The sequence below is a fragment of the Maylandia zebra genome, linkage group LG5, assembly GCF_041146795.1.
Source record: "Maylandia zebra isolate NMK-2024a linkage group LG5, Mzebra_GT3a, whole genome shotgun sequence".
Lineage (NCBI taxonomy): Eukaryota > Metazoa > Chordata > Actinopteri > Cichliformes > Cichlidae > Maylandia > Maylandia zebra.
The window spans coordinates 20930513-21001090 of NC_135171.1; the positions used below are offsets into that span (position 1 = coordinate 20930513).

The 70578-nt window shown below is 42.2% G+C and overlaps 4 protein-coding genes across 5 annotated transcripts; all 4 read left to right on the forward strand.

Moving 5' to 3' along the window:
- Window positions 1–512: 512 nt before the first annotated feature.
- Window positions 513–7461, forward strand: arf3b (ADP-ribosylation factor 3b). Its single transcript, XM_014408949.3, has 5 exons — window positions 513–621; window positions 2162–2405; window positions 2490–2600; window positions 2701–2825; window positions 5314–7461. The coding sequence occupies exons 2-5, from the start codon at window positions 2258–2260 to the stop codon at window positions 5473–5475; spliced, it is 546 nt and encodes a 181-aa protein (XP_014264435.1). The 5' UTR covers window positions 513–621; window positions 2162–2257; the 3' UTR covers window positions 5476–7461.
- Window positions 7462–10916: 3455 nt separating this feature from the next.
- On the forward strand, window positions 10917–38818 carry LOC106675270 (receptor tyrosine-protein kinase erbB-3). Of its 2 annotated transcripts, XM_024802455.2 has the most exons (16): window positions 10917–11290; window positions 17220–17377; window positions 18752–18938; window positions 19339–19464; window positions 20191–20256; window positions 20478–20596; window positions 20709–20850; window positions 21054–21167; window positions 21264–21387; window positions 21515–21588; window positions 21717–21807; window positions 21943–21960; window positions 22863–23074; window positions 23168–23300; window positions 37914–38068; window positions 38157–38818. In XM_024802455.2, the coding sequence occupies exons 1-14, from the start codon at window positions 11203–11205 to the stop codon at window positions 23245–23247; spliced, it is 1599 nt and encodes a 532-aa protein (XP_024658223.2). In that variant the 5' UTR covers window positions 10917–11202; the 3' UTR covers window positions 23248–23300; window positions 37914–38068; window positions 38157–38818. The 2 variants fall into 2 exon arrangements, with proteins under 2 accessions (XP_024658223.2, XP_076740104.1); XM_076883989.1 differs by lacking the exons at window positions 37914–38068; window positions 38157–38818 and adding an exon at window positions 25307–25395.
- A 4504-nt stretch (window positions 38819–43322) lies between these two features.
- Window positions 43323–61060, forward strand: LOC101469990 (receptor tyrosine-protein kinase erbB-3). The gene is made up of 29 exons (XM_014408943.4): window positions 43323–43699; window positions 50095–50252; window positions 50615–50801; window positions 51202–51327; window positions 52387–52452; window positions 52674–52792; window positions 52905–53046; window positions 53249–53362; window positions 53457–53580; window positions 53708–53781; window positions 53910–54000; window positions 54136–54153; window positions 55054–55265; window positions 55359–55491; window positions 55974–56067; window positions 56243–56397; window positions 56477–56530; window positions 56626–56767; window positions 56849–56962; window positions 57056–57154; window positions 57387–57572; window positions 57736–57891; window positions 58077–58152; window positions 58279–58425; window positions 58777–58874; window positions 59007–59195; window positions 59386–59454; window positions 59585–59846; window positions 60010–61060. The coding sequence occupies exons 1-29, from the start codon at window positions 43612–43614 to the stop codon at window positions 60756–60758; spliced, it is 4242 nt and encodes a 1413-aa protein (XP_014264429.3). The 5' UTR covers window positions 43323–43611; the 3' UTR covers window positions 60759–61060.
- A 404-nt stretch (window positions 61061–61464) lies between these two features.
- LOC101475314 (proliferation-associated protein 2G4) lies at window positions 61465–69409 on the forward strand. Its single transcript, XM_004544889.3, has 13 exons — window positions 61465–61658; window positions 62556–62684; window positions 63008–63113; window positions 63936–64005; window positions 64113–64205; window positions 64563–64626; window positions 64782–64860; window positions 66168–66246; window positions 66342–66475; window positions 66546–66640; window positions 66719–66846; window positions 66943–66996; window positions 68069–69409. Exons 1-13 carry the CDS (start codon window positions 61478–61480, stop codon window positions 68129–68131), a joined length of 1275 nt encoding a protein of 424 aa, XP_004544946.1. The 5' UTR covers window positions 61465–61477; the 3' UTR covers window positions 68132–69409.
- Window positions 69410–70578: the final 1169 nt, after the last annotated feature.

A 70578-nucleotide genomic window follows, 5' to 3' on the forward strand; every position in this document is an offset into this window, starting at 1 on the left:
TGTATCTATCTGTTTTCACTCCTCACTTCCTTTTTAAAAAAAATCCTCTTTACTTCCTTTACCTCTTCCTCATTTAGCTGTTTGTATTAGTTTTGGTGTTAGTTTTAACCTTTTTAATTATTAAAGGCTGAACAGATAGTTAGTTTAGAATAGATAACCCATTAAAGAATTTACTGAATCGAGTTGAATCTCAGTCATAGGCATCTCAAAGCCTCATGATTAAGGTTCAGACAACCCATTTGCTAATGAGTAAAATAAAGGACAGCTTCCCTATACATTTTTAAATGTTTATTAGTGTTGAGTAGCTTGCTCAGCATCCTTTCACAGAGTTCCCGGTTTTTGTGTTTCAGTCTAGTTTCTATTTTTATTTCAGTTAACCAAAATACTAACTAAAATTCACGGTTCGCTCTTTTACGTGACGTTTTAGTTAACTATAATAATCTTACAGACAACCTGGTTTTGTTTTTAAAAGAAAAGAAAAACAGAGAAGAGTTTTTACAACCTTTTGGTCGTATTGTACTGTTGAAGTGACACCTGCTCTCGCGAGATCCCGCTTGCTGCTGAGTCGCTTCTCTCGGAAAGTGTCGTGAGACGTTGATAGTAGAGGACTGCTCGGCTAAGGTAAGTGAGGATACTGGCTCCACCATCAGCACGACAAAAATCCATGTAGTTCCCGGCAGGTGATGAAACTGTAGTGGAGCAGATGTCTGTCCGGTGGGGGATGTATTAAGCTCCGGGTAACAACGAGTGACGGCTCGCTAGCAGCCGGATGCCCGCTGAGGTGATGAGCGGACGGATGGATGAATGGGGCGGATCAACACGCTAGCTACGGTCACGTCTAATCGATTCCGCGATTGAAGCAAACTAGACTGATAAATAGAGTTATTATAGAAGCGATAATTCGGGGGGGAAGGCGCGACTTTGTGCAACTAAGCTTGGGTAACGACGAGAGATTTTACAGGAGCCCCGTGTAAGGGTTACCTAACGTAGCATTCCGGGCTAACCTGAGTCACTGGCAGCTGAATGAATTCTATCAGACCGGCACATCGCGGCCCTTCGCCCACCTAAGATCACCATTTAATGAAATATGCCGTGTTTGAACCTGCGGTAGCTGGATGAGGACAGGAGCTGGTGTCAGAAACAGCAGCAGGGTGCCGATCGTGTTCAGCACCATGGACAGGGCTGCGGGAAGTCCTCGTTTACTTTTATTTTCTAGTCTTAAATTTCACCTTACTGAGCCTGTTTACTCGCTTTCTGAATAGCTGTCAGCATAGGACTGTTTAATTACTGCACTTACAACATATTAAAAACTAGGCATTGGGCAGCTCTTGTCCACATTAAAAATAAACATACAATCAACAGTGTTTGAGTACCTTTTATAGTTTCATTTGATTTGTTCGTCTTTGGCTTGTGTGACCTTACTTGAATACTTAGGTGGTGGAGTGTGCAGAGCATATTTTGCAGCCTTAGAAAAGAAATCCCACCTGTGTTGAGTATTTTTAGTTATTTTTGTCCCTTGAGTTGTCATTTGACTATTTCTACTTGCTGTGTCCACCCTGAAAGAAATATCCTTCCTCTTGCTGCTTTCCCTGAGGTTATCCCTCCTTTCCCCTTCGTGCTGTATAGATTTTACACCCACCTAGGGCACTTTTTTAAAAATCATTATTTGTGTCTGATATGACTCGGTGTAAAAGTAATCTAAAGGGAGAATTTTAGTCATTTGTCCCTGGTTATGACCAGATGGCTTTGTTATAGATGTGTTCAAGCCACGCTCTGTAATATAGGACATTTTTCATGTGCTTTAAGGGCTTGGCACCATTACAGGCTAACATTTGAAGGAGAAAAAAGCATCAGAAAGGGTCTGAACAGATTGTGCTGAAGCCTGGAGTCATGGCATCTCCATCACCCGCTCTGTGATAATGACTGTGGGCGAGTAACACAGCTTTGCACCTGTCTTGCTGCGTGCATGTAGAAGTGAGATTTCTCTGGCTTGATTTTGTCATTTTAGTGTTTGAGAGGTGAGAGGAGGAGTGAGCCAGAGTATTTACTGGATTGTAATTTAACAGACTTGACAGTTTGGCTCGTTAATCATTCTGTCTCATTCCAGCATGTTAATAATTAAGACCAGCATGATTGCTTCTCAATGTCTGTTTCTTTTCAGCCCTCCTAAAAAAAAAATCAATCCCCGCTGGACAACTGACACTTTGCAGAAAGGCCTCAAGCACTTAAACTGACGTTTAGGAACATCGTCTGAATCATGGGGAACATTTTTGGGAATTTGCTGAAGAGCCTCATAGGGAAGAAAGAGATGAGGATCTTGATGGTGGGGCTTGATGCTGCTGGAAAAACAACGATCCTCTATAAGCTCAAACTGGGGGAAATAGTCACCACAATCCCAACAATCGGTATGTGAAAGCAGCTTTCTACTCGCATCAGCCAACAGTGGATATGATGTTTTGCTTCACGCACTGTGTGACCTCTTATTTCAGGGTTCAACGTGGAGACAGTGGAATACAAGAACATCAGCTTCACTGTGTGGGACGTGGGTGGGCAGGACAAGATCCGTCCTCTCTGGAGACACTACTTTCAAAACACGCAGGGTGAGCGGAGCTAATCAGAGGGTCACAGCAACATAAATGCTTGCATTTCTCTTCTTCTAATGCAAATGGTTTATTTTGTTTCTTACTCTTGCCGCTGCAGGTCTAATCTTTGTGGTGGACAGTAATGACAGAGAGCGTGTGAACGAAGCGCGAGAGGAGCTGATGAGGATGCTGGCTGAGGACGAGCTGAGGGATGCCGTGCTCCTCGTGTTTGCTAATAAACAGGCAAGAGACTCTAGTGTTACGTATATTCATACACATAGCAGGCTCATAGCAGAGGGTGAGCCCCCAAATACCAGCTTCCTTATCTGTGTAATTTTAAAGCAGTTCTGGAAATTAGGTGGCATTAAATTATAGTGTGAGTTGTAATCATTACCAGGGTAGTAAAAAGGTAGTAAAACAGTCATTGTGACATGAACTAATGGGTAATCACAGATGTTACTAGTCACATTAGTGAGGTCAGTGATATTTAGGTGCAGACTTATAATTAACATCATGTGATATTCCACATCGAGAAAGGTTTTCACAGGAGTATTAGGGAGCAGTTACTTTCTAAGCTCTAATGTCTTAAGACTACTCTCTAATGAAGCAGGAATATTATAGAGCAGTTTAGAGATTAGTTACTCTGTAATAATACTATTATTATATGTTATAATACTATTGTTATGCTTTGTTAAAGAGCTCTAATATTCCTGTGTTTTCACAGGACTACTCTTAGACTCTACTACAGAAAAGTTACTCTCTAATACTCCTATGAAAGAAGAAGACTTAGAGAATAACTACCGTATTTTCACGACCATAAGGCGCACTTAAAAGTCTTAGATTTTCTTCAAAAAGTGCGGCGCGCCCTATAGCGCGGTGCGCCCTATGTGTTGTAAGGAGGACGTAGTAGAGAACACCATGAGAACGTTAAAGGGTGAAGTGTGGGCGTTGATCGTATATACCGGGACAATCGCACATACCTGTATAAAAGAACAGGTATGTGCATTATGCAGGACATCGTTGTTTTAACAACCCTGAAAATGGCAAAGAGACACGCTTACGAAGCACAGTTTAAACTGAAGGCCATCAGCTACGCGGAGGAACATGGAAATCGAGCAGCGGCGAGAGAATTTAAGATTAACGAATCGATGGTTCGCAAATGGAGGAAGCTGGAAAACAAGCTCCGGCAGGTCAAGAAAACGCAGCTGAGTTTCCGCGGACATAAGGCGAGGTGGCTCGAGTTGGAGGAAAGACTCGAGCGGTGGATCATCGAGCAAAGAGCGAGCGGGAGAAGCGTTTCGGCTAAAAGCAGTTTCACTAGCTGAAGAGATGAACATTGAACATTTCCAAGGAGGTCCGTCTTGGTGCTTTCGTTTTATGAAACGGTGCCATTTTTCCATCCGGACCAGGACTACGGTAGCGCAGCAACTTCCAGCGGATTATAAGGAAAAGCTGGCCATCTTCCGCTCCTACTGCAGCAAACACATCGGCGACAAAAACATCCAGCCCAGCCACATCACAAACATGGACGAGGTCCCGCTCACTTTTGACATCCCGGTGAGTCACACTGTGGAGAAGAAGGGGACCAGCACGGTAGCGATACGCACAACGGGGTATGAAAAGTCTTCTTTTACTGTTGTGCTTGGCTGCCATGCTAATGGACAGAAACTGCCACCTATGGTGATTTTTAAGCGAAAGACTTTGCCTAAAGAGAAGTTTCCAGCAGAAATCATCATTAAGGCAAATGAAAAGGGCTGGATGGATGAGGAAATGATGAAAGAGTGGCTGAGGGAGGTGTATGAAAGGAGACCAGGTGGTTTTTTCCACGCATCACCATCGCTCTTAATCTGTGACTCTATGCGTGCCCATCTCACAGCCGATGTGAAAAAACTAGTGAAGCAAATGAACTGTGAACTTGCTGTCATTCCGGGAGGCCTGACAAAGGAACTCCAACCGCTGGACATCGGTGTGAACCGCCCGTTCAAAGTAAGGCTGCGAGCGGCCTGGGAGCGATGGATGACCGGTGGAGACCACAGTTTCACTAAGAGTGGAAGGCAGCGCCGGGCGAGTTACGCCACAATTTGCCAATGGATTGTAGATGCTTGGGCTAACATGTCTGCTGGCACTGTTGTTCGAGCTTTCGCAAAAGCCGGCATCGTTTCCGAGGAGCCGCACGGCACGGAAAGTGACTCTGACGGTGAAGACAGTGAACCTGGCATGTTTGATGGAGATTTAGCGCAGCTGTTCAATTCAGACACAGAGGATGAGGACTTCGATGGGTTTGATTGATGATAAAAATGTGAGTACCAAACTTTGTTTTGCTCCTGCTTTATTTTTAAATACGCACACTTGTATGCTTGTGTGTTGTTGATGATGACGATTACCGGCAATAGAAATGTGAGTAAGGTACCGAATTCAGGTTTGCTCCCGCTTTATTTTTAAATACGCATACGGTACTTGTATGCGCCCTATGGTCCAGTGCGCCTTATGTGTGTGTTAAATACAGTAAGGGCACACATAACTGAGACTGCGCCTTTTAGCACAGTGCGCCTTATGGTCGTGAAAATACGGTACCCCTCATACTACTCTCTAAAGCTCCTGTGAAAACACTGGAGTATTGCAAAGTAGTAATAATAATACTCCAGTCAAAATAAAACATGCAGAAAATTCATCCACGCAGAGATGGAAAGCGCAATTTTCTCTCCTCACTGACCCGTCTGCTCTTTGACAGGACTTACCAAATGCCATGAACGCCGCAGAGATCACAGACAAGTTGGGCTTGCACTCTCTGCGTCATCGCAACTGGTACATCCAGGCCACCTGCGCCACCAGCGGCGATGGCCTCTACGAGGGCCTCGATTGGCTGGCCAATCAACTCAAGAACAAGAAGTAAGAAGAAAACTGGAAGAAAGCATCCAGCGACCACACCCATACCAACTTTTTATTTCTTTTTAGGGATGAGGGTGCGGGTTGAGCACCGAGGTTTTTGATTGATAAAAGATTCTGGGTCTTGGGTGGGGGCGGCGGGGTGTCAGATTTAGATTTTTGGTCTGGTCCTTCTGGTTTTCTGTGGTTATAAAAAAAACACATTCTCATGTTCGTATCTAACCAGTCACTCACAGACACACACAGAGACACACACATATGCACACTAACAATAAGCAATCACAGCAGGCACTTGCTTTTCCTCCGTCCACCTCTCGTCCACCAATCGTCTTTAGGTATATAATGTACTGTATGTTAGTCTCTAGGTGCTGTGTCGAGTCACATGGGACTCCAGCAATGAGTCCAATCTGTCTTTGTTGATGTATGTTTTCCCGTTGTCAGTGGTCCATGAAAGGAACTGTTCCACGTCCTGTTTTTTTTTTCTTGTTTTTGTTGTTTTTTATGTCTTTTCCTACAGAGTTCCAGAGCCATGTTTGAGAACAGTCACATCTGGCAGATTCATGTCACAATGATTAATATGATTGCTTTGCTTTTCCTTTTGACTTGCGAGCGTGTACTTGAACTCCGCAGCCTAGACAGTATTATCCCAAGCAGCTCTCTGACGTCTTTTGATATCTGTGCCATGTTTCTACTCCCCGTGTGGCAACCCGAAGCGTCGAAGCCGCCCTTTTTAAATATTTTAAAACGCACAACACTCTTTCTCAGTTGCCTCACCTGCATGCATCCTGCCACCACTGTTGGGTACTTCTCCATCCAGAGAACCGCATAGATGTTATTTGTATGTTTTCCCCCCTCATCGTGTTCTCGCGCCGTTTACAGTAGGATGCGCAAAACTATCCGAAATCACCACTTTTAGTGCAGTTGGTGGCAACATTTGCTCAGAACAACAACAACAAAAAAAAGCCAACAAAAAAAGCGACTAGTCAGCTTTATGGTCTTTTTAGATGTGAAAACAGCATATAGCACATTAACTCAGCACAGATGGCCTGTGCTGCTTGTCTATACGAGTACTCGAACTGCGTCAGGTTGCTCTTGCTTGTGTGGATTTTTTTTTTTTTAATTTTTAAAAAATTTGCATACCGGGGGGGGTGGGGATGGGGAGGGGGACGATGCTGTAACTGATAACTCCGTATTACTGAATGTGAATATTGTTGATGAATCTATAAGTGGCTGTAATGATGTTTATCTGACATGCCATCATTTCAGTGATGTATCTGCATAAGTCATGCAAAACGAAGCAGGGTAACCGGATTGGTATGTCGATGTTGTAGTTTGCAGAAATTCACAAACCACCAACTTTCCGAACAGCAGACGGGATTGCGGCGTCGCCACTGATACCAGCAGAATCCGCAGACTCCTGTCAATGAAACGATTCCTTTGTGCCACACATGGGTACTGCTGCCACTCATATACCAGTCACAGTGCAACACGCTGTGCATCCGCCCTACCAACTTATCAGCACATATCCAGCATCTGTTGTAACCATGAGTTAGATCCTTTGGTTTTTGTGGCCTTATATTCCGATTGATTTCCTCTCACAGAGTTTGGTTTCATACTTACCAGTAAAGAATGATTTATTCCTTATTGCCCTCTAACGGCAGGTTTCGCACCACAGCTCACTATGGTAAGGCAAAGATTTCGTCGTATAATGTGTTCTTTTGATTTTTGCCCGTATACTTGATTCATATTTGGTGGTAGATTTCTTCAGTTCTCTTTGGGGTTTAAATGAACTTTGATGTAGACTGTGTCTGTGAAACAATCAGTGCAGAGAAATAAAAGATTCTGATGATTCATTCTGTACCGTTATAGTTACACAAGTAGATTTAAAAAAAAATGTTGAAGACCATGTTTCAATGCTGAATGCATGGAGACATCTGTATGTGATGTAAGAAACCAAAATCCTGCTGTATTACGAATAAACCCATTTTCTGAATGATCTGTCTCATCAGCTGGGAGCGGGAACTAATAGGCTTCATTGCCACATACGTACAGCTTCTTCTTCTTGTTTTGGCTGCTTACACAGCACCATTTCACCCTGGCATTTTCCTTTGTCACACCAACTCTTCTGCACATCCATGAATCTTAGCTGTCTTTGTTTTTTTTTCTCTGGCAGCTTCATAGTCAACATGCTTTGTCCAGTACATTCACAATCCCCGTCTCTGACTTTGTTTCCAAGCTGCTCAACCTGACCTGTCCCTCTGATGTTCCAATCCTGTCCATTATGGTCACTCCTAGTAAAAATCTTATCATCTTCAACTCAGCTTTCAGTCCTTTTCTCAGTATCACCGTCTGTAAACCGTACATGGCAGCAGGTCTCACTACCACCTTGTAAACTACTTCCTCTCTTGCTGCTATTCCTCTGTCACAAATCACCCCTGACAGTCGTCTCCACCCTACTCCACCCTGCCTGCACTCTCTTCTCATTCTGCACTCACCTGTCTTGTGCACTGTCCATTATCTTGGATTGTTGACCACGGTATTTCAACTCCTCCACTTCATTACACTTCACTGTTACACCTGCCTCTATGTCTACGTGACAAATGTCTTGCTGTGACAGGCTCCAACCAGGAGAGGACACTGTTCCACAATGATATCTGTTCGGTCAAAGAGGTCCCAAAGCATTAATCAAATCCATTAAAAATTGAAAGGTTTATTTGTCCTCTGAGACACCCCTGCTGAACAACATGCAGTAGCTGACATGATTTTAATTGTTCATCTCAGGCAAGATCGGTTCAATCTTATCCAAAAGAAATAGAGATGGTCATAAGTGCGTCCATTTCCTCTAAATCAGACTATTGCTACTCTTTAAACACATGCTTGAGCCAGCAAGAGCTACTTAGATTAACGCTTAAGTGTGCTGCAGCTGGACTCCTCAGAAATAGATATATATGCATAACTCATACATCACAAAACATATGGAATAATTCCTAAATCTGCGGTGAAAGGGGAAATATACTGTCATGTGAAAAAGGAAGTCCACCGTTTGTAGAGCCACCTTCAGCAGCCATAAGTCAACGTAACTGTTTTCTGTAATCAGGGTCTCGTTTTGTCGTAGAGCAATTTCAGCCCACTCTTCTTCTTTTTTTTTAATTTAAATTTTCAGTCCATTGAGGTTTGCAGGCATTCATTTATGCACAGTGTTGTAAAGGCTCACCTTTCAGCACATTCACTTGACCAGATGCACCTTGTTTCTTTTCCTCACCTTTGATTGGGTGTGGTGCTTGCCCTTAATTGCACTCACCTGTCACTCGTTATATAAGGACTGCAGTCACCTACAGCTCACTCTTTCTTCACTCCCACATGGGGCAGCAGCTGAGGTGAGTTTCTGTTTGAGTCTCCTGAGTTTATGTATTATTTTGAGTTACTTAAATCATATTTTATTTCCTTTCAGAGATGGCAGTCCATGTGTCTTTCCTTTACTGATTTGAGAATAAAAGGAGAACCCTGTGAATGATTGATGACTGCTTATTTTCATTCTAATCGGATGAGCCCATGATGATGACTACTTAAATCCTGAGCCTTCCTCCAGAACACACAGCTCCCTTATTTTCAGGCATTCTGTTGTAGATTTATTGCTGTCCTTGCAATCATTGTCCTATTGTGTGATTTACATGTTAGACAGTCTCACTGGCCTCTAAAATACTTTGGTACACATGGGAGTTCATGGTGGACTCAATGACTGCAAAGTGTCCAAGTCCTGTGGCTGCAAAACAAGCCCAAATCATCACCCCTCCACCACTGTGCTTGACTCTTGGTATGAGGTGCTTGTGCTGATCCTGTGGTTTTTGCCAAACAGAGCACTGTGTATTATGCCCAAACATCTTCACTCCAAAGGGATGTTTGAGAGGTCTTGTGGTTTATTTAGATGCAACTTGATGCTAACCCGAGCCCTGCTGCCATGTTCTTTATCCTAGCAACCTTTCCAAACAACCTCTCAGCCCGTGTCTAACTGTAGTTTCATATCTAACATGCTAGCTGAGTCTTGTAGAGTTTGAGACGTGGCTCTTGGGTTCCTTGCACCCACTTACCTTTCTGAACTTTTAACTATGCATATGCCCAATGACAAATATTGACATATGGAAAAAGTGCATATTTAGGAGCTGAACATTTTAGTGGTGTGTACAAAACAGTTTAATGCACTTTTTCAAGGTTTGCATCAGGTGCAAAATGAGTCCATTTACTTTCATTACTCTCAGCTTTGCCCTGAAGCACCAACATACTTCAGTTACACTTCAGTAGTTTTCTGTGAGATTTTTCTTTGGTAAAACAGCCTGAGAGTAGAGTGTTAATTTGAGCATCAGGTTCCATTAAAGATGTTCAAGTCTTTTAATGTTTCTCTGAACTTCTGTTCCTAAGCAGGCAGCTTCTGTGAGGAGAAAAAGGAAGGAAATGCTTTTGATAATGATTCCTGTCATTGGTAAAACATTAACCATTTGTTTTTGAGTTTCCTTCTTACCTTTAGGCAGGGGGGAGAAAGAGAGGTTATACATGTGAAGAAAAAACAAACTTGCATCAATCAGTGTGTCAGTCTTTGTTTTCCACTGAAGTTATTTTGCATGGCAGTGTGTGCATGACATGAACTGGAGGTTCAGGCAGAGCCAGTTTCCACAGAGCTGTTCAGCTCGCTCATCCACTGTAACTGGTACACGGTGTTTGCGTGAAGATAAACAAGATGACAACAGATATGTTTTTGCTTTTTGTTACAATACCTCACATTAGTTTGGTTTAAACGTGCAGCTTGACTTACTCCCCTGTACTGAAACTATTCAAGAACTGCCTTTGTTATACAAGCATTTAACAAACTTTGCAAGGAGTCCCAAGTACAACTGTAAAATCACGCAGGAGCAATGATATGATGCAGCAATAAAAAAAAAAAAAAAAAAAGAAGCAATCGTACATTTTCAGACTTTGAGGAGGTCAAAGTCCTGTTATCAAGAAAACAGATGGAAGAAACATGCCATCAGATCATATGTGGAACATGCAAAGAAGCAGAGAACAAACTGAAGACGTCAATCTAAGCATTTGTTGTTTTCTGTAGCAAAGGAATATAATGGGAGGGAGTGACTTGCATGCACTGACTGTAATAATAAAGCTATTTACACGCGCAGGAAAACAAGACGGATAAATAAGGGCTGAATTTTACGTGATTTAACGAATGATAAAAACAACACAAACTTGTTTGCCTGAATAATGTTGGGGACTTTACCCACTCAAAGTCTAGCTACATTTAATCACTTTACAAATTATGATAACAGCAGACACACACACACACACACACACACACACACGTTTTGCTCCCGCCCACAAAAATCAGTGCTAGAGGAAAACAGCCGCTCCCGCTACTGATTGGCTCCGCGGTGCGCTCCAATCACCGCGATGTAGTGACTCTTCTCCACACAAACCCGAGCGGTCGACTAGTAAGGTTGTGACAAATGTAGCGAAAACACAAACAGGTTTTGTTTGGTTTTGTTTTTCTAACTGGATGTACTCCTGTTCGTGAAGACTAGAACAAGTTGAAGCAGAGGATTAAGAAAACGACAGCCGAGTAGTGGTCTAAATGGTCAGACTCGGAAGCAACGAGGGGATGTGGAACGACACAAGGACACATTTCTTCTCTATAAATACGATGGTGATGTTTATTTGATTCGACGCCAGCCTGGAGATTTGAATAAGAATGAAGGTCCTTGTGAAGAAGGTGCAGCAGGTGCTCTACGTCCTGCTGCCGTGTGTACTCCAGCTCTGCTGCGCTCAGACTCAAGGAGGTGGGTATAAACACCCGCACACACATATTCACACACGTTTATCTTTATCATTAGCCTGGGAGAGGAACGATGAATACAGTGGCGGTCCTAGGCTGTTTGGAACCCTGGGTGAACACTCCCCCCCCCACACACACACAATAATTAATGTTATCTTGTTGTATCCCTGTTGTGGTCAGTGCTATCCTCTATGTTGTTGCATGCTGGGGGCAGCAGGTTGAGGGTCACAGATACCAACAGACTAAATAAACTGATCCACAAGGCCAGTAATGTTGTGGGGATGGAGCTGGACTCTGTTAGGGTGGTGTCTGAGAGGCAGATGTTGTCCAAGATATGGATAATACCTCCCACCCATTCCATGACGTCCTGGCTACTCACAGGAGCACGCTCAGTGAGCGACTGAGTTTACCAAAAAGCGCCACTGAACGACACAGGAAATCATTCCTGCCCGTGGCCATCTCCCTGTACAATTCCTCCATCTAATACACTGTAAACACTGCAATAGTTACACCCTTTTTATACACGCTCTTTTTTACTCTGTAATATTCTTGTCATATTTTTTTTTATATTTATTTCTAATCACCAATTTTAATCCTTGATATTTAAAACTGAGTGATCTGTATACAGGGCTGGACTGGGACAAAAAATCGGCCCGGGCATTTTGACTAGAGACCGGCCCACCAGGTATTATACGAAAAAACATTAAGCCTTTGAATGAAAACGAACGCTGTTGTGACAGTGATGTACGCTGTCTTATTGGTCTATGTATGATTTCTATACGTTGTAAATCAGATAAAAACTTTGGTTGTAAGATTCAGATAATTATTTAATAAAAGCGAGATATTTTAAATGAGAATAAGAAAGAAAAGTATTTCTTTGTGCCCCTCTCCCTGTTAATTCCCTACCTGGCCCCTGGCAAAACTTTGCTAGACCCGCCCCTGCACAGTTACCAGATGTCAGCTACACAGAAAGGATCCTGGGGTTATTTGTCTCTCAGAAACAGTTCATAACTTCCCTTCAACTCATCCATGTCACCTAAAAGGTAAACCTGTTTCTCCATCACCTGTTCAGCTCTGATGATTCAATAAGGAAATCTCCTGGTTTCATCTTCATGTTTCCCTCTCACCAGATAACCAAACCGACATAATGACCAGCAGCTTTTACAGCTGTGGTTCCAGCAAACATCAGCTGATACTAGAAATTAATATGAAATAAATCTGTGGCCCTTTATTTAAGTGAACAGAGGGCTACAACTTTACAGCAAGCTGCCACCCTGGCAGATGAGTTTAAGCTGACTCATAAAGCAAGTGCTGTCGGACAGGATATCCATCTGCACTATAGCGCATCCTGGACAGGTAAGAGTGGGCCAGCTAATAAGGAAAATGCAGTTATGGTTTTAAGACCTAGGCCCAAACTGTGTTTTTTCTGTCACAAGCCTGGCCATGTGGTTGCCAATTGTGTCAAACTGGCACTCAAACAGAAAGCCCACTCAACACGAAAGGGGCCTGTTTTGAGAACAGTCAGTCGTGGCTCTCAAACTGACAAGCTTGCCAGGCCTACTAAAAGGCTAAACCTGGAGCACAGTTGCTCGGTAGCACCCCGTAATCAGTGTACGAGGCCAACTAACCCTGAGCTGCCGCTGGTTGATCCTTTCTCCGGCCCCCAAAATGGCTGATGAAGCCATCAGTGCACAGGTGTCTAGAAGCTCGTTTGTAAGCAATAACATCCACCTGGTTCCCGTTTTCTGTGAATCCAGTGTTGAGAGCTTCTTCAGTGTGTTTGAAAGCATAGCAACTGCATTACAGTGGCCTGAAGATGTGTGGGGGGTGATGTTGCTGTGTAAATTCACAGGTAAGGCTCAGGAAGCTTGCTCTGGTCTGTCTAGGCAGGACAGCCTAGTTTATGAAAAGATTAAAAGTGCCGTCCTCCAAGCCTATGAACTTGTGCCTGAGGCCTATAGGCAGAACTTTCGAGGTTTGGAGTTGGCACAGGGTCAGTCCTACCTTGACTTTGCTCGGGAGAAGGCAAAGCTTTTTGGTAGGTGGTGCTCTGCAAGCCAGGTTAACAGTTTGGGGTCGTTACGTGAGCTCATGCTTGTGGAGGATTTTAAAAACTCTGTTCCTGAGTCTATTTCTTGTTATTTAAGTGAGCAAAGGGTTTCCACTCTACAGCAGGCTGCCATACTGGCGGATGGGTTTACCCTAACTCATAAAACAAACGCGGTGGAATGTGACATCCCTTCTCACGGTAACACATCTTGGAGAGCTAGGAGGGAGCCAGCTAACAAGGCTGAAAAAGTTGTGGTTTCGAGACCCAAAACAAAGCTTTGTTTCTTCTGCCACAACCCTGGACACCTCATTGCTGACTGTTCAAAATTGAAACTCAAACGGAACGCCGACTCAAAGCAAAAAGGGCCTGCTTTGAGAAAAGTTAGTCGTGGTTCTCAAACCGACAAGGTTGCCAGGCCTAGTAAAAGGCTACACTTGGAGCATAATTGCTCAATCGTGTCATGTAGTCAGTGTGAGAGGTCACCTAACCCTGAGCTGCTGCTGGTTGACAATGTCCCAGTTCCTCAAAATGACCTGCAGGTGGACAGATCATGTATAACACCACCACTCAGACCTGTACCCCTGACTAACAAACATGCCTGTACCCGTGACCTGAGCAATCGTCTGAAAACTGTTGCAGTAAGGTCTTCTGACTGCCTGCTGTGTTCTCCACATGTGATGGCTCAAAAAAGCCCTGGCTATCACATGAGACATTGTTTTGAGGGTCTGCGGCCACCCTCAGTAAATATTTTGAACCCATTGAGATGGGGTTGGCAGCTTCCGCGGGCAATGCCTAACCGTTGCTACGCGGTTTGGTAGGTGGAAAGCCTGCATTTCGTCCTGACACGGCTATGGACTCACTTTTGGTTATTGTGATTTGACAAACCATGGGTTTGCATTTATGGGAGGGGGTGTTACGGCCCTAGCCTCTCTCTCTCTCCTGAGGGTGCCTGTGTGGGCGTGTCCCACTACCTCCCCTGCCTGAGATGCCACCTTTCCCTCCTGTACAGCTGACTCCCATCAGCAATTAAGGGTATTTAAGCCCAGAGCAGGGTGAGCTCTGGGCCAGAGTGCCATTTTGTGTGGGTCCAGCTAGTGAGCTGAGTGTCTTGTGGTGTTTCCAGCTAGTGAGCTGAGTGTCTTGTGGTGTTTCCAGCTAGTGAGCTGAGTGTCTTGTGGTGTTTCCAGCTAGTGAGCTGAGTGTCTTGTGGTGTTTCCAGCTAGTGAGCTGAGTGTCTTGTGGTGTTTCCAGCTAGTGAGCTGAGTGTCTTGTGGTGTTTCCAGCTAGTGAGCTGAGTGTCTTGTGGTGTTTCCAGCTAGTGAGCTGCGCTTTCCTTTTGACTTTTTGCCTTACTGACCGACGCCTGAGTTTTGTTTGTTTCTTTTATGGTGATAACGGCTTGTCCGTCTCTTTTAGTTGAATTACTTCAATAAAACTGTTTTATTTAACTGTTTTGCCTCCCTGACTCCTTTTTCTGACCCGGTCACTTTTGTTACTTCCCCCTCCCCGCCTAGACCCCTCAGGGGAACGTAACACAAGCTACATTGTAGCCACAGCTACCCTGGGGCGCACTGACAGAGGCGAATAATAATGGATTGGAGTTATATAGCGCTTTTCAAGGCACCCAAAGCGCTTTACAATGCCACTATTCATTCACTCTCACATTCACACACTGGTGGAGGCAAGCTACGGTTGTAGCCACAGCTGCCCTGGGGCAGACTGACAGAAGCCAGGCTGCCATATCGCGCCATCGGCCCCTCTGGCCAACACCAGTAGGCGGTAGGGTAAATTTATTATATTATATTACATTATATCCTCTTTCACATTAGAGCCACAACAGGACCCACTAGAACATGGGAACAAGTAAAGGTGAAATATAAGAATATTCTACAGAATGGTACTATTTATCACTAATATTGCTTTTAGTCTCTTGAAAAGAGACCCTGAAATAATCTGTTTGTTTGTTTATCAGAATCAGAAACTTTATTGTCATTGTCACGAGAACAACGAAATGAAGAATGGTCCCCGATCATTGCATCATCCCTGGCAATATCAAAATATAAATAAAACAATAAAATTCAATAAATAAAATAGATGGAATACTTAAAATACTAATAAGATGTAACAGTAAAACATTCACATACATTCCCACACACATGCTATAACAGCAACCAAGAAAAGGGCAGAGCACAAAAAGACAGGTGGTGGTCCTGCACCCCCTCGTCAACAAGTTGGTTAAGTAAATAATACCCTCACGGGAAAATCGATATCTCTCTATGAGCACACTGTCGCGCTGAGCTAAAGGATCCTGTCTATCCCGCAATATACGCTGAATTCTGAAAACTCTCCTTATCAATCTTGCACCTTCCGCAATGGGTGGCTCGCGTAAACGGACAGGACATGGCTGCGACAGACTTCCCAAATCCACCTTCGCTTTTATAGCCGTGGTCTCTCATCTTGATTACACGAAGTAATTTACTATTACTACTCTAAAATATGAATTACATCTGAAATAATCAAATACATGAAATAGAATGATTAATAGTACATTTCCCTTTTTTTAGGAAATGGCCTGTATGTATCTGTATGAAATCAATAAAAGAATCAAATACTGCATTATCTTTAGTTACATTGATAATATTTATTTATGGAAAAACAGTGGTGGAATACGCTGTTGCTTTCGTATAAATGAAGCGGACATACCTGAGTGGCCGCGATCTAATCCTGTTTACATAAAGTAAACCTGCTCCCGAGCAGGTTTACGCTTACAGCTCTGTTGCTATGACAGCAAGTCCCGGATGAGCTTCGGAGAACCGAACGATCAAAGATCACGCGAAATCGTCAACAATCTAATCCAGCTAACTTACTTAGCGAGGTACGAAGAACGGGCCCCTGGTTATTAAATGCCGCTCCAGCCAGCCAGAGAATCCCCCGTCGCCCCGCCCCTCTCCTCCCTGTGCCGCAAGCAGCAGGCACACCTCGCAAACTGAGGGCGCCCTTACTCCCACCGATCGGTGCCTATGACATCCCCAAAATGCGCTGGCATGATGTTTTCTTTTCTTTTCTTTCCTTTTTTTTCGTCCTTTTTTTTTTTTTTGGCCGATGCCCGTGATGCTGCCCCCACCACGATGCCGCCCTGGGCAACCGCCCATGTCGCCCTTATCAAAAATCACTACTGTCTGTGGGGTTTTTTTTTTATAGTTTAAAAACGGCTCTTAAACTTGCAAGTTGATCTTTAAAATCAAGCCAGAAAGGTGTGAACAGATGCCTAGATACAGATATCCAAGAAACCAAGTAGCTGTGTGGTGTCTGTTTGTCAAACTGAAGGCTTCCACTTTCTTTTCTGATAGGAGCCAGTTTGGTCTATCTGAAGGTAGTGGCACGCAGCGCTGGCACTACGGTTTCATAAGTTAGTGTTTTGGGATTGTACCCTGTAACCAGATTGTAGACTGTAACCAGTGTTGAGGTCATTACCCAAAAAAAAGTAATGTATCGAACAATTTCACCTGAAACTCATTGACACATACACACACCAGTTAGCTATGTAAACCTATAGGCTAGAGTCAAACACACCAACACAGTGAGGAGACAGCCCAAAGCCACCCCAGAGTGATCTCCACAGCCACACAAACAGCCACATTTCTAAATATGTTTCTTTAATTGACAGAACATCTCTCTGCTGTGCTAACGTGAATGGAAAGTGTTTATTTTTAGCTCATTAATTAAACTGTTAAAACTGAACATGATAAACTAGGTAACGCAGTGTGCTGGAGGTTGTGGGAAATGGCTCGCTGTATACTGACGTGGATAGCCTTTTAAAAATCAGATGATTAATGAATTCGCTTTTTTTTTAAAAAAATCTAAGAACCTTTGCTTTTCGCAGTGACCGTTTGTGACGGCACCAAGAACTTTCTGAGCACGATGGGAAATTCAGAAATCATGTACAACTTGATGAAGACGAGGTACAATAACTGCGACATTGTGATAGGAAACCTCGAGATCACCATGATGGGCCACACCAGAGACTTCAACTTTCTGGAGGTGAGGTTGCAAACATTACGAACAACAAACCAAGAGAGAGTTTGACTACCATTTTCTCCAGCTAAACAAAAACAAAGCTGAGGTAATAGTCTTTGGCGCCAAAGAAAAATGATTACAGGTCACCAGAGAACTTCAATCTATACATCTAAAAACCACAAACCAGGCGAGAAATTTGGGTGTAGTGATGGATGCAGACCCAAACTTAGAAAAACACATTAAGACAATAACAAAATCAGCTTACTATCACCTCAAGAATATTTCAAGGATAAAAGATCTGATGTCTCAACAGGACCTGGAAAAACTAGTCCATGCATTCATCTTTAGTAGGCTTGATTACTGTAACAGCATCTTTACAGGTCTACCTAAAAAAACCAGTCAGACAACTACAGCTCATTTAGAACTCTGCTGCTCGAGTCCTCACTAAGACCAAAAAAGTGGACCACATCAGTCCAGCTCTGAGGTCTTTACACTGGCTGCCTGTCCGTCAGAGCATAGACTTTAAAGTTCTGATGCTGGCCTATAAAGCTCTGAATGGTTTAGGACCAAAATACATCAATGACCTCCTGACCCAGTATGAACCTTCCAGATCCCTCAGGTCATCTGGATCCGGTTTTTTATCAGTTCCCAGAGTCAGAACCAGACACGGAGAAGCTGCATTCAGCTTTTATGCTCCTTATATCTGGAACAAACTCCCAGAAAGCCTCAGATCAGCTGAAACACTCAGTTTATTTAAATCCAGGTTGAAGACTCACCTATTCTCAGCTGCATTTGAATAAAACACCAAATCCACACGTTTAAGCTTAAATTTCAAAACTTATATTTTAACTACTGATTTTATCTACTGTTCTGATTTTATCTGTTTTGATTTTATATACAGTTTTGTTTGTTTGTTTGTTTGTTTGTTTGTTTGTTAATTAGTTTGTTTGTTTGCTTGTTTTAATCAATTTTAAATCATGCTTTTTATTTGGTTTTGTTTCTAATGTCTCTGTAAAGCACTTTGAATCACCTTGTTGTTGAATTGTGCTATACAAATAAACTTGCCTTGGCTTGCCTTACCATTATTCCTTTCACTGCAAAGGTGTCACCGACAAGATGAGTAAGGATGTGAATCAACCATTTTCATTCGCCCAGGAGAACACAGAAAGTCAAAACATGTTGTGTTTGATCGCTCTCTGTAATGGATTTTGTCTCAAATCCAGAATGAGCTCATTTATGCCCCCACCCCTTTTGTGCTAGTCATGCCACTGAAGTCAGTGACTAACTCAGTAAGCAAACACGCCCCTGCTGATTTGTGACCCTGATAACAATTTGATTGAGCAGAAGAATTGACAAACTGCATTTTTCTCTTCCTTGTTCTTTTCTTTTGCCTTGCAGTCTATCAAGGAGGTGACAGGGTACATCCTTTTTGCTATCAATGAGTTCAGCCGCCTCCCACTGCACCACCTGCGCATCATCAGAGGCAGCACACTGTATGAGGACCAGTATGCCTTGGCTGTCATGGTCAACTATCAGAGGGATGGGGAGCATGGCCTTCAAGAACTGGGCCTGACTCACCTCACAGGTACACAGAGAGTCACTCATTTGATGTATAGAGTGTGTTTAACATGTGGGAGGCTGGATTGGAGCAGATAAGAGGTCAAGTTGGATGTGGCACTCTTACTGTTGGAGCTCCCACATCTACACAGTTCAGCCACACCTTTAGAATACCGGTTGTTGAAACGCAGCAGTGTGTGTGTTTGTGCCCGTGTGTGTGCTTGTGTGTATAGAAGTGATAGGAAGTCCCTGGAATGTACCATGTGCTCAACCGCTCAACTGCCAGTGTAACATGAGCTCCAGCACATGATACGTTTGCTGTGTAGTAAACAGAGAATGGCAGAGTTTGTTAGGATGAGGCACAGGCCTGTTCGGGCTTGCTTTCCTAACTGTACTGCCCCATTTACACCTATGTGTACCTTCTACAGAGATCCTCAGGGGAGGAGTGAAGATCATCCGGAATAAGTATCTGAGCTACGCCCCGCAGGTGAATTGGCTGGACATAGTGAAGGATGGAACAGCCCAAATTGTGATAGAGGACAATGGGCCTGAAAGTGAGTGCACTGGGTTGTAACTACACACATAGATATATCTGCATCTTGTTTTTAGGAGCCAGAAGTGAATCCGTTTGAGCCGACAGGTTAGAATCTTAAGCTAATACTAGCAAGCTTAATGTTAATGTGCATCCATAGACTGATGCATTGCATTACCCAGACACAAATACCTGCTAATTGTACTAACATACAAATAAAATAGTAGAATTTCACTCCACAAAATGATGCAATTAACCACACAGAAAACACCCAAAAACCTCCTTAAAAGGTGCAAACACGACAAACATGGTAAAGTGGACCATCTGAGGTGACACCTAGCAGACACGTGGTGGTCTAGCAGCCCCTGGTCTCAAACTTCAAAGCCTTAAAACAATTTAAACATGTGAGTCATTAAAAAAAATAAGCACAGAAGGTCAAATTAGTTCTAAAGACAGAAACCATTTTTTGTTTAAGTCTGTAAACATGTTTACACTGGCGAAATGTCTTATTGGAGTTAACTCGCACTTGGATTCACCCTCAACTGGCCATTAGAGGAACTGCAGGCTTCATTTTTCAGCGCTGCAAGTTGCATCTTGTAACTTGTAGAGGTTTCATTTTTTTCTTCTGCTGAACTTTGGATTTAAAACAAAAAACAAAATCTGAACTTTTCCTTTAATTTAAGACTTTTGTTCTGGTTTTGTATTAAAATGCGGAAACTAATGAGAGTTTTTTTTTTTTTTATCTCAGAGCCTTGTCACAAAGCCTGTGGAGACGTGCCATGCTGGGGTCCAGGAAATGACACATGCCAGATCTGTGAGTCATATCAAGCACCTTTATCTTTAATGTCTTGATTTTCCACGCACTGGTTACCTTGTGAGATGTCTCACACATGAATCATGGCTGCTGCCAGAGTTGTTCATTTACATTGCACATTGTTAATAATATACGTAACTTCAAAGTTAAAAGTTTAATATGCATCTACAGTACAGTTTTAGTTTCACGCCAGGTTTTTACAAGCGTCGACTCTCTTACAGTGACAAAAACCGTGTGCGCCCCTCAGTGTAGTGGCCGCTGCTTTGGTAGAAACCCGAGCGAGTGCTGCCACGTTGAGTGTGCTGGAGGTTGCACTGGGCCCAAGGATACAGACTGCTTTGTGAGTCCAAGTCTTCCACAGGCTTTAATGAGAAGATATTTTCACATGTTGCAGTACAGAAAACGCAGATGTAAAAATAAAACGTTCCTCTGTTATAAATTGCATTTTGCAGGCCTGCAGGAACTTCAACAACTCGGGCTCCTGCGTGCCTCAGTGCCCACAAACTGTGATCTACAACAGGCTTACATATAGAATGGAGCCCAACCCCAATGCCAAGTACCAGTACGGCTCTATTTGTGTGACCCAATGCCCCAGTGAGTCCCACACATGACAATATTCACATAAACTCAGAATTTATACATAGTTTCTTCCTGTAAGATTGCTGTTTTTACATATTTTTAATCATTGTTATGACTGCGCTGTTCAGCTTTCTTCACAGTGTTTACTGAAGGCTTAACGCAGTCACTGACGATCATTTATGCATTTATTCTCATGCGTTTTCTGTTTTTTTTAATAGAAAACGTTGTGGTGGATGGCAGTTCATGTGTGAGCAACTGCCCATCTAATAAAATGGAAGTGGAGAAAAATGGTGTGAAAACATGTGAGCCCTGCAAAGGCCTCTGCCCTAAAGGTATTTCATGCAGATCGAACTCAAGCTCTCTCTACAGATACCTTACAGCTTTGCTGTTATTAACTGTTTCCTTCTCATCTTTTGATTTTTTCCCAGTTTGCCATGGCACAAGCTGGACTGATTCAAACAGCGAAACGGTCGATGCTCGCAACATAGAAAGTTTCATAAACTGCACTAAGATCCAGGGAAGTCTTAACTTCCTGGTGACGGGAATAGAAGGGTAAAAAAAACTTTCTTTCATAAAACGCAGCAAAGATTTAAAAAAATATTCTCTAGATCAACCTGCACTTTTTTGACGTTTTTGCAACATGCTTTTCCTTTTACTTACTTATTTCATTTTGGCTCAGTGATGCCTACAACAAGGTACCACCCCTTGATCCAGAAAAACTGAAAATCTTCAACACGGTGGAGGAGATTACAGGTGTGTGTATGTTGTGGGGTTGTGCTTTTTTTTTAGACCGTCACTTAGACTGCTTTTATCTTTTTATGTTATTTAATGCCATTTGCAGTCTGGTTGAGGCTTCTGAAAAACAATCTCTCTGTTTTCAGACTTCCTCAACATCCAGTCGTGGCCTGCAAGCATGTCTGACCTGTCAGTCTTCTCCAACCTCCAAACAATTCAGGGAAGAAAACTTTACAAGTGAGAAACAGTTTTTTTGTTTTTGTCTTTTCTGCATTGTTATGCAGACAGAGTATTTGCTGGAATATAAAAGTAATTTTGTTTTTATTTTCTTTGTTATTTCTAATTTTTATCCTATCTTGTTATCCTGTTTAGAGGAGTGGTTAGTAAAAGGTACAGTAAAGATTTCACATGCTCACATCTCTCTATCTCCTCTTAGAGCCTACAAATGTTCTGTCCGAATCCGTGGTGTTGGTATTTTTCAGTATGATTTTTTCAGGGGTAATTCAGCACTGGGATTGTTTGGTTAAGCTGGCCGTGGGCACAACTTTTTAAAGCTGGGAGAGGCAGCATGTTTTTGACATCAATTTGACAAAGAAAAAGCTCTTTTCAGGCTGGTCTCAAGCTTCAGTAAATGAGAGGAAAGCAAGATGGGGTACATCAGAGTACTTTTACCTAGGTTTAAATCCCGTCTGAAACCAAAAGCACTAAAGCATTAAAAACAAACCGCCTTCTCAGCTTTAATGAGTTCACATATAACTAAAGAATTTACCAAAGTAGATTCTACAAAATTGATACCGCAGTATCAGTTTTGTTGTAGTATTTCCATACTACATACTACATGATGCATGAAAATACTGAAGATTAAACATGAATATGTTTGTTGGCTGTTTGTCTTTTTAAGTACACGGGTTATGCAATTTGAAAAACATGACATTCAGACACCGAATCACTGAATTCATATTGTGTCTAAAAGGTATCAAAATGAATAGATGGTGACAAACTTCTCAAAGAAAACACACTGTGAAAGATTATATTACATCATTAAATGTGATCAGTAAGAACAACAAGAAACACAAAGTGCCACACTGCTGGATTTTGTGCAAATACAGCTAAAGTGCATTAATTGTGTTTGTAAACCTTAAAAAATAATGTCTGACATCATGTTCTTGAAAACTGCTAAACCTAAAAGAAATATGGCTTTCAATATTCACTTTGATTTTGTGGTATTTTAAACAAAATTGGAACATTTTCATCCACTTTCTGACCTTTATTTACTTCCTGCTGTTCTACAGGAGCTATGCACTCCTGGTGGTTAAGATCAATTCTCTGACCTCGCTGGGGTTGCGCTCGCTACAAAACATAAATGATGGTGCCGTGTACATTAAAGGAAACAAGAATCTCTGCTATCATGATACTGTCAACTGGACACGGCTTTTAGGCTCCCGTCCACAGAAACGTTCAAAGCTCTTAGTCATGGCCAACAACCAAAAGAAGGGTGAATGTGGTGAGTGGGGGCGGACCATTTAAAACTTGCAAGACGTGATTGTGAACAATGGCTCTTCTCATAACATCGTTTCTGTTTTGGTTGCGTCCTTAGTTAAAGAGAAGCATGTGTGTCACCCGCTGTGCTCCTCTGATGGCTGCTGGGGTCCGGGTCCAGACCAGTGTGTCAGCTGAAAGAAATACAGCAGGGGAGGAACCTGTGTACCAGACTGCATGTTCTTAACTGGGTCAGTATTCACAAAATGACGTATAAAGCGATTATTAATATAAAGCTTTAACGGTGTAACATGTATGCAGGTTGTTAGAGAGTGAATGACAAGAAGGAGTGGTATTAAAGAAACAAGCAGTGATTTAGAGAATTGATATTTTCTGATGGTTTCAAAAAGAATTTACATTTTAAAGCACAAATACTCGCACCCTGTTTGAAGTGCCACATTGCAAATAGATTATGTGCAAATACAGATAAAGTACATGCTTAATCGTATCCACCGTGCTCTCTGTGCACAAATCAGCAGGGGAGACAAATTGAATAACTGATTCAAATGCATTGCCGCGCAATTCTAGTGTGTTATAAACAATTTTCCCTCTAAACTGCGCGCGTGCAGTCTCTGCGCACAGAAATATGCGTTGCGCACAAAAAAAAAATCTAACCTGAATTGAAATTAAAATTAAAATGTTAACAATTTTTGTTTTGCAGTGTTAGTCAGTAAGTGACTGGCTGCTCCTGTATGGGATTAGAACGATGCCAACCTTATCCCGTAGTTCAGCCAATAATGCGATTCACATTTGTATATACGCAGCTAATCAACGTCGTTGACAGGCTATGACAGCGTCCTTGTGTGCGGACACCGGTAGCAAAGCGACGTGGCTGATGTGGAGTGAAGCCACGTTAATGACAACGTGTACAACCATTGGAGATGTGAGCAGGACAGACGGCACAAATGACGGAAAAGTGTGGACTTTATACCAGTTTTTAAATTGTGTTGATAAGCCACGTAAAACCAGACTTATGATAAAAATATATGTAATGTTTGGTTTTCTTCCTGAATACTATCGTTGTTTATATTTACTGCAGGAAGAAACGGTAAAAACAGCGTTTTATAAAGAAAACCTCGAAAGCACTCTCCGCCTGTGAGTGAAAAAACAAAACAGGAAAAAAAACCCCACCCTTTCCTATTGGTCGAACAATGTACCATGTCGACCAATCAAAAAATGATATGGCAACCTGGCATTTAGTTGTTTAGGAAAGGGTGGCGGTGTTTTGAGACGTGAGAGATTCGCGATGTTTAGCGCAAATCTTGTGTAGTTAGTGTGCAGCGACTGCTGAATGTTACAGGTGTTACAGGAGTGATACATCTCCTGTTGTCAGGCCTGCAGGTATCAAGCTGTTGTTCTTCTTTATCTCATAGTGGACAGAAATGTTTTTTTGGAGTGGCACAAATAATTTGTGTGGCATCAAATTTGATGCAGAACACCTGATTGTTCTGTAAATAGTTTAAAATGTTTATTTTAACAAAAAAAAAAAACCCCGCCTTGGCTGCATTTTTAGGTAAACGGCTGCAAAAAACATATTGCATGACTCAGTTACTTTTTTGAAGAAGTAACTATATAATTAATTGCCCAACATTGGTCATTATATTGTTCTGAAGGCAGGACTGTGATGCAGTTTTCTGCCTCGCCATTAGAGGGCGCGGCCGTTTTGTGAGTAATGTTTTGACTGGGATGAAAAATGGTGTTCATGGAGGCGGTGTGAATCACAAGTTATGCTCGGGAGCAGTTTATGTGGGTTCATTGAGAGTGTGCGTCCATAAGACTGGTGAGTTTCAGGATATTTCTTGTGTAAGAAGGATAGCCTGTATGTTTATCACTCTGGACATCCTTTGTTTGTACATTTTCTATACATTTTCTTATTTTCTATAAGTTATCGCTAAGCTAAGCGCGCTAAGCTAAGCAAAGTTCGCCTAGGCCATACTGAGTTCGGTTTCAGTTGGTGATTTGTTATGTGTATTTGCCTTCTTTAGTTGGCATCATAAGTGAGTGGGGCACAAGAGTTAAGTGATGGAAAGATGTTTATTTTCTTTGTTGCCAAATATGGTTCAGACTATAAGTAAAAGCCGCCAGCTTAGTAGTAGGGCCTATAAGACAAGTATGTGGCTGTAATATATTATATTGTGATTATTGTTGTCTATAATTTGATTGTAATTTGTGTTCTGTTTTTCCATTCTGTTTGTAGAACCACACACACACACACATATACCCACGCCCACGCTAAATCTGCCATTAAAGAGTTGAACAATCATCCCCTGTCCTCATTATTTTCTGGAGGGTCATAGTGGCACTTGACCTGTGCACACCCTGCAATCACCACCGTAGAACTGAACCTCATATCAGAAATCATCATAACAAAATTGGTCCTTCGAGCCGGATCAGGTGATTACAGAGTGAAGATGGATTATGACCCCCAGAGAGCAGGTGCACGTCCATGGAGGGCTGTGCGACCTCCAGGATGGATGACTCAGTATGAAGGCTACACACTGCCACAACTGCTACATTGGAGCAACAGCAGACTAGAGAAGGATACGCCAAGATGACGCCCCTCACCCAGACTCCTGGTTCTATTGGAGCTGCAGGACAGACCCCAGTGTCATCCAGCATCCCTCAGGAGTTCATGAACATTGTGCAGCAACTGCAGGAGGACAACAGGCAACTTCAGCTGATGGTAGGAGACATGAGGAGGCAGATGGACCGTAATGTCACCACGTTGGAACCAACCTGCTTACGTTCTGCCCAGCAACCAGGGGGCTACATTTCAGCTGATGACACTTGGGTCTCCACACCTCTAACTACACAGCCTTTTCCCCTGAGACCAGAGCAGCACAATATATCCTACACACAGGATGCAGCTGAAGAATGGCCAGTACCACCACCTCCAGTTTTTCTCCCGAGAGATCATTCTGATCTACCAGAGGTACAGTCTTTTCCACCTCCACGGCTACCAGCCATTGCACAAGAGCATAGCCAACGCTTACAAGAGCTACAGTTACAGCAACCCTCAGCCACTGAAGCTCCTGACTTTCAGCCTTGTGCACCACAGTCCACCCCCTTATCTCGATCACTAGCTGGACCTAGTTTCGACGCGAACATGCTCCCCCCAGAACAAGTGTTGGCTCCCACTACAGCTGTAGCTGTAAAGGAGAAGACCTACAGAGGACCATCGCCCTCCATCCCAGAGTTCACGAAGGGTGATCCCAGGCAGTTTGCTAGATTAAGGCTTGCCCTAGACAATATTCTCCCCTTTGATGCAACCGAGAGGTTCAAATATCAGGTCTTATGTGACCACCTTAAGTTTGAGGAAGCTCTTTTAATTGCTGACTCCTACAGTAACTCACCTCACCCCTACTCTGACACGATGGCCTCGCTCACTAAACATTACCGTCAGCCGCACCAGCTGTCACTGCAGAGGATAGCAAAGCTTATGGATGAGCCCAGCATCCGCCCAGGTGACACAACTGGATTCAGAAGGTTTGCACTGAGAGTCCGTGCTCTGGTCGGCATGTTAGAGCAACTTGGGGAAGATGGACACATAGAGCTGCAATGCGGGTCTCATGTTGCTAGACTGACACGAAAGCTACCCCAAGACCTACGTGCTGCTTTCCGCCGCTACCTTTACCCACAGAAAGATGGAATACCATCATTGAGAGACTTTGCAGAGTGGCTGGAGTATGAGCTGGTCATTCAAGAGGGCGGAGATCACACAGAGAAGGTAGAGGAGAGCTCGAGAGACAGGAGCAGCATGAAAAGAGATAAAAGAGCCACCAAAAGGACTACCACCGTGCTGCACGGTGCAACACACAACACTGCCCCCCAAAGGTCCTCAGCCACAACCCCTTACACTTCTGAGGTCCAAGACAAGCCCACAGCTTATTGTCCATATTGTAATAACACTCTGCACTTCCTAGATCAATGTGTCAACTTCAAGATGCTGACTAAGGAGCAGAAATCAACTTGGATTAAGTCCAACAATCGCTGCTGGTGTTGTGGGCGGCACCACCAGGCCGCTCAGTGTCGACTTAAAATGCAGTGTAAGGCATGCAGGGGAAAACACCTAGAGGCCCTCCATGAAGTGAATCTCAGACCTGCTGCACCCAATCCACCAATGGAACACGTCGCTGTGCTTCTGAAGATAACCAAAGTGCTCCTGCAGAACGGTGAGCACACCCTGGAGACATTCGCCATATTGGATGATGGATCTGAGAGGACGATCCTTCTCCCTGAGGCCACTCAAAGACTGCAGTTACAGGGCATGGCAGAGAGTCTTACTCTACGTATGGTGAGACAAGGATTGAGAACCTTGCATGGTGCATCAGTGACAGTCAAAGTCTCCCCTGCCAGCCAACCATCCAGAACATTCACCATTGAGAGAACCTTCACAGCTGATGACCTAGGCTTGGCTGAGCATTCATACCCCGTGAAAGCACTTCAACAGAAATATAGACACTTGAGAAGGCTTCCCTTGCAGCCCTTCACAAATGCCCAGCCACTCCTTCTGATCGGCTCTGACTGTCCTCACCTAGTAACGCCCATCAAACCTGTGCGCCTAGGCTTACCTGGAGGACCAGCTGCAGTCAAGACTAGACTTGGTTGGGTACTACAGGGACCAATTGTTAACTTGTTATTTTCTGTTTTATCGCGAGAGTACTGTTGCCCGCGAAGTGTTGTTGTTGTGGTGGGTATAAAAAATGGCGGAACGAATAAAGCGCTGTGAATGAGAGTACGACGTCGTGTCTTTTGAGTTAACATTGGTAGCAGAGGATGGTTTCCAATTACAAAGTACCACCAAAGCTTGATGAAGCCAGGCCATACGAATGCTGGAAGAATGAAGTCAATATCTGGAGACGAGTTACGGAGCTGGATAAAAAGAAACAGTCACTCGCGGTGGCGCTGGGGCTCGAGGGAAGAGCCAGAGAAACGGCCATGGAGATACCCGCGGAAGATTTGGACAAAGATGACGGTATGGAAATACTACTTGCAAAACTTGACGCGGTGTTTCAGAGAGAAGAGAAAGACCGCGCTTATGAAGCCTACTCGTGTTTTGACTCCATTGCAAAGAACCACAGCATGTCGATGGCAGACTACATTATAGACTTTGAACAGCGTTATAACCGGATGAAAAAGTACAACATGACGCTGCCTGACGCTGTGCTAGCATTTAAGCTTCTAGATACAGCTTGTCTTGATGAGAAAAGTCGACAGCATGCACTGACAGCGTGCACGGACTTAACGTTTGCGTCTATGAAGTCTGCACTGAAACGGATTTTCGGAGGGAAAGTAACCGGAGTTTTCAGCGGAATTCAACTGAACCAAGAAGCAGTTTTCCTTACGGAACAAAAAGGTCCCAAATACAAACGAAACAACGGTACTTCGTCGCGGAGTGGACAGCAACAACCACTACAAGGTACCAACCCAGTTGACAAGTTTGGCAAGCGAACAAGATGTGCTATTTGTCAGAGCACTTACCACTGGGCGAAAGACTGTCCTCATTGTAATGGTGACCAAGTAAAGCTAACTGAAGATGGGAAAGTGGAGGAGTGTAACATTACTTTGTACACTAAAGCCTCAATGACAGACTCTGAAATCTTCCTGACTGAGGCACTGGGGTCAGCCATTATTGATACTGCATGTACACGTACAGTTTGTGGTCAGAAGTGGCTAGATAGTTACATGCGTGACCTCAGCCAAGGCCAAGTAAACAAGCTGTTGCAATCAGAAACCCCCAGCTCCAGACCATTTCGCTTTGGGGATGGTATTGTAGTGTATTCCAGCAGAAAAGTGAAACTTCCAGCCAAAATTGGACAAACAAAATGTGACATTGAAAGTGAAGTAGTTCCTGTTGACATTCCACTACTACTGAGCAAAACGTCTCTCAAGAAAGCAGGGACTGTTCTAGACATGGAGAATGACAGTGTTGTCATGTTCAAGCAGCCTGTTCCCCTAGAGCTCACTAGTTCGGGACACTATTGTGTGGACATTAGAGATGAAAATACTACAGAAAGCTGCAATGAAAATGAAGTTCTCATGGTAACTGCTGAAATGTCTACAAAAGAGAAACAGAAAGTCCTTGTGAAACTTCATAAGCAGTTTGGTCATGCATCTGCAGAGAGGTTATTGAGGCTCATCCAAAGCTCTGGCAATACAGATAAACAATGTGCAGTTATTCTACAAGAGATAGTTCGTGACTGTGACATTTGTCAGAAATATTGCAAAACCAAGCCGAGACCTGCTGTTGGTCTACCCCTGGCTTCTGAGTATAATGAGACAGTAGCGATGGATCTACATGAGCTGGAGCCCAATGTGTGGTACCTTCACATCATCGACCACTTCACACGCTTCAGTGCCGGCAGCATCGTAAAGACAAAGAAAGCTGCAGAGATCGTCAACTCCTTCATTCACACCTGGATAAGCATTCACGGTGCCCCCAGACGGCTCTACACAGACAACGACGGAGAGTTCAACAACACAGACATTCGGGACATGGCTGAAAACTTCAACATTGAGGTAAAAACAACGGCGGGGTATAGTCCCTGGAGCAACGGACTACTGGAGAGACATAACATGACACTTACAGAAATCCTCCTGAAGGTAAAAAAGGAATGAGGATGTGACTGGCACACTGCGCTAGACTGGGCCCTTATGGCCAAAAACAGTATGCTTCATGTACATGGTTATAGTCCACATCAACTTGTGTTTGGCCAAAACCCCAACCTTCCTTCTGTGTTGATGGATAAGCCACCTGCCTTAGAGGGCACAACTGTAAGTGCAAGAGTAGCTGAACATATCTCAGCATTACATGCTTCCAGGAAAGCATTTACTGAGGCAGAGTGTTCAGAAAGGATCAGGAGAGCACTACGCAAACAACTTGGGCCTACAGATTACAAATATGAGGCAGGAGATAAAGTATACTACAAACGAGTCGACTGTACAGAGTGGAAGGGTCCAGGTGTAGTTATTGGGCAGGATGGAACTGTTGTATTTGTAAGACATGGGGGGACTCTTGTAAGAGTACACCAGTCAAGATTGACTAAAGTGGATTCACAGACTGGAGATAAACAAATACCACACAGTACTACTGATGATGACAACAAAGACGCAGTTGAAAATGATGACACTGACACACCCGATGGTGAACAGAGTATTAGTGAGGAAGAAGACATCACTATTGACAGAGAAACTAACACTATTGACAGAGAAACTAACACTACAGAAAACATGTCTGTCACACAAACTGCAAATGAGCCCTCTACACCCACTGATCATGTCTCTGCAAATGTAAAGTTAAGATAAGGACAGCTGATTGCTTTTACCAACAGAGACAACGGTGTTCAACACACAGCCAGAGTGCTAGGCAGAGCGGGAAAAGCAAAAGGGCAATACAAAAACTGGTACAATGTGCAATATCTTGAGCATGATGGTAGTGAAGGTGAAAAGAAAGCTGTAGACATGTCACTTGTTGATGGTCTTTGCACTGAAGCTGAAAACAGAGATGCAGATGTACTCACAACAAAAGATATTTCCTTTGATTCTGCTAAGCAGCAGGAGATTGAGAGCTGGCAAAGTAATGGTGTGTTTGATGAAGTGAAAGACCTGGGTCAAAAATGTGTGTCTACTAAATGGGTCTGTACACTCAAAGAAACTACTAATGGTGTTGTCCCAAAGGCTCGACTTGTGACACGGGGGTTTGAAGAGGTAAATACTAAAGAACTACAGAAAGACTCTCCAACATGTGCGTCTGAGTCCCTCAGACTGGTGCTAGCTGTGATATGTCAAAACAAGTGGAGAGTAAATTCAATGGACATTAAATCTGCCTTCTTGCAGGGAATGGAACTGTCAAGAGACATCTATCTTCATCCCCCACCTGAAGCTGGCAAGGACAATGTTCTATGGAAACTGAAAAAGTGTGTTTATGGACTTGCAGATGCTTCACTTTATTGGTACAATAAGGTCAAAGACATTATGCTCAAAACTGGTGGTAAAATATCACAGGTTGATCCTGCAGTGTTCTATTGGCAGAATGAACAATCTGAGGTTACAGGAGTGCTTGCATGTCACGTTGATGATTTCCTTTGGGCTGGTTCAAGTCACTTTGCAACTCATATCATTCCTGTACTGAGATCTACCTTCCTTGTGGGCCGTGAAGAACATGACAGCTTTTCTTATGTTGGTATGGACATTTGTACAGTTAATGATGTAATAGAGGTGCATCAACAACTTTACATTGACAACCTACAACCGGTTCAGTTACAAGCAGCACGGGCTGTACAGAGGGAGGCTTCCTTAAGTGAAACAGAACGTGAGCAACTCAGGTCAAAAATAGGACAGATTTTGTGGGTTGCCAAACAAACAAGGCCTGATGTTATGTTTGACACATGTAGCCTTGGATCTAATATCAAAGATGCAACTGTACAGTCCATTCATGAAGTGAACAAAGTTATCCGTAAACTTAAGGCAGAGAAAGTGACTCTTAAGTTTCGGCACTTGGGTAACAGTGAGGATCTGGCATTGGTTGTTTTCAGTGATGCTTCATTTGGCAACCTTCCTGATGGCGGTACTCAAGGAGGGGCATTAATCGTCCTTATGGGTAAAGGAGGAAAGTTTTGTTCTCTTTTCTGGCAGTCTAAAAAAATCAGGCGCGTGGTCAGAAGTACACTGGCAGGAGAAACTCTTGCCATGTCAGATGGAATAGACAGTGCTGTCTTCCTGGCAACACTTTTTTCTGAGCTTACAACTGGTAACACTGGTCTAAACGCTCTTCCTTTGATCTGTGTAACTGATAATCATTCCTTGTTTGATGCACTCAAGTCTACTAAGCAGGTTACAGAGAAGAGACTGAGGCTAGAAATGAGCAGCATTAAAGAGCTCATACAAGCCAAGAAAATCAGACAGGTTTGTTGGTCAGATTCAAAATCTCAACTTGCTGATTGTCTGACAAAAAAGGGAGTTTCACCTTTAACCCTTCTAAAGGCGCTAGATGAAGGACTCTGGATACTGTAATCCTTTGTCTACAAAGTTGTCTTTGCATTCAAATGTACCATTGTTTATTGTGTGCAATGATAGTATGCTTTAAGTAAAGCAAAGCACTTTTGAAATGTTTTTTTTGTTTATATAAATATATACATATATGTATACAAATGTTTACAGGGGTGTGTTTATACTTTTATTTAATTTTTTTTTAAGAAAGAGGGAGATTGTTAACTTGTTATTTTCTGTTTTATCGCGAGAGTACTGTTGCCCGCGAAGTGTTGTTGTTGTGGTGGGTATAAAAAATGGCGGAACGAATAAAGCACTGTGAATGAGAATACGACGTCATGTCTTTTGAGTTAACACCAATCCCCTCCCTTAAGCACTATGCTCAACCGCGACAGTGCCTCTTCCTCTCAACTGCCTCTCCTCAATCAGAGCTTCATAGTCAAGTAGATAGGCTTTGGCATCTCGACACTCTCCCATATCGGAGTGAGAAACTAGTGACACGTCTCGGAGGGAAGAGCAAGCTATGAGGGTTTTGGAGGCAAAGATGACAAGACTGAATGTCGAGGGAGTAAACAGATATTCAACTCCCCTTCTGCGTGTCAGTGATATGCCTACACTCCGGAGCCACCTGAAGCAGTACTCCCCAATCTACGTGGCACGGAGAAGTGCCTCAGTCGAGACCCAGAGAAGACTAAAGCTTATCAAGCGAAGATTACAAAGTTGATAGCAGCAGGCTATGTCAGAGAAATCAGTGAAGAGGAAATGAGGGCCTCCAAAGAATCATGGTTCATCCCCCACCACATGGTGACACACAACGGAAAGAACCGTGTGGTGTTTAATTGCTCATTCACCTATAGCAGGGGTCTGCAACCTTTAACACCCAAAGAGCCACTTGGACCTGGTTTCCACGCAAAAGAAAACACTGGGAGCCGCAAATACTTTTTGAAACTGTATATATTATTTTGTTTTTTTACCTTTATGCTTTGTGTGAACAACTAAAGTAAGTAAGTAAAGTTTATTTATCAAGCGCTTTTCACAGACAGGCAGTTACAAAGCGCTGTACACAAATATTAAAATAAACAATACAATCAATAGACATTATACACAATGTAAAAGATCAAATGTAAATAATGTAAAGAATATAAAATACGTAGATCAACAAAAGGCTTGTTTGAACAGAAAAGTTTTTAACTGCTTTTTAAAAGAATCCACAGATCAACTAAGGTGTGTTGCTTATGAAATCCATGAAGTGCTACAGAGAAAATTACATTTTATTCATGTAATTAACACATTTTGAACTCATAAAGAAATATAACAAAAGGAAAGACACCCAGCTGAACTAAAATGATCCATGTAGCAAACAAAAACTGTTGTGAGCCGCCACCCTTATATCGCCTTTGGGCTTTTGGAGCCTTGATCTGACTTTTAAAAAATAATTGGAAAAAAAAGCACAATGCTGCTAAAACAAATAGATATTTGCAAAATTCTGCCTAAATATGTATTTTACCTGGTTAATGTGTGTGGCGGGGCGTGGTCTGCAGTGCCGCTGTATGGGAGTCGGACGCACCTCAGCGGCACCCGCAATCACGTCTCGCCACCTTAAAGTCTGTGCTCTCTCTGCTGTTGTGTTGTCAGGCTGTGAGCTGCAAAGCTACAGCTGGCTGTATGCGTACAGCAACCGTGTGTGAAAAGTGGTCAATAAAGAGATGCTGAAAAGAGTGTTCATGCAAACATTGTCGGGTCTGCCGTGGTATGTTTACAATGGGACTTCTGGTCCCAAACCTCTGTGCGCAGCGTCTGCAAATTGGGGCTGTACGAAGTCACTTTCATCTTCACGCAGGACTGTAAGCTGTCATCTGTGAGGCGTGAGCGGTGTTTGTTTTTAACATAGTTCACGGTGGAGAACAGCTGCCGACATAATATGGATCCGAAGATCCATATTTGGCCTACCTGGGGTCGAAAGTCTCGATAAATGCATGCCGTTTCAGCGGGTACACCGGCTTCCGCGAGTGTGACGCTTATTTTGAGCGATGAAAAAAACAAGATATAATTTTATTTTTATATTTCAAAATCACAACAATCTTCCAATTTAGAACTACAAGTTAAAAAAAGAACTAAACATAAAAAAAAAAACACTTCAGCTAAATACTTCTAATTTAATTTCCCAAACCACCCGGAGCCGCAAAATAAAGACTAAAGAGCCGCATGCGGCTCCGGAGCTGCGGGTTGCCGACCCCTGACCTATAGGGGTCAGAACCTCAACGAGCTGCTTTTACCAGGCCCGAACCTGGGGGCCTCTCTTCTTGGTGTGCTGCTACGCTTCAGAGAATGCTCCATCGCAGTTAGCAGTGACATCAAGGGGATGTTCCACCAGGTGAGGCTACTGCCCGATGACCGGCCACTACTACGTTTCATCTGGCGCGATCTGCAAAGAGACACCCATCCCAAGGTGTAGAATGGCAGGTGCTCCCCTTTGGGACAACATGCTCACCATGCTGTGCAATTTATGCACTCCAGCGACACGTCCATGACCACAGTGACCAGGGAGATGACGTGCGTGACTCCATTGAGAAGAATTTTTATGTTGACAACTGGTTACAGAGCTTCTCTTCTCCAGATGTGGCAACAAAGGTTGTGGACAAACTACGGTCACTATTATAGGAGGGAGGATTTGAGCTAAGACAGTGGGCCAGCAGCACCCCAGATCTCATCAGCCATCTACCAAAGGAAATAAGATCGGAGAGCAGCGTACAGTGGCTGAATCAAACTGATATGGACCCTCAAGAATCTGCTCTAGGTCTGCGCTGGATGTGCTGCTCTGACACTCTGCACTACAATGCAGTTGGAGAGGAATCCTCCTACCATGAGAAACCTCTACCGGGTTCTGGCGAGTCAGTATGACCCACTAGGGTTTCTCGTCCCCTTCACAACGAGGGCGAGTACTAGTCCAGCAGTTGTGGGACAAAAAGCGTGAGTGGGATGACCCCCTGTTACCAAGTGACCTGCTCTGCATGGAACGAATGGGAAGGTGAGCTGCAACATCTGGACAACATCAGTCTACAACGTTGTTATGTGAGCCCAGAGCTGGACAAATCCTACAGTAGACGTGAGTTGCACATCTTCTGCGATGCATCTCCACAGGCATATGGAAGTGTTGCCTACCTACGGACGGAAGATGCTGCTGGAAAGGTGGAAGTTGCTTTCCTGACTGCCTGCTCTAGGGTGGCTCCTAAACGGCAGATCTCCATGCCACTTTTGGAACTATGTGCAGCCTTGACTGGAGCTCAACTCGCTAGCCTGCTGACCAAAGAACTCACCCTACCACTATGCAGAGTGGTGTTATGGACAGACTCCACCACTGTCCTAACATGGATCCAGTCAGAGTCCTGTCATTTCAAGGTGTTCGTTGGAACTCGGATAGCTGAGATCCAGGAACTGACAGACAGACAGTCTTGGCGTTATGTGACAACATGTGACAATCTGGCAGATGATCTAACTAGGGGTAAAAGGCTACAAGACCTCACAGTCCAGTCCCGTTGGGCATGTGGGCCCCTGTTTCTGCATCTACATCGAGACCAGTGGCCAGAGCACCCAGCCACACCATGTACAGACTTTGCTGAGGAGCAGCGTAAACCAATAACTTGCTTAGCTGTGTCTACTGCCTGATGCACAGCAGTTTACCAGTTTTAGCGAGCTTTTGGAAGAAACAGCCAGGTGCCTTCACGGGGCAGCTGGTGACAATCTCACATCAGAGAACTACAAGGAGGCTGAGCTTATTCTGCTGAGAGCTCCTCAGTTGTATTGGACCCTAAACATCCAGTCACCAGACTACTCATCCGACAGGCTGACAGTGATTTGAAACACCCAGGAGCAGAGAGATTGTTTGCAGATTTGAGAAGGAAATACTGGATTCTTCGCGGCCATGAAGTCATAAGAAGTGAACAGCGCTCCTGCCCTGAGTGCTAAAAATGGAGCCAAAGATGGCTGACCTTCCCCTTGCACGCCTACGATTACATCAGCCAGCCTTCTTCTCAACAGGCATCGGCTGCTTTGGGCCACTGCAGGTGAAGGTTGGTCGGTGTTGTGAAATCTGTTTATGTTGTCCTAGTAAGGCTACCATGAGGGCAGCCACTAGAGGTCGCTAGGAGACCGGTGTGTATATGTGTTTTCCAGAAATTGGTGTAGCCACGTACTCTGCTGCTACAATTCAATAAAAAGCGGTTCGTGCTTGAGAACCCTGCGTCTTATTGCCTCCGAACATGACAGTCGGAGAAATGAAAAACGCTGGGGCCTGCTCTTCAAATGCTTGACTACTCGTGCCATTCATATTGAGGTGCTGTCTAGCATCAACACCGACTCATTTCTAATAGCATTAAGAAGATTTGTCTCTCGTCGTGGGAAACCAGCTGAGATACTGACATCCTCTGTTTGTACATTTTCTATAAGCTAAGTTATCGCTAAGCTAAGCGGGCTTAGCTAAGCTAAGTTCGCCTAGGCCAAACTGAGTTTGGTTTGAGTTGGTGATTTGATATGTGTATTTGCCTTCTTTAGTTGGCATCATAAGTGAGTGGGGCGCAAGAGTTAAGTGATGGAAAGATGTTTATTTTCTTTGTTGCCAAATATGGTTCAGACTATAAGTAAAAGCCGCCAGCTTAGTAGTAGGGCCTATAAGACAAGTATGTGGCTGTAATATGTTATATGGTGATTATTGTTGTCTATAATTTGATTGTAATTTGTGTTCTGTTTTTCCATTCTGTTTGTAGAACCACACACACATACCCAAACCCACGCTAAATCTGCCATTAAAGAGCTGAACGATCATCCCCTGTCCTCGTTATTTTCTGGAGGGTCATAGTGGCACTTGACCTGTGCACACCCTGCGATCACCACCGTAGAATTGAACCTCATATCAGAAATCATCATAACAATATACTGTATTTTGCAGACAGAGAGTTACAGGACTCTCTCCCAGACCACAGACTCATACTCATAATACAAGTCAGAGCTTTATAAAAAAAAGAAAAAAGAAAGTTGTGTTTTCAAAATTGGAGTTCAAGTTATTTTTACTTCCAATAGTGTTAACATACTACACTACGGAGCCCCGCAAGGGACATGGGAGAAAAATAAATTAAGATAAACTTTTGCGAGTTTGTTTTGCGAGATCTCGCAAAAGTTCATCTTAATTTTTGGTCATGAACAAGATTTTTTTTTAAATTTTCATTGTAAGTGGGCTAAAGCAGTTAATTAAAAGTAGTCTAACATAAATGTAAATGCTGTAATTTGATTATTTTAATAAACCATGTAATGGTTGGATGGATTCGATGCTGGCATGACCACAGTGCTCACGTCTGCTGTTGCTCACAGTGGTCCAAAGGATCGCTCAGGGAGTTTGCGTGTTCGCTCAGACACATGAAAAATTAGAGGGAACATTGGTTATAAGTGGAGATCAAGAGTGATTACTGTGTATAGGTCTATACATTGTTAAGGAAAATCCTGAGCACTGGCCCTAAGATGTGACTAATGTCTGCTGTAAGTCTTTGAACTTGAATAGAAACTAGCAGAGGGAGTTTGCTACTAAGTCAAGGGAGTGTCTGCCCTGTCACCCTGAGTGTAAGGTCCAGGAGGAGAAGGAGACGTACACAGGCCCGGTATGTTTGACATAAAACTTCTAGAAGGGAAAAAAAAAAGAACTGGAATAGGGCTTCTGCTGCCACCTAGCGGCCTTACAAAAAATGGCTGTCCACCATAATGCCACTCGCCTTCAACTCTTGCAAAAACCTTTCCGATTTTATTCACCCTTTTTTTTTTGTCTGCAGGGAGCAAATAAATGTCTAGTTTGTGCCAGCCTGAAGGATGGCCCACACTGTGTCTCCATGTGTCCTGAGGGTGTTATGGGGCAGGAGGGAACCATCTTTAAATATCCAGACAAGGAGGGCAACTGTAAACCTTGCCACAACAACTGTACCCAGAGGTAAGTACAAGTGGAATGATGTAGTTAGACACACACAATTTGCTTCTTTAAACTGAACTGAACTTTAAACTGTATGTTGATTTTGTAGTTTGCAGAAATTCACAAACCACCAACTTTCCGAACAGCAGACGGGATTGCGGCGTCGCCACTGATACCAGCAGAATCCGCAGACTCCTGTCAATGAAACGATTCCTTTGTGCCACACATGGGTACTGCTGCCACTCATATACCAGTCACAGTGCAACACGCTGTGCATCCGCCCTACCAACTTATCAGCACATATCCAGCATCTGTTGTAACCATGAGTTAGATCCTTTGATTTTTGTGGCCTTATATTCCGATTGATTTCCTCTCACAGAGTTTGGTTTCATACTTACCAGTAAAGAATGATTTATTCCTTATTGCCCTCTAACGGCAGGTTTCGCACCACAGCTCACTATGGTAAGGCAAAGATTTCGTCGTATAATGTGTTCTTTTGATTTTTGCCTGTATACTTGATTCATATTTGGTGGTAGATTTCTTCAGTTCTCTTTGGGGTTTAAATGAACTTTGATGTAGACTGTGTCTGTGAAACAATCAGTGCAGAGAAATAAAAGATTCTGATGATTCATTCTGTACCGTTATAGTTACACAAGTAGATTTAAAAAAAAATGTTGAAGACCATGTTTCAATGCTGAATGCATGGAGACATCTGTATGTGATGTAAGAAACCAAAATCCTGCTGTATTACGAATAAACCCATTTTCTGAATCAGCTGGGAGCGGGAACTAATAGGCTTCAATGTTACATACGTACAGCTTCTTCTTCTTTTGGCTGATTTCACAGCAGCTCATCTGCCTCCATTTCACCCTGGCATTTTCCTTTGTCACACCAGCTCTTCTCCACATCCATGAATCTTTGCTGTCTTTGTTTTGTTGTCATCCTCTCCCCCTTCCTCTTCACCCTCTACACCAGAGACTTCAGCCACAGCACAGAGACCTGCCATCTTCAGAAGTTTTCTGATGACTCTACAGTGGTTGGATGCATCAGCAGGGATGATGAGACAGAGTACCGGGCTGTGGTCGACTCCTTTGTCACGTGTTGTGAGCAGAATCATCTTCAGCTCAACGTGGCAAAGACCAAGGAATTGATCGTGGACTTTAGGAAGACCAGGAAACACTTGACCCCTGTTTCAATCCAGGGGGTCAATGCTGACATTGTGGAGGACTATAAATACCTCTGAGTATACACTGACAATAAACTGGGCTGGGCTAAAAACACCACAGAACTTTACAGGAAGGGCCAGAGTCGCCTCTATCTTTTGAACATCTGCCGGACAATGCTAAAGATTTTCTACGAGTCTGTTGTGTGTTGCATGATGGGGGAGCAGGCTGAGGGTCGCAGATGCCAACAGACTCAATAAACTGATCCGTAAGGCCAGTAATATTGTGGGGATGGAGCTGGACTCCCTTAAGGTGGTGTCGGAGAGATGGATGTTGTCCAAAATAAAGACAATGTTAGATAATACCTCCCACCCACTCCATGACATACTGATCAGCTACATGAGCACATTCAGTGAGAGACTGAGATTACCAAAAAGCACCACTGAATGACACAGGAAATCACGTCTGCCTGTGGCCATCTGCCTGTACAAATCATCCACTTAACACACTGTATACTGCAATAGCTACACCCTTTTTGCACGTGCTCTTTTTCTTATTCAGCTATTTATCAATAAGTGACTTATATGTATATATATATGCATGTATATATTGTGTCTATTTCTTACTTAGTGTATTGTCTGTCTTTGTTACTGTTTATACTGGAGCACTGTAACCAAAATAATTTCCCGTAGGTATCAATAACGTATTCTGATTCTGATTTTCTTCTCTGGCAGCTTCATAGTCAACATGCTTTGTCCAGTACATTCACAATCCCCGTCTCTGACTTTGTTTCCAAGCTGCTCAACCTGACCTGTCCCTCTGATGTTCCAATCCTGTCCATTATGGTCACTCCTAGTAAAAATCTTATCATCTCCAACTCAGCTTTCAGTCCTTTTCTCAGTATCACCGTCTGTAAACCGTACATGGCAGCAGGTCTCACTACCACCTTGTAAACTACTTCCTCTCTTGCTGCTATTCTTCTGTCACAAATCACCCCTGACAGTCGTCTCCACCCTACTCCACCCTGCCTGCACTCTCTTCTCATTCTGCACTCACCTGTCTTGTGCACTGTCCAATATCTTGGATTGCTGACCACAGGTATTTCAACTCCTCCACTTCACTGTTACACCTGCCTCTATGTCTACGTGACAAATGTCTTGCTGTGACAGGCTCCAACCAGGAGAGGACACTGTTCCACAATGATATCTGTTCACAAAACATATGAAATAATTCCTAAATCTGCAGTGAAAGGGGAAATATACTGTCATGTGAAAAAGGAAGTACAAAAACAAAGTGCACCTAATGAGTCCATTGTTTGTAGAGCCACCTTCAGCAGCCATAAGCTGAAGTAACTGTTTTCTGTAATCAGGGTCTCGTTTTGTCGTAGAGCAATTTCAGCCTTCTTCTTTTTTTTAATTTAAATTTTCAGTCCATTGAGGTTTGCAGGCATTCATTTATGCACCGCTCCCTTATTTTCAGGCATTCTGTTGTAGATTTATTGCTGTCCTTGCAATCATTGTCCTATTGTGTGATTTACATGTTAGACAGTCTCACTGGCCTCTAAAATACTTTGGTACACATGGGAGTTCATGGTGGACTCAATGACTGCAAAGTGTCCAAGTCCTGTGGCTGCAAAACAAGCCCAAATCATCACCCCTCCACCACTGTGCTTGACTCTTGGTATGAGGCGCTTGTGCTGATCCTGTGGTTTTTGCCAAACAGAGCACTGTGTATTATGCCCAAACATCTTCACTCCAAAGGGATGTTTGAGAGGTCTTGTGGTTTATTTAGATGCAACTTGATGCTAACCCGAGCCCTGCTGCCATGTTTATCCTAGCAACCTTTCCAAACAACCTCTCAGCCCGTGTCTAACTGTAGTTTCATGAATTTTAATATCTAACATGCTAGCTGAGTCTTGTAGAGTTTGAGACGTGGCTCTTGGGTTCCTTGCACCCACTTACCTTTCTGAACTTTTAACTATGCATATTCCTGAATAGGTCTTTAAGGTCAGCTGATCAAGGAAGCAGAGTAAAGCACAGGAGGAGACCATTTAAATGTGACTGCGTTTTGACACTTTTCTTTTTGTTGTATTTCTTCTATTTTTCTGTATTTTCCTGCTCTAGTTTACAGCACTCTGGTCAACCTATGTTGGTTTTAAATGTGCTTATAAGTAAATTGACTCAACTTGACTTGTCTGAACATTGCACAGTCTGACCTTGGGTTGAATTTGCTGCCAAACCTCCTGCTTTTACATGATGTGATCAGAGTGGCCAATAATCAAGAGTGTCTGATCGCTCTTATTTCCTACAGAAGAGTCCGGGGAAGCATTTCTTTTTCACATGACACATGAGGGAGTAAAGAGATTTAAATGTTTAACAGACTAGGTTTCATTGAATTTGCCAGTTTAGCAAAAGGAAGATAAAGACAAATATTGACATATGGAAAAAGTGCATATTTAGGAGCTGAACATTTTAGTGGTGTGTACAAAACAGTTTAATGCACTTTTTCATGGTTTGCATCAGGTGCAAAACGAGTCCATTTACTTTCACTACTCTCAGCTTTGCCCTGAAGCACCAACATACTTCAGTTACACTTCAGTAGCTTTCTGTGAGATTTTTCTTTGGTAAAACAGCCTGAGAGTAGAGTGTTAATTTGAGCATCAGGTTCCATTAAAGATGTTCAAGTCTTTTAATGTTTCTCTGAACTTCTGTTCCTAAGCAGGCAGCTTCTGTGAAGAGAAAAAGGAAAGAAATGCTTTTGATAATGATTCCTGTCATTGGTAAAACATTAACCATTTGTTTTTGAGTTTCCTTCTTACCTTTAGGCAGGGGGGGGGGGGGGGGGGGAGAGAGGGAGAGAGAGAGAGAGAGAGAGAGAGAGAGAGAGAGAGAGGTTATACATGTGAAGAAAAAACAAACTTGCATCAATCAGATTTATGCAATCAGTGTGTCAGTCTTTGTCTTCCACTGAAGTTATTTTGCATGGCAGTGTGTGCGTGACATGAACTGGAGGTTCAGGAAGAGCCAGTTTCCACAGAGCTGTTTAGCTCGCTCATCCACTGTAACTGGTACACGGTGTTTGTGTGAAGATAAACAAGATGACAACAGATATGTTTTTGCTTTTTGTTACAATACCTCACATTAGTTTGGTTTAAACGTGCAGTTTGACTTACTCCCCTGTACTGAAACTATTCAAGAACTGCCTTTGTTATACAAGCAAATAACAAACTTTGCAAGGAGTCCCAAGTACAACTGTAAAATCACGCAGGAGCAATGATATGATGCAGCAATAAAAAATTTTAAAAAAGCAATCGTACATTTTCAGACTTTGAGGAGGTCAAAGTCCTGTTATCAAGAAAACAGATGTAAGAAACATGCCATCAGATCATATGTGGAACATGCAAAGAAGCAGAGAACAAACTGAAGACGTCAATCTAAGCATTTGTTGTTTTCTGTAGCAAAGGAATATAATGGGAGGGAGTGACTTGCATGCGCTGACTGTAATAATAAAGCTATTTACACGCGCAGGAAAACAAGACGGAAGGGCTGAATTTTACGTGATTTAACGAATGATAAAAACAACAACACAAACTTGTTTGCCTGAATAATGTTGGGGGATTTACCCACTCAAAGTCTAGCTACATTTAATCACTTTACAAATTATGATAACAGATACACGCACACACTATCAACAAAAAACGTTGTCTTCATGAAATATTCATCACATGTTGACAAACAGCAGGAAGAAAATGGCCCAGAACCACTATTGTGGCACACATTTGTTGCTATTTTATTGTCATTTTTAATTCACACCAATATTATTATTATTACTGAACTGTAGACAACAGAACTGTGGATCAATCGGCCTCACGTACAGAGAGGGAAACTGTTTTCTGAAGGCAACACGCGTTTTTAATACAGTTTCCAACTGGACATAGGAGCAAATGTGTGAACGCATTTTTCAAGTTGTTTTCGATGTTTCTACTGGCTTTCTTTTATGCTATTGTGTGTTGCGCGTTTTGCTCCCGCCCACAAAAATCAGTGCTAGAGGAAAACAGCCGCTCCCGCTACTGATTGGCTCCGCGGTGCGCTCCAATCACCGCGATGTAGTGACTCTTCTCCACACAAACCCGAGCGGTCGACTAGTAAGGTTGTGACAAATGTAGCGAAAACACAAACAGGTTTTGTTTGGTTTTGTTTTTCTAACTGGATGTACTCCTGTTCGTGAAGACTAGAACAAGTTGAAGCAGAGGATTAAGAAAACGACAGCCGAGTAGTGGTCTAAATGGTCAGACTCGGAAGCAACGAGGGGATTTGGGAAGATTCAAGGACACATTTCTTCTCTATAAATACGATGGTGATGTTTATTTGATTCGACGCCAGCCTGGAGATTTGAATAAGAATGAAGGTCCTTGTGAAGAAGGTGCAGCAGGCGCTCTACGTCCTGCTGCCGTGTGTACTCCAGCTCTGCTGCGCTCAGACTCAAGGAGGTGGGTATAAACACCCGCACACACGTTTATTTTTATCATTAGCCTGGGAGAGGAACGATGAATACCCCCTCTCACTTCCACCTTAGTTAGAGGTAATCACCTGTCCTCACAGACCTCATATGCAGAACCTGTTCTGCATACTTGTTTGCTGTGAGTCACCTGCACCTCTCCCACGGCTCGATATGCTTTATCATGTTTGTGACAGAGTGGCCCAGCTTCTCTGCCTTACTGACAGCCAAATGTGCATTTCTTTAATAGTTCCGCAGTTGCAGTGGCTATTAAGTAAAATATCGCAAAATAAAAGTGCCCAAACTTTACATGGATGGCAACAGTTTGTGGTGTGAAGTAGAAAAAACACGAGTGCTGGTTTACTGCTTGCTCTTGGCATAGTTTAGCCTAATCTATAAGGGACATCACACTGAAACTGATCACATCTTAATGTGTGGGTTCATATAGGGCAACTAGTCATTATTTTCATTAGCGAATCATCTGTCAGGGTTTTTATTCCCCTCATCTGTTTAATAGTTTGATCATTTATATTCTAAAATTTCAACAGATGTTCTCTTCAAGAATAATTACACTTTTATTACCACATAATTAATCAATTGATCAGCTCTCAGAGTAACACATAAGCATTAAACGTCATATAGGTGTATGGGAAGTAAAGGTAGCATAGAATTAAAGTGCTCACATACATGAAACTTTTAGTTGTTTGCCGTGCTTGAGTGATAATAAAAAGAACTTTATTTGTGTGGCACTTTTCTAAACACAAAGTTTCAAAGTGCTTCAGAGTTTGAAATTATAGAAGCTGCACATTAAAGATGTACTCGTTTCAACATATTCAACCACATATTCAACCACAGGGACACACAACATATAAACTTCCACCCACACAAAAAGACCTAAACCAGCGATGTCAGACTCAGTTTACGTCGCGGGTCACATACGGCCCACTTTGCTCTGAAGTGGGCCCGATCAGTGAAACGACGTGATTAATGTGTAAAGAAAAAAGTTAAATGCACAGACTGACCTGCATTTATAAAATATAGTAAGTTTTGTAAATCTAGTGGACTCACTAATAGTTCAAAAACAGGAACTTTGGTGTAGCATAGACGGGCATGGAGGTAGGCAGTCTTAATTGATAGGAAAAGCCATAAAACTTGTGAAAACACAATTAAAAGATCAAAATCTGTGCACTCTCTTACATTTTCTAAAGCTGTCCAGTGGGCCAGATTTCAGTCTTCGCTAGGTCGATTCTGATCCCCGGACCTTATGTTTGACAGCCACAATGAAAACTATGGCCCCAGAATATTGGGGGAAACATTAAGGGAAAAATGGCTTATAAAAATTAGTTTTTTTTAGTAGAAGGCTGTTCCAGAGTTTGGGAGCTACAACCTCAATACATGATCACCTCTGATTGTAAAGTAAGAGCATGGTACAGTCAGGAGATCCTAATCAGATGATCTGAATGGTCTGCAGTGGTCTCTTTAGATCTGTTACAAATGCACTCTGTCACCACTAAGCATTCTGATATGTTTGAGTTTTGATTTGAGTCCTGAAGGAACGCTGTGAACTTTGACTTTGTGTTATTGCTTTTGCCAGCTTTTACAGGTGAATTTCCAGGTGTGTCTCTTTTCTTAGTGTCTGAAAAAAACAATGCTTGGCAGGTGCTGTTCCGTGACTTACTGTGTAGTCATCACCACTTCCCAAAAAAAAAACAACTCATGAAAGTGCGGGAAATGACTCTAAACCTCTTGAAGAGGACCACTAATGCACAGCTTCATTCCTTTTGACCTGGTTATTAAACACATGCCGTCATTAATATATTAAATAATAGAGAAACTAATCATAACACTGGCCTGTGGTTTGTTGGCTGCTTTCTTTGTGTCTTTTTTATATGAAACATCAAAGTCGCTTTCTACAATAAAGCAAATGAAATGCTGTTCACACACTCCTTTGAGCACAAAGCCTAAAAGACAGCGTTACATAAAGCACACTCTAAGTGAACTGTACTGCTGCAGCCAAGTTGTAGTACTTGCATTTTTGGATGCAGTTGTTTTCCCAAGAAGAAAAACAAGGAATTTTATACTCTGAATATCACAACCTTTGCAAAACAGTCTCTCAGGTGTATCAGAGAGGGGGTTTCCTTTAATATTAGGAGGGGAAAAAGTCTTTTAAAAAGAAAAACTAGAACCTTTTAAAAATTGCACTCATGCAGGTGTGACCTGACCAAATAGCTGATGTGTCGAAAAGCAAATATGCTGTTGCTCCTGTTGCCAGAGTGCGATGTTAAGCAACCCTCTGTCTTGGTGTGTTCAGCAATGCTTTGTGGAGCACGTAAAGAGTCTTCCAATTCATTTACACACAATCTGTGCCTAGTCAATACCTCGCGAGTTGCTCAGGAGCCTGTGTTTGCGTTCGCGTGCGCACGCGTGTGCACGCTCACTTCTGAGTTATGCAGCAATCTCTGTACGTCCTGTGCCAAGTTTCTGTTTACCTCATCGTCTCAGCTGCTTTTATTAGGCTTGTTTATCTCCTCCTCCCTCTATTCTTTTCTTTCGCTGTCTCTTTTCTTTTCAAATACTGAATCCTTGGTAACAGACAAATGAAAATAACAGCTAAACCCGATCCGTGCTGCGTTTTCATCGTGTGTTAGGTTACCTGTCAGGACAATGACAACACGCTGAAGTGAGTTCACAATTCGTGCATGCTCGTTAGTGATGGATTTAAGTAGGAAGGCTGACATACCTCAGTGTTTGTAAAGAGTTGGGGTGACAAACAAAAAGTGTCGGCTTTGGACAGAGAGAGGTTTGGGTGCACATCTTGATACAGTACGACACTTGTTTTGCACTCTTTCAAAATGGGGCCATTGTGTTCGTGTGTGTCAATGTGTGTGCATTGACTCTAAACCCTCCACTCCATTCTTTTTTTCTCTCTCCATCATCCATCTGCCAACACTGAAAGTCCTCCTTTGACAGAGGAAAAACCCACTCAGCTTGTTGAGATTTTCAGCTCCCACAGCTGCAACTTTGTGCACCTCCTGTATGACAGACACACTTTGTCACATACAGTCCTGCATGCGTACACACCGGTTTTTCCCTTTCTAGAGGGCTGTGCTTATGCATGCTCTATATAAGTTACTGGGTAGAAGGTTGTGGACTATGTGTAGAGGTGTTGGCAAGTATTTCCCAACAGGCAATTCAGACATTGTCAACCACTGATAGCACTGTGCACCTCACAGGGTAGGGCAGACAAAGAATTTGACCTGTGAGCTGTGCGTGAGCTTTCAATTATTTGGATTTTAATTAGCAAAAGTAAAGCAAAGCAAAATATGAAAAGGAAAGGCCTCAAGAGGAAATAAAAGTAGAACAGGTTTTTTTCACTTGTTGCAAAATATAGACTTATAGACTTTTGTTTGGCATTATCTTCACATGATAACCACAGAACTACAACTTTAATCCTAGACTAATGTGTGAAAACTTCCAACTTTCCCACACTTTCAAATCTGCTGTGTGACTGCTAAATTGTCAAGGCCAGTTAACCTCCACATTACTGGGATGACAGCAGATAATGGTGATGTAAACCTTCACAGATTTTATTTTTGTGAACTTCACTCTCACCCCCAATTTGAAACATAGGCTTCCTGTTAAAGTGTTTTGTCAGTCCAAGCCGAGTAAACCCTGATCACATAATCAGGGCTATTCTCCAAGACTTAACAAAGCTCCTCATGAGCCCAAGAGAACATTTTACAACTGTTTGCACAAGCTAAGTGTGACTGCACGGTGAGCAATCACATCTTTATGTCTAATATCTGCAGAGTTTCATGTCACTTCACCATTATGTGTTTAAGCTGAGCACGAGATGCTGCTTCTGCTGTCATCCTAGAACGGCGGTGAACTGTCCTGGACAGTTTGCAGGTGTTATGAGTAAGACATCATTTTCTGGAAAGCAGGATAAACAAATACTCGTCGTTTCTGTTATATTGCACTGGTGACAGGAGCTTCTGAGCAGGATATCTAAAAATAACTGTTAAAAGCAAACGCACACATGATGGCTAAACATCATGCAGCGTATTTTTCTGATTTGAGTCGTTTCATATTTTTAGTACAGAGCTAGGGTTTTTTTTGAAGATGGTGTTCTCAAAAACACAGTAAAGTAATCCTTATCGGGACTTTATGACATGCTTTTTGCAACATTGTATCACACAAGTACACACGCACACACACACTTTGACCTGCGCAGCGTTCCTTTGCTGTGAGGTTAATAATCATTAGTCTTTTTATGCCCTTGTTGATCCTGTTGTTCTGCTTTTACTGTAAATTTGTTTCAGTACAAAGTAATCCTGGGATAGTCGTCCATATATCCAGTACGCTGCAAGCACGAACTGCTGATAGTTAATTTGGCATAAACTGTAAGTAAATGTATCCTACAAAGACTTTCAAGCTTGCCCCGGGATCACAAAGGCTGCTTTTTTTTCATCCTAAAAATAACAGGTGTCTGACTTTATTAAGTATCACTTAATCCAAGAGGCAAAAATCCTCTCTCTTGATCTAAAATGGCTTAACTGGCAGGAAATGCATGTGATTGATACATTGAGACCATGAGCATGTGGGCATTCCTTTTAAAGTTTTTTTTAATGAGATTTTACATCATTGTTGTAGCGCAATTTCTCATCTTTCAACCACACAAGATGTAGTGAAGGTAATAGGGAGTGCTGTTAGTTATTAAAGCTGGGCTTACAGGTCATCCCAAAGGTGTTGGATCAGGTTGTAGGAAAGCAAACCAAGTTACTGGAAGCACTCTGTTGTTTAAAAGATAATTGTATGATCTAACTGTAAGTTGGATGTGCATAAAGCTGACATATCATACATAAGCATATTTCTGTGCAAAGTATTGCTTTTCTATGAGTTTCACATCAGTAGCCACACTCTGTTCACCGTCCGTGTTCCCGTTCTTCCATTTTCTCTCAGCAGCTTCTCTCCCGTCTAACATTTGAATAGCAAAGCAGCCTTCGAGTGATGCTGAATGGCTAAAGTCCCACAGACCATAAACAAGGCTTTGTATTTTTATTGGAAAGAAGGGCATGCTCTGCACAATCCTTAGCTCGTTTCAAACTGTTACAGTACATTTATTCATATTGAGCACACCAAACACAGTGGTGTGTAGTAAGTGGCATAAAGCACACTTTGTAAGGAATTATGCTGTTGACTCATTAATGATTCATTAGAACCTCTGTGGGATTATTTGTGTTGTGATATAATTGCTCAATCACCAGTGATGTTTAGCAGTTTTACCCACTTTATCTCAACTGAGTAAATAATGTACTCAGGACAATAATATATTCACACGGTGAATGAAATGTAGAGTACTGCTCCTGAGTTTGGGATCACTTAGAATGCTTATTGGGGTTTTGTTTTGTTTTTCTTAAACACAGACACATTTGTTTATATTTATATATATTGTAAGGCATGAAATTAACCCGAAATGTTGAAAAATACAAAGAGTATAATTTCAATCATATATAATTTCTCATGAGTCTTATTAGAAGATCCAACAACCACTGCTTTGTGTTAACTAATTAAAGTTTATCCTGTTAAAAGTAAGCATACATTTGACGTGTTTTATAAATTAAACATGGATGGATGGCCTCTGCGGGTTTGTTTATAGTTTAAAAACAGGTCTGAAACTTCTTTAAAATCAAGTCAGAAAAAATGTGGACAGATGCATAGATATAGATATAAAAAAAAGTTCCCACCAAGTAGCTGTGTGGCGTCTGTTTGTCAAACTAAAGACTTCCACTTTCTTTTCTGATAGGAGCCAGTTTGGTCTATCTGAAGGTAGTGGCACGCAGCGCCGGCACTACGGTTTCATAAGTTAGTTTTTTGGGCTTATTTTAAGACTGTAACCAGTGTTGAGGTCATTACCCAAAAAAAGTAATGTATCGAACAATTTCACCTGAAACTCATTGACACATACACACACCAGTTAGCTATGTAAACCTATAGGCTAGAGTCAAACACACCAACACAGTGAGGAGACAGCCAAAGCCACCCCGAGTGATCTCCACAGCCACACAAACAGCCACATTTCTAAATATGTTTCTTTAATTGACAGAACATCTCTCTGCTGTGCTAACGTGAATGGAAAGTGTTTATTTTTAGCTCATTAATTAAACTGTTAAAACTGAACATGATAAACTAGGTAACGCAGTGTGCTGGAGGTTGTGGGAAATGGCTCGCTGTATACTGACGTGGATAGCCTTTTAAAAATCAGATGATTAATGAATCATTACAGCGTTTACTGTCATTCCCAACTCTTCTGGTTATTTGAAATGAGGACACATGTTTTTCTGAAAAAACTTTTTTTTTAAATCTAAGAACCTTTGCTTTTCACAGTGACCGTTTGTGACGGCACCAAGAACTTTCTGAGCACGACTGGGAATTCAGAGATCCAGTACAACTTGATGAAGACGAGGTACAATAACTGCGACATTGTGATGGGCAACCTCGAGATCACCATGATGGACCACACCAGAGACTTCAGCTTTCTGGAGGTGAGGTTGCAAACATTACAAACAACAAACCAAGAGAGAGTTTGACTACCGCTTTCACTGCAAATTGTGTCACTGACAAGATGAGTAAGTATGTGAATCAACCATTTTCATTCGCCCAGGAGAACACAGAGGGTCAACACTTGTTCTGTTTGATCGCTCTCTGTAATGGATTTTGTCTCAAATCCAGAATGAGCTCATTTATGCCCCCACTCCTTTTGTGCTAGTCATGCCACTGAAGTCAGTGACTAACTCAGTAAGCAAACACGCCCCTGCTGATTTGTGACCCTGATAACAATTTGATTGAGCAGAAGAATTGACAAACTGCATTTTTCTCTTCCTTGTTCTTTTCTTTTGCCTTGCAGTCTATCAAGGAGGTGACAGGGTACATCCTTTTTGCTATCAATGAGTTCAGCCGCCTCCCACTGCACCACCTGCGCATCATCAGAGGCAGCACACTGTATGAGGACCAGTATGCCTTGGCTGTCATGGTCAACTATCAGAGGGATGGGGAGCATGGCCTTCAAGAACTGGGCCTGACTCACCTCACAGGTACACAGAGAGTCACTCATTTGATGTATAGAGTGTGTTTAACATGTGGGAGGCTGGATTGGAGCAGATAAGAGGTCAAGTTGGATGTGGCACTCTTACTGTTAGAGCTCCCACACCTACACAGTTCAGCCACACCTTTAGAATACCGGTTGTTGAAACGCAGCAGTGTGTGTGTTTGTGCCCGTGTGTGTGCTTGTGTGTGTAGGAGTGATATGAAGTCCCTGGAATGTACCATGTGCTCAACCGCTCAACTGCCAGTGTAACATGAGCTCCAGCACATGATACGTTTGCTGTGTAGTAAACAGAGAATGGCAGAGTTTGTTAGGATGAGTCACAGGCCTGTTCGGGCTTGCTTTCCTAATTGTACTGCCCCATTTACACCTATGTGTACCTTCTACAGAGATCCTCAGGGGAGGAGTGAAGATCATCCAGAATAAGTATCTGAGCTACGCCCCGCAGGTGAATTGGCTGGACATAGTGAAGGATGGAACAGCCCAAATTGTGATAGAGGACAATGGGCCTGAAAGTGAGTGCACTGGGTTGTAACTACACACATAAATATGAGCACCAGGTATGTTTAAGGATCGGTTCAGATTTCCGTTTCACTATAAAACAGTTCAACAGAAATTCAGCAAAGGTAAACATGGAACTTTAAACTGAAAGAGGTAGCTGTTTTTCCAGTCTTTTCAGTGCTTATTTCCCTTTCTGTGTTACTGCCTCTCGGCCAAATCTCAGTGAAAGGAGGAGAAATCACTGTCGAGGAAAATTGGAGCAAAAAACATAGGTAACTTAAAAAGATCCACTCTTTGGAGTGCATATAATAGATGGATGTAGTCACCACGACTTCATCCGCTGGTTTGTGAAAGCATTAGACAGTCTGCGTCTTGTTTTTAGGAGCCAGAAGTGAATCCGTTTTAGCCGACAGGTTGGAATCTTAAGCTAATACTAGCAAGCTTAATGTTAATGTGCATCCATAGACTGATGCATTGCATTACCCAGACACAAATACCTGCTAATTGTACTAACATACAAATAAAATAGTAGAATTTCACTCCACAAAATGATGCAATTAACCACACAGAAAACACCTAAAAACCTCCTTAAAAGGTGCAAACACGACAAACATGGTAAAGTGGACCATCTGAGGTGACACCTAGCAGACACGTGGTGGTCTAGCAGCCCCTGGTCTCAAACTTCAAAGCCTTAAAACAATTTAAACATGTGAGTCATTAAAAAAAATAAGCACAGAAGGTCAAATTAGTTCTAAAGACAGAAACCATTTTTTGTTTAAGTCTGTAAACATGTTATGTTTACGCTGGCGAAACATTTTAATATGAATGTCTTATTGGGGTTAACTCGCACTTGGATTCACCCTCAACTGGCCATTAGAGGAACTGCAGGCTTCATTTTTCAGCGCTGCAAGTTGCATCTTGTAACTTGTTGAGGTTTCATTTTTTTCTTCTGCTGAACTTTGGATTTAAAACAAAAAACAAAATCTGAACTTTTCCTTTAATTTAAGACTTTTGTTCTGGTTTTGTATTAAAATGCGGAAACTAATAAGAGTTTGTTTTTTTTTTTATCTCAGAGCCTTGTCACAAAGCCTGTGGAGACGTGCCATGCTGGGGTCCAGGAAATGACACATGCCAGATCTGTGAGTCATATCAAGCACCTTTATCTTTAATGTCTTGATTTTCCACGCACTGGTTACCTTGTGAGATGTCTCACACATGAATCATGGCTGCTGCCAGAGTTGTTCATTTACATTGCACATTGTTAATAATATACGTAACTTCAAAGTTAAAAGTTTAATATGCATCTACGGTACAGTTTTAGTTTCACGCCAGGTTTTTACAAGCGTCGACTCTCTTACAGTGACAAAGACCGTGTGCGCCCCTCAGTGTAGTGGCCGCTGCTTTGGTAGAAACCCGAGCGAGTGCTGCCACGTTGAGTGTGCTGGAGGTTGCACTGGGCCCAAGGATACAGACTGCTTTGTGAGTCCAAGTCTTCCACAGGCTTTAATGAGAAGATATTTTCACATGTTGCAGTACAGAAAACGCAGATGTAAAAATAAAACGTTCCTCTGTTATAAATTGCATTTTGCAGGCCTGCAGGAACTTCAACAACTCGGGCTCCTGCGTGCCTCAGTGCCCACAAACTGTGATCTACAACAGGCTTACATATAGAATGGAGCCCAACCCCAATGCCAAGTACCAGTACGGCTCTATTTGTGTGACCCAATGCCCCAGTGAGTCCCACACATGACAATATTCACATAAACTCAGAATTTATACATAGTTTCTTCCTGTAAGATTGCTGTTTTTATATATTTTTAATCATTGTTATGACTGCGCTGTTCAGCTTTCTTCACAGTGTTTACTGAAGGCGTAACGCAGTCACTGACGATCATTTATGCATTTATTCTCATGCGTTTTCTGTTTTTTTAATAGAAATCTTTGTGGTGGATGGCAGTTCATGTGTGAGCAACTGCCCATCTAATAAAATGGAAGTGGAGAAAAATGGTGTGAAAACATGTGAGCCCTGCAAAGGCCTCTGCCCTAAAGGTATTTCATGCAGATCGAACTCAAGCTCTCTCTACAGATACCTTACAGCTTTGCTGTTATTAACTGTTTCCTTCTCATCTTTTTTTTTTCCCAGTTTGCCATGGCACAAGCTGGACTGATTCAAACAGCGAAACGGTCGATGCTCGCAACATAGAAAGTTTCATAAACTGCACTAAGATCCAGGGAAGTCTTAACTTCCTGGTGACGGGAATAGAAGGGTAAAAAAAACTTTCTTTCATAAAACGCAGCAAAGATTTAAAAAAATATTCTCTAGATCAACCTGCACTTTTTTGACGTTTTTGCAACATGCTTTTCCTTTTACTTACTTATTTCATTTTGGCTCAGTGATGCCTACAACAAGGTACCACCCCTTGATCCAGAAAAACTGAAAATCTTCAACACGGTGGAGGAGATTACAGGTGTGTGTATGTTGTGGGGTTGTGCTTTTTTTTTAGACTGTCACTTAGACTGCTTTTATCTTTTTATGTTATTTAATGCCATTTGCAGTCTGTTTTTCAGAAGCCTCAACCAATCTCTCTGTTTTCAGACTTCCTCAACATCCAGTCGTGGCCTGCAAGCATGTCTGACCTGTCAGTCTTCTCCAACCTCCAAACAATTCAGGGAAGAAAACTTTACAAGTGAGAAACAGTTGTTTTGTTTTTGTCTTTTCTGCATTGTTATGCAGACAGAGTATTTGCTGGAATATAAAAGTAATTTTGTTTTTATTTTCTTTGTTATTTCTAATTTTTATCCTATCTTGTTATCCTGTTTAGAGGAGTGATTAGTAAAAGGTACAGTAAAGATTTCACATGCTCACATCTCTCTATCTCCTCTTAGAGCCTACAAATGTTCTGTCCGAATCCGTGGTGTTGGTATTTTTCAGTATGATTTTTTCAGGGGTAATTCAGCACTGGGATTGTTTGGTTAAGCTGGCCGTGGGCACAACTTTTTAAAGCTGGGAGAGGCAGCATGTTTTTGACATCAATTTGACAAAGAAAAAGCTCTTTTCAGGCTGGTCTCAAGCTTCAGTAAATGAGAGGAAAGCAAGATGGGGTACATCAGAGTACTTTTACCTGGGTTTAAATCCCGTCTGAAACCAAAAGCACTAAAGCATTAAAAACAAACCGCCTTCTCAGCTTTAATGAGTTCACATATAACTAAAGAATTTACCAAAGTAGATTCTACAAAATTGATACCGCAGTATCAGTTTTGTTGTAGTATTTCCATACTACATACTACATGATGCATGAAAATACTGAAGATTAAACATGAATATGTTTGTTGGCTGTTTGTCTTTTTAAGTACACGGGTTATGCAATTTGAAAAACATGACATTCAGACACCGAATCACTGAATTCATATTGTGTCTAAAAGGTATCAAAATGAATAGATGGTGACAAACTTCTCAAAGAAAACACACTGTGAAAGATTATATTACATCATTAAATGTGATCAGTAAGAACAACAAGAAACAAAGTGCCACACTGCTAGATTTTGTGCAAATACAGCTAAAGTGCATTAATTGTGTTTGTAAACCTTAAAAAATAATGTCTGACATCATGTTCTTGAAAACTGCTAAACCTAAAAGAAATATGGCTTTCAATATTCACTTTGATTTTGTGGTATTTTAAACAAAATTGGAACATTTTCATCCACTTTCTGACCTTTATTTACTTCCTGCTGTTCTACAGGAGCTATGCACTCATGGTGGTTAAGATCAATTCTCTGACCTCGCTGGGGTTGCGCTCGCTGCAAAACATAAATGATGGTGCCGTGTACATTAAAGGAAACAAGAATCTCTGCTATCATGATACTGTCAACTGGACACGGCTTTTAGGCTCCCGTCCACAGAAACGTTCAAAGCTCTTAGACGTCACCGACAACCAAAAGAAGGATGAATGTGGTGAGTGGGGACGGACCATTTAAAACTTGCAAGACGTGATTGTGAACAATGGCTCTGCTCATAACATCGTTTCTGTTTTGGTTGCGTCCTTAGTTAAAGAGAAGCATGTGTGTCACCCGCTGTGCTCCTCTGATGGCTGCTGGGGTCCGGGCCCAGACCAGTGTGTCAGCTGTAAGAAATACAGCAGGGGAGGAACCTGTGTACCAGACTGCATGTTCTTAACTGGGTCAGTATTCACAAAATGACGTATAAAGCGATTATTAATATAAAGCTTTAACGGTGTAACATGTATGCAGGTTGTTAGAGAGTGAATGACAAGAAGGAGTGGTATTAAAGAAACAAGCAGTGATTTAGAGAATTGATATTTTCTGATAGTTTTAAACAGAATTTACATTTTAAAGCACAAATACTCACACCCTGTTTGAAGTGCCACATTGCTGGATTATGTGCAAATACAGATAAAGTACATGCTTAATCGTATCCACCGTGCTCTCTGTGTACAAATCAGCAGGGGAGACAAATCGAATGACTGATTCAAATGCATTGCTGCCCACTTCTAGTGTGTTATAAGTGAAGACTAAGAGTGATTACTGTGTATAGGTCTATACATTGTTAAGGAAAATCCTGAGCATTGGCCCTAAGATGTGACTAATGTCTGCTGTAAGTCTTTGAACTTGAATAGAAACTGGGTTTATGCCTCGATTGCAGGAAGCAGAGGGAGTTTGCTACTAAGTCAGGGGAGTGTCTGCCCTGTCACCCTGAGTGTAAGGTCCAGGAGGGGAAGGAGACGTGCACAGGCCCGGTATGTTTGACTTAAAACTTCTAGAAGGAAAAAAAAAGAAAAGAAAAGAACTGGCATAAGGCTTCTGCTGCCACCTAGCGGCCTTACAAAAATGGCTGTCCACCATAATGCCACTCGCCTTCAACTCTTGCAAAAACCTTTCTGCTTTTATTCACCCTTTTTTTTTTGTCTGCAGGGAGCAAATAAATGTCTAGCTTGTGCCAGCCTGAAAGATGGCCCACACTGTGTCTCCATGTGTCCTGAGGGTGTTATGGGGCAGGAGGGAACCATCTTTAAATATCCAGACAAGGAGGGCAACTGTAAACCTTGCCACAACAACTGTACCCAGAGGTAAGTACAAGTGGAATGATGTAGTTAGACACACACAATTTGCTTCTTTAAACTGATCCCCTGTGTTTATTGTTTTTAGGTGCACCGGTCCAGGAATCGGGGACTGTACAATATCATCTAGGTACATTTCAGGGTAAGTTCTCCTCTCATTCTGATATATGCTGTATGTAATTTTGACATTCAAGTATTAAGAGCTGACACTGTGCCCCTTTTCTCCTCTGCCTTTAGGCAAATGACCACGGCTATCGTACTGGGAGTGATTGCCCTCATCTTTGCTTCCTTCTCCATTTTCGTGCTAAGTATTCTCTACCGCCGAAGTCTCGCTATTCGTCGCAAGCGCGCCATGAGAAGATACATGATGAATAGCGAAGTCAGTATCTGTATTCGAGTGTTACTGTGCCGCTGTGCTTGTTTTGGGTTTGTCATAATTCATGCCCCTGTGTGCCTGCAGAGTTTTGAGCCCCTGGAAGATAAAGGGACAAAATATGAAGCTCGGACCCTTAAACCTACAGAGCTGCGTAAGATCAGGCTCCTGGGTAATGGAGTGTTTGGATCAGTCCATAAGGTACTTGAAAAGACAGACTCCTATAAAATGCTCCTCTTGTGCATTTTACTTTCTATTTAACAAATTATGAATCTGTCTCTCTGCACCTCACAGGGTGTTTGGATTCCTGAAGGCGACACAGTGAAGCTTCCTGTGGCCATTAAGACGATTGATGACCGCAGTGGTCGTCGGAAATTCTCTGGAGTGACCGATGTAAGAAACATAACAAAAAGAAGAAATGTGCTAAAGAGATATATTTTCAGAACCAATCACTCACTGCCTATGCAGAACCACATGCCAGGCTTCTAGGCGATGAGCATTTGACACTGAAAGTATGGATTATACAGATTTTTTTGTTGTGGAGCACCTCCTTTAATACCATAAATCTTGGTGATTGTTGACACTAAATTAAATCACTAATGATCTACTTATTCGGTTGCTACAGCACATGAGGACGATGGCAAGTCTGAACCACATTAACGTTGTCAGGACCCTGGGTATCTGTCCCGGTGACAGCCTGCAACTTGTTATCCCGCTCAACAGGCAAGGCTCGCTGCTGGCACATGTAAAGAAAAATAAGGGCAAGCTCAGCCCACAGAGGCTGCTCAACTGGTGTGTTCAAATTGCAAAGGTATGGAAGATGCTTAATATTTTTTGTTTGATGTCAAACTTTTATATATATATATATATATATATATATATATATATATATATATATATATATATATATATATGTATACAGTTTGGTTTATTCCTCCAAGTACTTCACCACCATTGTTGCTCTCTCCTGTCAGGGTATGAATTACCTGGAAGAGAACAGGATGGTTCACAGGAATCTGGCTGCCAGAAATGTACTCCTGAATGATAATTTCACTGCCCAGGTTTCAGACTATGGCATTGCAGACCTGCTCTACTCTGATGACAAGAAGTACTATTGCAACGAGCCCAAGGTCTGTTTTCTTTTTTGTTTTTGTTTCTTAGCAGAAAACGTGACATCTGGTCACACTTCTTTAAACAGTGTTAAATACCTTGCACACCTTAAAACATTATGCTGTTTTCTTTCAAAGACTTGACTGCTTGTTCTGCTGTTTTTACTCAAGTAACCAAGAGAGAACTTTTCTGTTCACAATCTTAGACACCAATCAGGTGGATGGCCCTGGAGAGCATCTTGTTCCGCAGATACACTCATCAGAGCGATGTTTGGAGTTATGGTGAGTTTTAAAGCGCTTTACCAGCGCCAGATTGTTTCATACTCACGTATTAAAGTACGCAAATTTCGGAGTCAGTATAGGAGAAGTGTAAATGCAGGCCACACTAAATTCTTCACCCTGCTTTAGGTGTGACAATATGGGAAATGATGTCTTATGGAGCAGAGCCGTATTCAACGATGCGACCACAGGAGGTTCCCGATCTGCTGGAAAAGGGCGAGCGTTTGCCCCAGCCTCAAATTTGCACCATAGATGTCTATATGGTCATGGTTAAGTGTGAGTACCTCACTAGTATTTCTCATTTTCATGTGCAGCCAGTAGTGCAAATACCAGTGGCGTGGACTGAGGGATTGCAAAAAAAATATGCTGGACTGAAATGTCTGTGTGCCATTAAGTTTAGTATAAATTCATGGAGCTCAGAAGATGATTTGGTTCATAAACCTCTGATTTTTTATCTGCCACGTCCATTAGGCGTGACATATGAATAAAATGTTAAAACTAATTTGCACATTTTAACCTGACAGACATTAAAATAAATATGAAATTGACTGAAAGCCGCCGAGTATTAAGTAGGCTGTCAATTCTTCATTTTGTAATTGGTTCCGATGCCCTTTCATGACTCTCCAGGTTGGATGATTGATGAGAATGTCCGTCCAACATTCAAGGAGCTGGCGAGTGAATTTACCAGAATGGCCAGAGACCCACCTCGCTACTTGGTGATCAAAGTAAGACAGTTTCATCACAGTACAGTAAAGTGGCGCTTCAGTTAAAGCTATGTGTAGTTTGCTATGTGATATATATATATATATATATATATATATATATATATATATATATGATTTGCCTTGTTTGGCCAGGAGGACTGTAGCCAACAGGACTCATCCCCAGATGAACCCATCCAACGAAGTGCAGACCTGGATGACTTGGATGATGTAGATGTCAACCTTGAGGACCCGTTGGCAGATGAGAAAGAAGATGACTTGTCTCCAGCCAACTACTACATGGCAAAAAGTCTCAATCGTTACTCTAGGATGGACACTCCCAAAGTAGGGCATACCACTTTCCTCTTAACTTAGTGTCAACTTTAGAAATCATATTCCTGGGCAAGATACTGAATCTCAAAATTTCCCCAATGCACGATTTTTTTTTCTTCAAGTGTTTAATGAATGTGCATGTGTGTGTGTGTGTGTATGTGTGTGTGATATCATCCATTTACTGTCTCTTTTCTTATAACAGGTGATTCTTAATTCATCCAGCGGAACTGGATACCTGCCCATGACCTCAGGTGTTGACAACCATACACAGGTAGATAAAAGAGACTTTTGTTTTGTTAAACCAATTCGTAGTGTTTATACACATGACCAGAACGAGTCCACTGAAGATTTCTGCTGTTACCAGTTTGCCAATAGAGTTCTGATTGTGTTTTGTTGGGTAGGCGATGTGGCAGTCACGCTCTCGGCTAAATTCTGCCCGTACTGTGTCCGAGAGCTCGGAAGGCTGCGGCACTGGAATGGAGATGGAGATGGGTGAGGACTTCCCCTTAGCAGGGAGCCTGAAAAGAAGACGTCATCGTGAGGACAGCGCTTATGTGTCGCAGAGAGACAGCATGTCCGGCGGGCCACCTGAGACTCCCTCACCAGAGATGGAAGAAGAAGATCAAAACGGATATGTGCTTCCTGGAGGGAGCCCGGAGAGAGGTGATACCATAATTGTTAATTTACAACACACTAACAGTTACCACTTGGAAATGAGCAGCAGCCCTAGAAGATTAGCTGTACTAAGCCAGCTGTTTAAAATACTTTGTCTTTATAGCCCCAGTTTAGCTAGTCTTTGTTTTTTACTGTTATCTGTTTCTTTCAGATACGTTGCTTTTCTCATCGCGAGCTGCTCCTGGGAGGATGGGAAAGTCTCGTTCATCAGAGCTCCTGGACGACCCAGATGATGAAGAATACGAGTACATGAACAAGCAGGTGTGTTTAACACCTGTATCACTCAGGCAAGGCAGCCAGTGGCTGAAGCCGAACAAGAAGCGAACCTCTTCAATGTCATCACACGTGACAGCGTCCTCATGTGACACCGGTGTGTCGGTGGAGGTCAGGGGAAGCTACACCAGGAGCAAGGACAACTCTGACTCCGAGCAGCAGGGTTCCAGTGAAGTTGAGTATGAATACATGGACATCAGAGGCGGTGAAAAGCTGGAAGGTCCGCCAGTACGTGACCCTCCTCCTCCTCCAGCTCCTGTGAGGATGAGCAGCAAGGTGGAAGAGGAGGAGGATGAATACGTGGAGGACGGTAACTATCATTACACAAACAGGCAGCCAAAGCTACGACAGGCTCTTCAAGACAAGAAAGAGCTGAATGTAGAGGGGACAGAGGCAGATGAATACGAGGATATGGACTGCTTTTCTGCCCCACCACCTGGCGGAGATGGTGTGGTGTATCAAAACTTACAGAGGGAGGAAAATGGGGCAGCGGGGCGCAGAGAGCAACACCAGTCTATGCGGGCCGGAGTCAGGGTTACGGAGCCTGCTGTCGGTGACAGATCTTTCGACAACCCAGGATACTGGCACAGCAGGATGTTTCTTAAGCCCAGTGCTGTGCCAACATGAAGAACATTTTAAATCTCATGGACTTCCCTCTCAAACACAGTCATGAAGGATCTGAAATGAGAAAAGCAACCAAAAGCCACGTTAAAGATGTAGCATGTAACAAAATGTACAAACCCCCCCAAACAACACGTGACTATTTTGCAGCTTTGTCCTTTGTTATACATCAAAATTGTTTTTATTATGTGATACAAGCTATATTTTTGTGTTTACATTGTAAATAAAGAGATTTCAGGTAAGAAATTGTGACAATATCATTTGAAGAATCATTTAAAGATGTTTACTCAATAAAAATATTTTGAATACTTGGTATGGAACTGCAACATTTTTATTTTAAATGAGCTGGTGAACTGTATAATGATGCAAAGTGTGCAACCTGTCAAAGGGCGCACATCTAATTACAGATTAACAAATATCCTTGGCTGAGCTATAGACATTTGCTCAAGTGGTAAATGCTCCCACAGGAGAAATATAATTATTAATGTTTCATTGTTCTCAGCTACAGCTGGGGGAGAAGTCAGTTACACCCTGTAAAAGGTGCTAGAAGCAAAAAAAAAAACAAAACCAAAACCCACAGTTGTTATCCAAAAACTGAGAGAAACTAGCTTTTACACCATTTGGCGAGCCGGTCGAGACCCTCGTGCCGGATGTTTCACAGCCATGGTTTAAACAGTTGGTAGCGCGACTTTATTGGCGGGCTGGGGTCGCTTTACGTCAGGGTGATGTGGGAGGGGCTTGCGGTAGCAGCTTCGGTCAGAGCTGAGCCGAGGGGAACTGTCGCTGTCCATAGCCGACTAGCGACTTCATACTACACTGCCAAGATGTCCGACGACGAGCAAGAACAGACTATAGCCGAGGATCTGGTCGTCACCAAGTACAAGATGGGCGGTGACATCGCTAACCGTAAGTTAATGTCAGCGAGTAACTGTCGGTGACTGGATGTGACGACCTGCTCTTTTCGGCCTGTCGTACAGCAGCTAACATTGGTTCCCTATAGCAGCAACCATGTGGTTTAGATTCGAAGCACACATATGCTATCACATCTAGCTAGCTACCAGGTGCAGCCGGGTCGGTTGAAAGCTGCTTCTAACTGAATAACTGAACGACTGCTCGGCTTTCTGCTATTGTTACCCAACAGCAGCGATAGGGTTTCTTACAGGCAGCTGTCTGTGTCACTAACTAGTGTGGGATGCTAACAAACCAGCTAGCTCAGAATGGTGACCGGTGTTCGGCTGTAAATGTCACGTAAACGGTCACGAGCTGAAGCTCTTTTAAACTACGTTTATGGTGACAGATTACATTCATGGTCAGTCGACAGCATGAAATTTGCTCTAAAATCATTCACATAAGGCTTCTTTGTGCATTTAACGACCAGCACATTGTGGTTTCATGATCACTGCTCCATTATATGATGAAAACACAGGAAACACCTGCATTCTATAGATCTCAAACATCGCACAAGATGTATGGTTGTATTTAACAATTTAAGCAGTAATTAGGTCGAGGTACTTGGTCAGATTAATGCTGTAATGAAAAACAAACTTAAATCTATCCATTTAATCTATTTGGATGGATAGTGCAGTCGGGAGATGGGACATATTTGCTGTGGCACTACCTCATAGTACATTAAATGCATATCCTGGCCACCACAGTTTATATTTACACTCTGTGTTTGTGTTACAGTGGTGGTCTGGAGCTTATCTCAGCTGTCATAGGTCTAGCATGCTAACATAATCAGAAAAAAAAACTTATAGTGAGCTAATGCATCAATCTGCCTGACTTCCCTCCTGTCTCATCCAGAGGCTCTCCGTCTGGTCATGGAAGCAGCCAAACCCGGGGTGTCAGTGCTCAGTCTCTGTGAAAAAGGTGATGCCTATATAATGGTGGAGACCGGGAAGGTCTTCAAGAAGGAAAAAGAAATGAAGAAAGGTGAGGCCCGCATCTGCCCGTTATGGGTTTTTGTGTTTTTTGTGGGTTTTTTTGTGTTTTTTTTGTTTTGTTTTGTTTTCCCGAGGTGGACACATCAAGGAAATTAGATCCAGTAGAACAAACTGTTGGCAGTGTTTTCTGTGTCATTTCGCACAGCATCGAGTAACTCTAATAGCAGAAGGGGCTTTAAAAACTAGCATGGTGACAGAGTAGATCTTCTAAGTGATATACTCCTCCATACTCCATTCTTGTATGGCTTTCTTGATTACATTTGTGGATAATTTCCAAATGAAGACTTGGTGGTTCTCTTCTCCCTCTTCTAGGCATTGCGTTTCCTACCAGCGTCTCAGTCAATAACTGTGTTTGCCACTTCTCTCCCCTGAAGAGTGACCCTGACTACACACTTAAAGATGGGGATCTGGTCAAAATGTAGGCACCATGCACTGTAATAATGTTACCCCCTCCTTTCCCCCGTGTGTCTCTAGTCTCCCAATGTATTGTCCTCCCTACTTTCTGTGTGATAGCTCCGCTTTCTCTTTGCTGTTGATTGTGTCCTTCATCTCTATGGTCTTGCCTCTTGTGTGTGCTGTGTGTGTGGCAAACGACAAGTAAGGTTTGTTTTTAGAACGGGTGGTATGCCGGATGTTAGCTTTACTGCCCATCTTATCCGCTAAATCCCATATATGACGTTACTCAAATGCAGTATTTGGCTTTGAAAAAGAAAGTCGATTCATCTTAGTTGTTGCGTTGCCACTAATGTCTTTGTCCTCTGTAACGTCTTTGTGCTGTGTGTGGATATTCAGTGTTGTAAAGATGTTTCTTCAAGTGTCGTGATGTGGTTTTTATATTTTTTGTTTTTTTTAATGTGTCTCACTCTGCTAACCTCTTTGCTGGGCACGTCTGGAAAGTTTAATACAGTCAGTAATGCTGTTGCCTTGAATTCATAATAAGTCCTTCACCATATTCCAGCTGATCTACTGCCAAAAAAGAAACTCACCTTGGGTTATAGCTTCCATTTATTGCAGATTAAATTGTGTATTTTTGTCTGACCTTCTCTTATTATTGTAGTCCTCACTAAGCTAATTTTCCAAAGTGGAACGATCTTTTGTCCTTCCCAGTAGATTTGATCTGATTACTCCCTGCATCAGTACTAGTACATTTGACAGCCGGGTAGCACTTAATTAAAGGCATGATCTGTATCCTACAGTTAGTTAATTCTTTTGTTTTTCCTTTTCTTCTGATTTTGTGTAGCGATCTCGGAGTTCATGTTGATGGCTTCATCGCCAATGTTGCTCACAGCTTTATCGTGGGAGCCAGTAAGGTGAAAAAACAAAAAAGCAGACACGTGTACATATCACACCTTGGTCACAGTTTTGTATCATCTCATGTGAGTCCTGAAGTCGTCTTTTTTTGTTTTTCTATATGCAGGAGAACCCCGTCACAGGCCGGAAAGCTGATGTGATCAAAGCAGCTCATCTATGCGCAGAAGCAGCGCTACGCCTCGTGAAACCTGGTAACCAGGTATGTTTGAGTGTTTCATGAGGCTTTTCCACGTCAGCTGTGATCAGGACTAATATTCTCTGCAGGGGTGTGCTTTAGTCATCAAAACATCTAAATGACTTGTAATTATTAATTTGGCACAGATCTTACTTTTAATGCATTTTTGATAAGTGGAAGAAAATTAATGGATGTGTAATTCGCTCCAGTAGTGCTTCTTTGCTACTCTTTAGTCCACATTTTTCTGGCTCGAATACCATCATAGACTAGTTCTGCTACAAACTAGGTGTAAACTTATTTGCAGTCTCACATGTATTTTAACGGTTGTGTCGTACAAAGATGTAATTTGGATGTGAAAGTAATTAATTTTCTCTGCCTCAGAACACTCAAGTGACAGAAGCCTGGAACAAGATCGCACAGTCGTTCAAGTGCACACCTATTGAGGGTGGGTTCCTATAAAAACCTTTGTATTTTAATGTGCTGTCTGTCTTCACATAACAAGATGATGATGTGTGGGATTAATGAGATGTATGGGAATGTTTTCATGGAAACAGTTCATGTTTTAAGCTTATGGGTTCCGCCCATCTCTTTGTTTTAAAGGTATGCTGTCTCATCAGTTAAAGCAACATGTCATAGATGGAGAGAAGACCATCATCCAGAACCCAACAGACCAGCAAAGGTACATCTTTGCAATAAATATGAACTAAAGACAAAATCACCCTATTTCCCTCAGTTTTCTTCCACTCGTCCAATTCAGGGTTATAGTTTGGGTGGAGCCTATCTTAGCTGTAACAGTGTGAGAGGGAGGGCACACCCTTAAAAGGTCACCAGTCTATGACGAAGCTATCACAAAGACACAAACACAGTTTCACACACGTGTTCACACCTACAACCAATTTAGAACCGTCAGTTAACCTAACATGCATGTTAGTCTCCCAAATCAAAGGAACCTAACATACACAAGATGCCACAAAGCTGCTGCAGTTGCAGGCACTTTTAATAATTCAAAAATAATTACTTACAAAGATCGAATACAAATAAGAAGAACTGGAGCCAACGCAAAAACAAACAAGAGGAGGAAGACCGAGAACCGACCACTCAGTGGGCTGGTTCGGATTCAGGTTGATCTTCTAAAAATAATGTTAATAAACTAGTAAAACTGAAACAGGGCTGCTGATAACTCCCAGCTTAGGTAATAATGAACAAAACTGTTAAAAGCAACTGAAGGAGCAAACGCACCTACAAAAGAGACTGCTCTGTCTCCTCTGAATTTATATGAGGGTGGGTGAGCCTGCTTGCTAGGGATGAATGCAAGAGGAAAGAGCAGGCTTAATATGGATGATAGAAAAATGATAACCAGATGGTAGATGTGCACACTGAGCCGTGCATAACAAATGCCCACGTCATTTGAAAAGATTTAAAAAAAATAAAATACTGCATGGCCTTGTGACTTTTTTTAATAAATCCAAGTTCTCTGTAAAGACAGAAAACAGAGGAAAACAGAAAACAAATATTTTCGCTCAGGCTATCCCACCACTGAATTTGATCAGTTTTGGAGAATCCCACTGCTGAACTTCATCCACCTTCCAGTGCAATCCCAAGAAATCTGTTTTGTGATGCTAACTCTTGTACAACTGTAGAAAATCTGGTTATGTGACAGTTTTTTCAGTCATGAATTTAAAAGAAAGAAAGTTTCATAAATGTATATTCATGTAATGTGTTGCTGTCCAGTGCAGGGTAGGTATGGGCCAAGTTATTATTTTTGAATATTGGCATTGCCCCAGAATGTGACTGTGTGCATGTACGCAGCTTTTCTGCCTGTGTGACGATGTCAACAGCAGTAGTTGTGCTGCATTGGAATGAAAAATATTTAGAGGGAGATCCTCCTGAGTAACTTGAATGATTTTTGTGGGACTGTTTGTATTGTGGAATAAAACTGACGCTCGCAATGTGTTTTGACTGCCTGCTCTTTCTGTTGATTGTCAGAAAAGACCATGAGAAGGCAGAGTTTGAGGTACATGAAGTCTACGCTGTGGATGTGTTAATCAGCACTGGAGAAGGAAAGGTTTGTTGTTTTTCTTCTTGTTTGTGAATGGATGTTATGATTCTGCTCCCAGTAATCAGCACTGAAGTATTGTGTTCTATGCGATTTGCTTTTAGGCCAGAGACTCGGGTCTGCGGACTACGATTTATAAGAGGGACCCGAGTAAACAGTACGGCTTAAAGATGAAGACCTCTCGTACGTTCTTCAGCGAGGTTGAGCGACGTTTCGATGCCATGCCCTTCACTCTCAGGTGGGAACACCACACTTTACTTGTAGCCAGCTGACAGCGAGTTGGGTGCTAACAGCCATTTTTCATTCAGAGCTTTTGAGGATGAGGCCAAAGCCCGACTCGGCGTGGTGGAGTGTGCCAAACATGAGTTGCTACAGCCCTTCAGTGTGCTGCATGAGAAAGAGGGTGAGCGTCTTGGCTCTCTGCTAGACAGGTTTGAATTATTCACAAGCTGTTAACCCTACGCCTGTATCTTGTTCTCAGGAGAGGTTGTAGCTCAGTTTAAGTTCACGGTGCTGCTGATGGCCAATGGGCCTCACAGAATCACCAACGGACCTTTAGACCCAGAGCTGTACAAGTCAGAGCATGAAGTTCAGGATCCAGAGCTAAAGGTAAGAATGATAATAACAATAATAAATATATATACAATAAGTCAATTTCATTAAACGTCTTATTCACATCATGTCAAACTGTTGTCTCTTCTCTAGACTTTACTACAGAGCTCTGCAAGCCGCAAAACACAGAAGAAAAAGAAAAAGAAGGTAATATTTTATTATTAGTAGTAGTACATGCCAATGCATTTAAACCTGACGTCATAAGTTAATGTTTCAGATGGTGTGATTTGATATTGATATGGTAAACATCACAGTTTGGAAATATCAAAAATGACTGTATTTAGTGTTTGCTGACTGAGATGTTATTGTTGTGAAATTAAAGTGGTAAGTGCCCTGATTGTTTAGCAGTAGTTTGTGGACGGAGATGAACTCAAGGAAGACTCGTGTATGCTCATGCTACGGTACTGTTTGGCCTGTTGGCGCTTTTGGCTGTGAAATGAAAAGGATATAATCAGGGTGCACATAAGTGGTCCGCAGGTGCGCATTCGCTGTCAAAATAAAAGACACGCCCCAGATAAGAAGTTGAAATGCGCGTTTGGGTACATAAGATTTTCTGGAGGAGGACAGACATTTGTTTAGCACTCTTAAAAATATCAAAGAAGCAAACTCCTTTAAGCAATTACTTTAGTGTTCCTCCACCTCCAAAGAAATGTCAGAAGGAGTCCGAACCGCAAAAGAAGCATGTATTCTCGGAAAAGTGGTTGCAAGAGGTGAGCTGTCTTCCAACAAATGATGAACGCACAGAGATGTGGTGCAGAATATGGTGTGAAGATCCCACTCTAGCAGACAAAAACAGTGCCTTTAATATGTATGCAAACGTGCGTTGCAACTTCTTATCTGGTTTGCGTCTTTTATTTTGACAGCGAATCCACACCTGCGGACTAATTATGTGCACCCCTGGATATAATGCTTTTAAAAGGTGTTATGGGTACATAATTGATGGGGGGTAATCTTATTGGTATGTGGTTGTTAGGCAACATAACGATGTCATGATATATATCGTTCAGCTTTTGTGGATCTGAATCGTTTACATAAAATTAAAATGATAGGATTCTTTCATAAGGTGTTGCGGGTGCATAAAAGCAACGAGTTCAGTAACTAGATCATAAGCCCTCATAATCGGGTCATTCCGAACAAATTTTGGAATATGGTAAGATGGGACTAAAATCTACAACAATGCCTCCTTTTACTGATTTACTTATTTCGTTTGATCTTTAAGGCCTCAAAGACAGCAGAAAACGCAAGTGGACAGCCGACTGAGGACACAGAAGCCGCAGAATGAAAACTGCCTTTCCACACATACAAGACTCCAAAGAAATGCAAGAGAAAACATGACAAACTTCCCTGAACTCGCTGCCCATTCTCAACTCAGTATAGCCAATTAAACTGATCAATTCATAAGAGCATTGGCATCATATAAATATTTGACATTCCTATGTGAATTATTAACCCTTTATTGCATTCATGAAAAGGGTTACAGCACCAAGGATCCTACAGAATCTTTACAGATGGTTTCAGTAAATTTGTTGCTGAATGTTAATTTTTCTTTTAAATTTATAAGTATATTAGTCGTTTTTACACTTGTATTGTTGGCAGCTGAAAACTTTATTTTTGAGTGGACTGGGGCTTACAAGTGGGCATTAATGGGAGTAAACTGGCATAAGGTTTGTGAATTATACCAACAGAAACTTGCATCATATTTGTTTAATGCGTCGTATCATGTTGTGTGGGATTTGCCACATTTCTCTTTGGCAACAAAGTCATTTCAGGAGATGTGTTAACAGACTTTTACATTCATGTGGAAATCCAGAGGTTTGATTGGCCGCCTTTAAAGCTCACTTTAAGTGCTAATTTTTCATCCACTTGATTATTAAGACATTTCTTAACCACGCCATGCAGTAAAGGGTTAAATTATAATTTTATCTCTCATTAATTGTTACAATCTACAAATGATCTGACTGCAGGACCTGAGAAACACAGACATGCTTACAAATTGGTTTTTACTTAGATTTTATGTATTGGAGGTTTATTCTTCTATAATAATGACCGGAGTACATTTTTCGCTAAAGCTACGAAGTTTTACCTACACTAGATTTTTAAAAGCAATAACAGAATTAGCAGAAGAGCAAATATTTTTAAGTATACTGGCAACAAAGTTGTAATCAGCTTGACCTAAGGGAACAAACTGCTACATTTACTGCCATTCCCCTTGAATTTTATGAAAAGAGAGAACTCTATAACTGTATGTTCCAGTTTAACGACAGGAAAAGGAAAAAAAAAGAAAACTTTTCTATCAGTGATTTGCTTTACTACATCATTTGTCTCGTGAAGCATGACAGCTAAAGCTGATCAGGTTTTAGGTAAACTCTTCTGGGTGTCTTCAGAGGAGTTGGACCATGCAGATCATCTCTGGTCAGAGTTTGATTTTTGAGATCTGGGATAATGTTGGGTCACATTTGTCAACAGGTGAATATGTTGGAAATTGGAAAATCCTGCTTTGTAGCTCAGTCAGTGGGCAATGGACCTTTACATCTATGAAATAAAAAAACATTTTCATACACTTGTCTTTCATCATTTCTTCAGGGCATTGCTGTATTATGTCTAGTCTAAAGTATCAAGATCATCAGATTGTGTCCAAAAATTAGACGTTTTGTTTGTCTTTTAATGTTTGTTTTAAGCTATGAAGCAAATACTGATATTAGCAGAAACTCAACACAAACTGTTCAAGAATCCTGTTTGAGACAGTTTTGTATCATGTGTTATTCTTCTGGAAGCTGGTGTCAGAAGATGGACATTGTCAAAAACAATACTCAGGTAGGCAGTGGTATTTAAACAATGCTCTGCTGATACTGAGGAGCCTGAAGTGTGCCAAGAAAATATCCACCATGCCATTACACCACAGGCAGCCTGAGCTGCTGATACACAGCAGAACGAAGCTGTGCTTTTGTGTTGTTTATGCAAAGTACTGACCCTGCATCCTAAATATTGCATCAGTATTCGAGAACCATCAGATCTGATGATGTTGTTTCAATCTGCTGTTTCTAATGTTTGTTGAGTCTGTGCAAATTGTAACCTCAGTTTCCAGTTCTTAGCTGACAGGAGTGGGAATAAGTGTGGTTCTGCTGCTGTAGTCCGTCTGTTTCATGGTTTGAACTGCTCTTCTGCCGACCTTGATCGTAACAAGTGTTTATTTGAGTTACTATTTCCTTCATGTCAGCTTGAAGCAGTCTGACCTCTGACATCAACAGAACATGTTCCCCCAGGCAACTGCCGCTCACTGGATATTTGTGGATATTTTTGGACCATTCTGTGTAGGGCCTGGAAGTGGTTGTGTGGAAAAATCCCAGTAGTTCAACAGTTTCTTAAATACTCAGACCAGCCTGTCTAGCACCAAGAACTATGTTTAAATTCACTTAAATCACCTTTATTTAACTCAATGATAATCTAAAGTTAATTTGGTTTGATTTAGAAACACACATATACTGGTTATTAGATAAATTTCTAAACACTTTCAAAATATACGTGTAAAACAGCTGGAATGAATGAAAGATCCAGGTGAACTTCTAAAGGGACATTGAAATAAAACAGGATCTTCAAAGCAGGTTTGTGGCTATTTTGTGAAAAAGGTGTCAGAAAGGTCTACGAACAAAGACCTGCACTTTTGGTGTTAGTCCACCATTGTGTATGAATATGTGTATTTCAACACACACACACACACACACACACACA

What these genes read in the sequence shown, in the direction of transcription:
- LOC101469990 (XM_014408943.4), top strand. Translation starts at nt 43,612, where the DNA reads ATGAAGGTCCTTGTGAAGAAGGTGCAGCAGGCGCTCTACGTCCTGCTG. An exon ending in CTGCGCTCAGACTCAAGGAG is followed by an intron (nt 43,700 to 50,094) that starts GTGGGTATAAAC and finishes TGCTTTTCACAG; the next exon opens with TGACCGTTTGTGACGGCACC. An exon ending in AGAGGACAATGGGCCTGAAA is followed by an intron (nt 51,328 to 52,386) that starts GTGAGTGCACTG and finishes TTTTTATCTCAG; the next exon opens with AGCCTTGTCACAAAGCCTGT.
- arf3b (XM_014408949.3), top strand. Translation starts at nt 2,258, where the DNA reads ATGGGGAACATTTTTGGGAATTTGCTGAAGAGCCTCATAGGGAAGAAA. An exon ending in CACCACAATCCCAACAATCG is followed by an intron (nt 2,406 to 2,489) that starts GTATGTGAAAGC and finishes CTCTTATTTCAG; the next exon opens with GGTTCAACGTGGAGACAGTG. An exon ending in CTACTTTCAAAACACGCAGG is followed by an intron (nt 2,601 to 2,700) that starts GTGAGCGGAGCT and finishes TTGCCGCTGCAG; the next exon opens with GTCTAATCTTTGTGGTGGAC.
- LOC101475314 (XM_004544889.3), top strand. Translation starts at nt 61,478, where the DNA reads ATGTGGGAGGGGCTTGCGGTAGCAGCTTCGGTCAGAGCTGAGCCGAGG. An exon ending in AACCCAACAGACCAGCAAAG is followed by an intron (nt 64,861 to 66,167) that starts GTACATCTTTGC and finishes GTTGATTGTCAG; the next exon opens with AAAAGACCATGAGAAGGCAG. An exon ending in TCAGCACTGGAGAAGGAAAG is followed by an intron (nt 66,247 to 66,341) that starts GTTTGTTGTTTT and finishes ATTTGCTTTTAG; the next exon opens with GCCAGAGACTCGGGTCTGCG.
- LOC106675270 (XM_024802455.2), top strand. Translation starts at nt 11,203, where the DNA reads ATGAAGGTCCTTGTGAAGAAGGTGCAGCAGGTGCTCTACGTCCTGCTG. An exon ending in CCAAGGATACAGACTGCTTT is followed by an intron (nt 20,597 to 20,708) that starts GTGAGTCCAAGT and finishes TGCATTTTGCAG; the next exon opens with GCCTGCAGGAACTTCAACAA. An exon ending in CCAAAAGAAGGGTGAATGTG is followed by an intron (nt 23,075 to 23,167) that starts GTGAGTGGGGGC and finishes TTGCGTCCTTAG; the next exon opens with TTAAAGAGAAGCATGTGTGT.